The sequence below is a fragment of the Bufo gargarizans genome, chromosome 7 (assembly GCF_014858855.1).
Source record: "Bufo gargarizans isolate SCDJY-AF-19 chromosome 7, ASM1485885v1, whole genome shotgun sequence".
NCBI lineage: Eukaryota > Metazoa > Chordata > Amphibia > Anura > Bufonidae > Bufo > Bufo gargarizans.
Genome location: NC_058086.1, coordinates 38,465,139 through 38,537,227, shown reverse-complemented (window position 1 = coordinate 38,537,227; position 72,089 = coordinate 38,465,139). Strand labels below are relative to the sequence as shown.

The 72,089-nt window shown below is 43.1% G+C and overlaps 1 protein-coding gene across 1 annotated transcript; it reads left to right on the top strand.

Annotated features, from left to right (window-relative positions):
* Positions 1 to 15,447: 15,447 nt before the first annotated feature.
* PTGFR (prostaglandin F receptor) lies at positions 15,448 to 42,607 on the top strand. Its single transcript, XM_044301954.1, has 3 exons — positions 15,448 to 15,791; positions 20,383 to 21,220; positions 39,502 to 42,607. Exons 2-3 carry the CDS (start codon positions 20,426 to 20,428, stop codon positions 39,835 to 39,837), a joined length of 1,131 nt encoding a protein of 376 aa, XP_044157889.1. The 5' UTR covers positions 15,448 to 15,791; positions 20,383 to 20,425; the 3' UTR covers positions 39,838 to 42,607.
* Positions 42,608 to 72,089: the final 29,482 nt, after the last annotated feature.

The window sequence follows — 72,089 nt, the reverse complement described above, 5'->3', positions numbered from 1 at the left end:
TGGCTCAACCACCAGGTTCAGTTCAGCCAGGATCTCCTGGGGTATAGGAGGTGGAGTCTAGGGCCAATGAGAGCCATATTGTGAGACACGCTCTCTCCATTCGGCGGAGTAAGGGTCATCTAGCTCCTCGGTTGGTGGGAAGGTAAGATTTGGCAACTGTAGCTCTTTCCTTGAGAGCGAGCATGATAAAAACCGAGGATTGGCCGGCTCAGTGGGATAGTCAGGGCTTGTGTTGGGTGGAAGTTCGGTTCTCCAGGCTACCCTCTGTGCGGCTTGAAAACGAGCTCTTGGCTGCTTCTTGATGACTTAACCCTGGGAGCCGATTCATTCCATACTTTCCTCCCACACCGGTGACAGGTATTCAGCCATGACGCTTGATTTTTTCGGGCTTAGCATAGCAATAGACGTTGATCACGTCTCTCCAACCATCACACAGACTCCGCCTTCTTACAAGCCCGCCACCTAGGTTCACCTGCATAAAGGGGGCAGCGCAGACATTTGGAGACATAATGAAAAGTCTATGGTGGTGCAGCAAATATTCTTTTCCCGCTCTTTTAAAGGGGCAGCAACTCAATTTTCTTGCTCTGGAGGGGGTGTCACTAACTTTTTCCACAGTGATGGCCCAGTAAAAAAACAATAAAGTCCTCAGGAGGCCATTTTAGGTGCAACTTAACAGTCCATTATGCGATTTTCCAATTTTTGGCAGTGCAATTTTGTAGTGGCGTTCTTGTATATTATTCTCATGCAATTTGGAATCAACAGAGACACTTAAAGTTAAACAAAAAAACTGTTAAAGCAAAATTAAAGTCTCTTTCAAAGCACATATGGTTTGGGGTCCTATTCACACTAGGCGCAGAGGATTTGGATTCTGTATTTCCCTCTCGTGTGATCCTTGTATGTATTAGTCAGTGACTTGAAAGAACTCGAGATGGTTAAGCTCTTAGTCTCAGTAGGTAACTGTGCATCAGAAAGAACAAGTCTAGCCTCACTATCCCAACTAGTAGTATTAGGTCCTCCTGCCAGAAATCCTGCCACCCCTACACGTATATAATTGTAAATTCTAAAGCTCACAGAAGGCTTACTTAGCCAAATTAGGTTTGCAGAAGTGTAAGCCCTTGGACAATATAATTTACAATAGAAGTATGAGAGATGATATCCTTTTATGCTTTGTCCTACCCAGTCAACATTTGGTGTGACAGCAAAGCTTGTTATATACACATTGGATAATTCTGCAAACATATATTATGTGCGCCATCTATTTCTCCTTGTTTTGCACATTCTAATTATGCGCTATTCCTCTTAATACTTCTCTGATTGATTCTCTGCATGTTAACATCATTTTGCAATCTGGTTCTTATTGTCCCTCCTTTTTATGGTGCTGGTTATCTGAAGCTATTCTTATGATATTCGCCTTTTTGATCCCTATTTTTGTTGCCACCCCCGAGGTCCCCCACTTACTGTGCCAGCATCCGTGAATAATAGAAGCGCTTTGGATTTCTCCATCTCGCTCCGATCACGTGACGCTGGGTGGGCGTGGCTTCCCTTGCAATGGGAGGGGTTTTAGGTTTAAATACCCTGAGTTTTGGCGGTTGCTTCACTAGTGCCGGAGCGCTGCCTCCATACACGTTGCGGGGTGGCGTGATGCTGCTCTGATATAGCTTACACTATGCTTCTGCTGTAGGGCTCCGGATGATTTACTATTGAGACACGGCATAGAGAGCAATAGCATAGGTCAGGGATCAGCAACCTCCGGCACTCCAGCTGTTCTGAAACTCCAATTTCCAGCATGCTCCATTCACTTCTATGGAATATACAAGAACAACCAAGCAAGTGTGCATGCTGGGAGTTGTAGTTTCACAGCAGCTGGAGTGCCGAAGGTTGCTGACCCCTGGCATAGGTAGTAACCATTTTAAATGAACATCTAGTGGCAGGGATTGTTAGTTTAACCCTTAACTAAGAAGTTTGGTTTAGCTGAACTCCAGCTGTGCCAACATGCAGCAATAGCGGATGGTCTGCGGTCTACGTGTCACACTGCTACGGGATTTTATTGTGCAGTCAGTCGGGTTATGTCAAGATAGGCTACTGAAGCACAGATGGAGTGGAACTATACCCTGAATTATGTTGTAGCCTTTTATCAGTGGTAACAATTGTGCACCCTTTAAGTCTGGGCACAAATGGCAATTTGGATTTGCGGGTTTATTTCAGTCTATTACCTGCAACGTTCATTGCTACTACTGACAACTATTTGTCACTGTGTGTTTAGCATATCCTTCCCAACCTTTTTAAAGGGAATCTGCTTTTACCATTTTAAGCTGGCACCATCGCCTATGTTCACTAAAGTACCTTATTTCCAGCAATCTTCTTTTTACTTTATTTCGTTTTGTCCTTTTGATATAAAAGTGCTTTTTATTATATGCTAATGAGGCTCCAAGGTGTCCAGAGGGGCGTTTTTTTCCCTCTCCGGGTCCCCACCCCCCACGTCATAGTCTGCCTTCTAGAAATGCCCCGTCCTTCTTCCTGACGGCGGCCAGAAAACTTGTGCAGGCGCAGTACCGCCTGCGGCCTGCGCGATCATCAAGCTCCTGAGGGCAACAGCCTCAAAAGTCTCACTGGGCATGCGCTGAGCCCAGTGATATAACCTGAGCGCTGTTGCCCTGAGGAGGTTGATGATTGCGCAGGCCGCAGGCGGTACTGCGCCTGCGCGAGTTTTCTGGCCGTCGACAGGAAGAAGGACGGGGCATTTCTAGAAAGCAGACTATGACGGGGGGGGGGGGGGAGGCGGAACCGTTTGCCAGGGCTGTGGGAGGTTATTTGAGGATCAGGAGGCGTTCTTGGACACTGCAGGGGGGCGTCACTGGGCACCGGAGAAGGAAAAAAAAAACGCCCCTCTGGGCACCTTGGACCCTCATTACCATATCATAAAAAGCACTTTTATATCAAAAGGACAAAATGAAATAAAGTAAAAAGAAGACTGCTGGAAATAAGGTACTTTAGTGAACATGGCGATGGTGACAGCTTAAAATGGTTAGCGTCCCAAATTTACAGTAATATTTTAACTCAACTAGAAGTGGAGAAGCACAGCCTAATGAAAACATTGTTGCAATTTCAGTCTGCCATAGACTTGTATAGAGTTTCAATGCAAATCTATGGGAATGACTAAGCAGTTTTTCCAGATATTAATGTCTTCAAACATAAACAACAGAGCTAAGCCAGACAATCAAAAGATCAGTGGGTTATTTTTCTTTCTTTAAAATGTTGCATAGTCTCTTATAGTAACTATGGAAGATTTCTAACTTCTCATTACATAGGTAGAAAGTCCCAAAGTATTTCAGTATTAGCTGGCTGTTTTTTAACGCTTTCACAGTGCATGAACAGGATATTTTACAATGAACATATAAAATCCAGTTAAATGATATAAAACAATATAAGTGCGCACAACAGCATCAATCATGGTGTATGTAACCCTTTAAAGTGCAATAAAGTAGGTACCTGATGGCTTCGCGTAGTAGCAACAGGGCAAATTTCCGCAAACATCCATACTCCAAAGTACCCTTGCTCCAGGACACTAAACTTTAACAATACATCTCTAGCATTAACTTAACCATTTGCAGTGATTTACTGGGTTACTGCTCGGATGCTGTGGGGCAATTGAACGGAGAGGGGCGCAATCTGGTCAGACTTATTGTCTTTGCAAAAACATATGCAGGACTTCTCTCTATGGAGTACACAAGTGGGTGTAGAATTGACAAAGGGGTCATGGGGAGAGCTCTGAGGAGGGAAACAACAGGTGACAAAACCTGGCACCATAATGGGGGGCATTCTGATCCTTCCCATGAGATCTCCTCTCCTGTTTACTCCACTGATTTCAGAGAAATAGTAAAGAAGAATCAAAGCAGTCTCCTTACTGCACTGACTTGTTTAGACCAACTCTGGAAGATTATTCCTGGGTGTGCCTTCATCTGTGATGCCAGGCGTGCTGCCAAAATCTTGTTTATTTCATGCCAATGTGTTTTATGTTGTAAGGATCGTTTATCACACATATATACTCTTATAAAATTTGTGTTGATTATTGAAATAAGTTTTATTACCTGCACTGAATGAATCGCTCAACCCATTAACATATCCCTCAGGAGCCAAAAGACATAATTAGTGTTTTCCTTGAAAATCATAAATAACACACTATAGCAGAACAGGCTTAAAGGGGATGTTGTGGGAGCCTATTTACCAGTCACGAGGTGACCTTTTTTGGATGGGATCCTACCCAGATTTCCCTCTTCTGGCCTTAGGCCAACAAAATGCAGGTAAGGCCTCATGCACACGACCGTTGTTGTGTTCCGTTCCGCAAAATGGGGTTCCGTTGTTCCGTGATCTGTTTCCGTTTTTGTTTCCGTGTGTCTTCCTTTATTTTTGGAGGATCACCAGACATGAAGGAAAGTAAAAAAAAGTCTAAGTCAAGTTTGACATGCAAATGATAGGAAAAAAACAGACCGGACGCGCTGATGCTGATGACAAACTTGTGTGCCTCCGCGTTTTTCACTGACCCATTGACTTGAATGGGTCCACAAACCGTTTTCCATGAAAAAAATAGGACAGGTTATATTTTTTTGAGGGACTGGAACAACGGATCACGGACGCGGATGACAAACGGTGCATTAGCCGAGTTTTCAACGGACCCATTGAAAGTCAATGGGTTTGCAGAAAATCACGAAAAATGGAACAACGGACACGGAATGAAACAACGGTCTAGCTCCAGTATGGTATATCTATCAGCATAGAAAGCTAAAGGACATGTGATGACATCATCACAGGTCCTTTAGCTTTCTATGCTGATAGGTATACCATACTAGAACTGGACAGTGATGAGCGGGGCCTTCGGTTCACTGTGGGTCTCTTTTTCCCATGGGCCCCATAGCAGCTGCGTGGTCTGCCTCTATTGGAGGTACGCCACTGCCCTCCAATACTTTACCAGCCACCATGTTACAGCAGTTTGTAATCATTAAGACGCAGATCTGTGTAGGAGCTGTATATTCAAAACGATAGAAGGACTTTAGTTAAAAGTTTTTGCAAAGCTACAATTTTTTTGTACATTTTAGATGCACTGGAGCAGTGAAAAAGAGTTTCAAAAGTGAACATGCCCTTTAGAGCCGTTCTTTTTGTGGACCAGAGACGCATCTAACAATAGCTCAGATTTGTATGAAAATTATGTTGTGAGTATTCGTTATCATCCAGATTTGCTCGGTGATGCCCCTTGAGGCTATGGAGGTGTTTGCGAGAATAACACTCATCTTAATTAGAAAGCCGCGTACGTACATTTCGTCTCATGTTATCAATATTTTCCTAACAACTTAATCCAATTCAGTTTAATTTCTAGTCGTGTCCTGGCTGTAGAAAACGCTTTACCTAAGGAACAATTTCTATCTGCTGCCTTTTAAGTAGATTTTTTGTATAGATCCTCTCTTAATTTGGTGCTTTAGGCCATATTGACACTGGCCACTTTTGGCATGGTTTGTGCTACAATGTTTGTTGCTTTTTTATAGTACAGTCATTTATTTTTGTATTTTACAAAATAAGATTCAAACTCCTAGCAATAACTATGACAAATTCAGCCATAGGGTTAATTCACAGCATTCTGATCAAGGCTGCAAGACCTGGATTGTCCTCTCAGTTCAGATGAACTTGGGTTCTGTGGTCATCTAAGTTCAGCTCACTTGGAGTTTGAGTCTTGCAACTATTCTATGGATGGTAAAATTCGTAAGCATTACTGTTGCCCGAGAGTGACCTTAGACTATATTGACACAAGCCAAAAATCTATGGTAAAAAATGTTGCAGTTTAGTTAAATTACCTACCAAAATGTTGCTGTTGACCTATGGTTTTATCACAAAATTTGGCAAATTTTTGCCACATTTTGGCACCTTTTTATTTTAGACTTATCCATAAAGCAAGTAGTCCAAAACAAAGGGGTGGTGTCTAAGATGCACCATTAGGCACCAACATTTTGGCATAAAATTTTGTTGCAAAGTAACCCAACCAAAGGATGGTATAAAGTTAGACAAAAGTGTCTAGCAATGCACCATCCCGAGCCACTGGGAGGAATTTGGCAGATTTCTACACTGGCTATATTTTAGACAAGATTGTTAAATCTGCCCCAATGTTTTACTTCATGCATATTGCACAGTTTTTTTGGGGGTTTCACATGAAGTCCCTACAGCTCCTTGGGACAGGACCAAAGAGACTCTATCGGTCAGAGTATAAGAAGCAGCATCAGACTAGGGTTCCTTGGGCCCACCATAAGAATTTATTCTTGAGGCTCATCCACCATATCATCATTCATCAATATATTGTAATGGGTTTTGAATCAAAGAAAAAGCTCCTAGTGGCAAATTGATTGGCTCCAAAGACAGCCAAATGAGTATTTTTGTCCTGGACCCTTGGGGCCCTCTATGGCTTTAGAGTCTAGGCCCACCAGAGGATCCTCTGCTATTGTGGTGGGTCAGCCCAAACGTGAAACAATTAGAAACAATTCTCGAACTGGAGAATATCTGTGTAATACGACATGTAATGGAACAAGCCAAGATGGACGGAGTGAGATAAGAACTGCCGTGACTGCTGAATTACAGCTCGGAATAGCTCCAAATTGTACCTTGACCAAATATGCCTATAAAGCGCGGAGAGACCCTCTAAAAATGCCTATTGGTAACTGATATGTATATAGTTGACTATATTTGATTTAATACTCATGAATGTGTTTTACTGTAATGAACAGCCATTTCATACAGCCTGAGAAATGCATGGTTTATTATGTTTATTGACATGCTGCCACCTAGTGTTGAAACTGAGTTATGTTACGGCTTTGTGTACAGGCAGCAGGACCTTTTGGTCACGAGACCCCTCCTACCCTGTGAAGGTCCTTGAGACAGAAACAGAACAGAGCCATTTGCAATTATAGTGTAGAGGGTGCTGGGGTGGAGAGAACTGGAATCAGTGCAGTGTTTCGGTGGGGAAGACATACCCACATTGAAGCACTGATACAGAGGTGGAACCATCTAGAGTTCGGAGCAGCAACCCTGGAGGAGCTGGCCTTATGCTGGAGGTCTCAGCAGTAACAAAAGACCTTGAGAGCCCAGAATCAGAACACAGGAAGAATGTCCCAGAAACCTTAGTGACAGGAACCAGTGAGCCTGATATACTGAACTGGTCACTCCCAAGAGGTTCAGAGGTTGTGAAATTGTAAAGGGCCGGTTGCCACAATTATCAGGGCCACCAATATATATTGGGTATATATGGGAGGTGTCAGGATTTAGAGTTGTTGCACTGTTGTTTCCTGTTGATTGCAATCACAATTTAGATCTAACGCGCCGCGCGCATGAGCCCTGCGGCCGAACTCTCTAGGGATTTAATTCTAAAAGACAATTGTTAAAAAAAAAAATCGCACTAATGTAACAAATTATTCAGTTCTTGGAATTTACAGCCATGCTGGAACGAATCCAAGAGAGCAATTGGCCATTCTATTAATTTTTAATATCGTTTCCACTCACTATTGTTAGCAGCGATGTTTAACACAGTGTGTTCTGCTCCACGATTTGCTCCCTATGGCAGGTGGATACAATTCGATACCATTAAAGGAGAAATTCATTAAAGGGGCTGTCTCACTTCAGCAAATAGAATTTATTAAGTAGAGAAAGTTAATAGAAACCACTTACTAATGTATTGTTATTATACAAATTGCCTCTTTTCTGGCTGGATTCATTTTTGCATCACATTATATATTGCTCATTTCCATGGTTACGACCACCCTGCAATCCATCAGTGGTGGTCATAACCATGGAAACAAGCAGTGTATAATGTGATGGAAAAATGAATCAAGCCAGCAAACGAAGCAATATGGACAATCACAATACATTAGTAAGTGCCTTGTATCAACTTTCTCTACGTGATACATGCCACTTACTGAAGTGAGACGACCCCTTTAACTTTTGTTAGCTTTTTCTTTAGCTGGATGAATATATATAAATTGTGCATCTAATGTTTGGATCCACTTATGACTTCCATTACAATTATGTCCATAACATGTGCAGCCCAACATGGGAATGTCAGACGTAGGCAGAGAGGTTGGTGTGAACAGAGCCTCTATTGTTGCTGATTATTTTAAGGGGACGCAGGAAAGTAGAATAAAGAGTCCGATTTTTCCTCTCAGAAATAGCGCCCCTTTTGTAATCAGGTTGTGTCTGGTATAGCAGCTCAGTCCCATTCAGTTGAAACTTTCCATGACTTTTGAATGGGCAGCCTATTGCCGGAGATCTGTCTCATAGACTTCAGAGAAAAGCTGCAGCTGCATCCCCCTCCTCCCTGTCTTGTATTTACTATACTTCCATACACAGATTTCTGGTGGTGCTAAGGTGGTTTCCGAATATTATTAGACAGGGGAACTGTCAGTTTTCAGAAAATGCTAATAAAATATTGAAAATTTTCATTAAGTTACATGTAAAACTAAAGATTTTATCAACTGGTACATGTTAAGCCTAGGGATAAATAAAATGTGGTTCTTAAAGAGGACCTGTCGGCAGGATCAGCTCTATGATACCAGGGTTACTGCCTGTTGGGGTGGATCCTGACGATTAAAATGCAAATCTTTTGTACTGTTCCAGAGATAACAGAATTTAATTCCATATGCAAATTAAGGCTTCAGTGCACCGAGGGGTGGGCCCTAGCCCCTCGGGGCACCTCAGCTCCTCTACTTTTTCCATGTCCCCTCTCCGCCCCTTGGTGCATTGGAAACATAATTTGCTTATGGAATTAAACTCTGTTTTCTCTGGAACGGTCTAATGGTTTCATTTTAATGAGTGGGATCAACCCTAAAAGGCAATATACCTAGTTTAATATGGCTAATCCTGCTGACAATTCCTCTCTAACTCCTTCAGAACACTAAACGTTAAATCTTTATGTAAAGTACCTTAGGGGAGATCCATGCGGAAATTTTTTAATGCATGCAAATGTATTTTCTGAAAACCTGTTCACATGCATATAATTCGGATTTCACAAGGATGTAGGACTTGTAACCGTGCCAAAATCCGTGTAAGATCTGACACGTGAACAGAACACAACTAGCAACTTTAATGTGGTGCAATGTGCATCGTGAACGTAAAGACCCACAGAAACTAAAAGCAGAAAAGTAAGGAAAACAACGGGATAAATAGCATATTTCCCCCCATAGCAGGAATTACACAATAAACTTAACTGCTTAACCTGTGAGTAACACGATGGAAAGTTTTCTATAACCAAAAAGTTGTGTTTTGTCAACAGTGGGTGAATCATCTGTGGGCGAGCGCAAGAATCTCCAAAACTGGGTTTACAAAAAAACAGGAAAGAGTGAAATTCATTGGTCTGAAACCTTCTTCAAGTGTTTATAGCAGCTCAATAGGGTTCAGGTGGTTTTTCCATCTGGGGGAGGGGATCGCTGGGCTCATAAGTACATGTCCACGTAGATGATGTGCTTTATCTGCTTAGAGATCTACGTAGTGTTGTAGCAGAGCTGAGTTTGTCTTTTAGCACAACGCATGATATTTATGGTGTATAATCAGGGGTTTTGCTTAAAATTGCAGGTCAACCTGTTACATAGGGTGGCCGGGCGTCTGGCTTCGGGCTGGACAGTCCGGTTTTCTGGATCCTGGTCCTCCGTCCAGCGCAAGGCTTGGATGGACACCCTGCAGTCCGCCCTTTTAGAGGCTGCTGGCCTCAGTACATACAGGTGAAACTCGAAAAATTAGAATATCGTTCAAAAGTCCATTTATTTCAGTAAGGCCTCATGCACACGACCGTTGTTGTGTCCCGTGTCCGTTGTTCTGTTTTTCGTGATTTTCTGCGGACCCATTGACTTTCAATGGGTCCGTTGAAAACTCGGCTAATGCACCGTTTGTCATCCGCGTCCGTGATCCGTGGTTTCAGTCCGTCAAAAAAATATAACCTGTCCTATTTGTTTCACGGAAAACGGTTCGCAGACCCATTTAAGTCAATGGGTCCGTGAAAAAATGCGGAGGCACACAAGATTGTCATCCGCGTCCGTTTTTTTCCTATCATTTGCATGGCAAACTTGACTTAGACTTTTTTTTTAGTTTCCTTCATGTCTGGTGATCCTCCAAAAATAAAGGAAGACACACGGAAACAAAAACGGAAACGAATCACGGAACAACGGAACCCCATTTTGCGAAACACATTTTTTGCGGTCCGCAAAAAGGGGTTCCGTTGTTCCGTGTCCGTTTTTGTTTCCGCGTTTCTTCCTTTATTTTTGGAGGATCTCCAGACATGAAGGAAAGTAAACCCCCCCCCCCCCCAAATATAGAACATAATGCACACATAGTAAAGAAGTGGCTACTTCCTCCACCCACTCTCCGCTTCTCATTCGCTCCTCCATTTACCTGGACCTTGCCCGGCAGAATCTTGATTTGGGGAGAAACAGTTACTGAAGGCCCTGCATCACAGAAGGCCCTGCATCTAGTCACCCTAGTCTGCAACATTACTGCGGGAGAGGGAGTGGCTTAGTGGGTTTGGGGACGTGGCTTAGAGGGAAAAGCGTGGCCCCCTAGGATGTCCTCCTTTTTGGGGTTATGCAAGTAGCCATCCTACTACTACAGTGCCTTAACATAAATGTCTGCTCTTAATAATACAAGTTACTTTTTTGCGAATTATTTTCTAACTAGAAAGTCCTGAAGTGCTGTTCATGGCAAATTCAGAACCGTTGCCAACGGTGTACCACTCCAGTAGGAGGAGTCTCCTCAGCTATACCGCTATACTACTGCAGAGGCCCTGCGCCATCCCTGACAGATCCCTGGCAGAAAGCTATTTCTATTGGCTGCCCTGCGGTGAAATAAGGATCACTATTCAAAGACCTGCCTGTGTGACCACCAGCACCCTGCTCAGTAGATGGAAGTGCACATTGTTATGCACTGTGAACACCAGGTGGCGCCATATTATGTAAGTAAATGTCATAACTTTTCACTAGATCATTTTTATAACAACAGGTAAATGGGAAATATGCTTCATTTTATGATCTATACAGTGAATTTAATATATGAAGGCTATTTACACCTTCGGGGCAATTTTTTGGATGGTTGCATTTTTCAATTGGTCTTTATTAAAGATATTGAGTTTTTCTGTCACAAAGGGTTAATTTTTTTTGTCTAATTGTGTGAATTGTACTTTTTACTTTAATTTTTGTGCCCGTCATCTAATAAACCTTATCTCAAAATGATTAAAAGGTCATAAACACTTATTTAAGCCACATTTTTATCAGTAAGATAGGAATTGAGCTCTAATGAATGTTGAGGAGGTCCAAGAGAAGAAGCCATCAGCTGAGCTGCCTGACGGAACTGAGTGAAAATTCAAATCCTGATACTAGATAAACTCTAGGATGCACAGAGACAGGGGTACAACATTTTTTAATAAAGACCAATACATTTTTTTTTTTTTTAGCTCCAAATGAGTACAATGCAATAATAAAAAAAAATTGTCCCCAAAGGTGTCCATAGCCTTTAATGGTGGGACTACCTTTTTACTTCCTAATATATCTCCCTCCCTAGAAGTAAATGGATAATATTCTGACCCCTGCACTTTTTTATGCTCCTCACCCCAATGGGGAGCAAAAGGGGTCACTACATACTGTGAAAATGTAAGGTCAATGTATGAATAGTCTGCAGTAAGCTTCCCCTAGTAGCAGCTACACGGATAGCTCTGTCTCTGTGCAGGGGATTTGGAGCTTTGTATCAGGAGAACTGAGCTACAGTCACTGTACAAATATAAAATAAATACAAGTACAAATATACAAAGGAATTAACCAGCGCAGAATGTTTCACATTCTTAGAAATAAAAAATAAACAAAGTGATGTTAAGGGGAAGCATTTTACTTGAAGGGACACTAAAGCTAAAGTCTGTTTAGGCTGACCATACGTTCTCATTTCCCCAGACATGTCCTCTTTCTGGGACCTAAAAAAAATTGGGCACCATAATCTGCTAAAGTGCAAGAGCTGTACGACCGGTGATGATGTCCCTGTCATCTGATCAGTGCAGGAGGGGTGGAGTTCAGCAGTGCAGAAGAGAAGTGGTGAGGCCCGGTGATGATGTCACTGTCATGTGATCAGTGCAGGAGGGGTGGAGTTCAGCAGTGCAGAAGAGAAGTGGTAAGGACCGGTGATGATGTCACTGTCATGTGATCAGTGCAGGAGGGGTGGAGTTCAGCAGTGCAGAAGAGAAGTGGTAAGGACCTGTGATGATGTCACTGTCATGTGATTAGTGCAGGAGGGGTGGAGTTCAGCAGTGCAGAAGAGAAGTGGTAAGGACCGGTGATGATGTCACTGTCATGTGATCAGTGCAGGAGGGGTGGAGTTCAGCAGTGGAGAAGAGAAGTGGTAAGGACCGGTGATGATGTCACTGTCATGTGATCAGTGCAGGAGGGGTGGAGTTCAGCAGTGCAGAAGAGAAGTGGTAAGGACCGGTGATGATGTCACTGTCATGTGATCAGTGCAGGAGGGGTGGAGTTCAGCAGTGGAGAAGAGAAGTGGTAAGGACCTGTGATGATGTCACTGTCATGTGATCAGTGCAGGAGGGGTGGAGTTCAGCAGTGGAGAAGAGAAGTGGTAAGGACCTGTGATGATGTCACTGTCATGTGATCAGTGCAGGAGGGGTGGAGTTCAGCAGTGCAGAAGAGAAGTGGTAAGGACCGGTGATGATGTCACTGTCATGTGATCAGTGCAGGAGGGGTGGAGTTCAGCAGTGGAGAAGAGAAGTGGTAAGGACCGGTGATGATGTCACTGTCATGTGATCAGTGCAGGAGGGGTGGAGTACAGCAGTGCAGAAGAGAAGTGGTAAGGACCGGTGATGATGTCCCTGTCATGTGATCAGTGCAGGAGGGGTGGAGTTTAGCAGTGGAGAAGAGAAGTGGTAAGGACCTGTGATGATGTCACTGTCATGTGATCAGTGCAGGAGGGGTGGAGTTCAGCAGTGGAGAAGAGAAGTGGTAAGGACCTGTGATGGTGTCACTGTCATGTGATCAGTGCAGGAGGGGTGGAGTTCAGCAGTGCAGAAGAGAAGTGGTAAGGACCGGTGATGATGTCACTGTCATGTGATCAGTGCAGGAGGGGTGGAGTTCAGCAGTGGAGAAGAGAAGTGGTAAGGACCGGTGATGATGTCACTGTCATGTGATCAGTGCAGGAGGGGTGGAGTTCAGCAGTGCAGAAGAGAAGTGGTAAGGACCTGTAATGATGTCCCCATCATATGATCAGCGGAAGCAGGACAGAGTTCAGCAGTTGAGAAATGGTGAGCCTGATAAACTTGGACATGCTAGGAGTTGTAGTTCTCTCCTCTTATACTCCCTCTCTGTATTGTCCTTTGATATCTCATAATAAGAACCTGGACATGCTGGGAGTTGTAGTTCTTTCCTCTTATACATCATCCCTGTAATGTCCTATGATATTACATAATAAGAGCCTGGACATGCTGGGTGGGGGTCTTATACTTCTCCTCGTCACCCCCTCCCTGTAAGTTCCTCTAACATCACATAATATCAGCCTGGACATGCTGGGGGTTGTAGTTATCTCCTCCTATACCCCTCCCTTCCTCTGATATCCCATAATGTCAGCCTGGACATGCTGGAAATTGTAGTTCTCTCCTCTTATACCTCCTCCTTGTAATGCACTCTGATACCACATAATAGCCTGGACATGCTGGGAGTTGTAGTTCTCTCCTCACACTTCCTCCTTGTAATGTGCTCTTCTATCACATTATATCTGACTGGAAATGCTGGGAGTTGTAGTCCACTATTCTTATACCTCCTCCCTGTAATGTCCTCTGATATCACATAATAGCCTGGAGAAGTTGGGAGTTGTAGTTCTCTCCTCTTATACCTCCTCCCTGTAATGTGCTCTTCTATCACATTATTTCAGCCTGGGACTTTCATAGAGTTGTAGTTCTGCCCTCTTATACGTCCTCCCTGTAATGCTTTCTGATATCACATTATATCAGCCTGGGCATGCTGGGAATTGTAGTCCTCTCATCTGATACCTCCTCCCTGTAATGTCCTCTGATATCACATAATAGCCTGGATGTGCTGGGAGTTATATTTCTCTCCTCTTATACCTCCTCCCTGTAATGTGCTCTTCTATCACATTATATCAGCCTGAACATGCTGGGAGTTGTAGTCCTCTCCTCTTATACCTCCTCCCTTTAATGTCCTCTGATATCACATAATAGCCTGGACGTGCTGGGAGTTATAGTTCTCTCCTCTTATACTTCCTCCCTGTAATGTGCTCTTCTATCACATTAAATCAGCCTGGATATGCTGGGAGTTGTAGTTCTCTCCTCTTATTCTTCATCCCTGTAATGTTTTCTGCTATCACATTATATCAGCCTGGACATGCTGGGAGTTATAGTTCTCTCTTATTATATCTCCTCCCTGTAATGTGCTCCTCTATCACATTATATCAGCCTGAACATGCTGGGAGTTGTAGTCCTCTCCTCTTATACCTCCTCCCTGTAATGTACTCTGATATAATATAATAGCCTGAACATGCTGGGAGTTGTAGTTCTCTCATCTTATCCCTCCTCCCTGTGATTTGCTCCTCTATTACATTATATCAGCCTGAGCATGCTGGGAGTTGTAGTCCTCTCCTCTTATACCTCCTCCCTGTAATGTCCTCTGATATCACATAATAGCCTGGACGTGCTGGGAGTTGTAGTTCTCTCATCTTATCCCTCCTCCCTGTAATGTGCTCCTCTATCACATTATATCAGCCTGAACATGCTGGGAGTTGTAGTCCTCTCCTCTTATACCTCCTCCCGGTAATGTCTTCCGAGGCTGGGATATGGATATATGGTGAGATATATTTGTATGTGTGGCACACTGCAAAGTCATGAGATGATATTGTAGGAACTGCAGGTAAATCTATTTCCGCTGAGACATTTCAGTGACTGCTTCAGCTCTGCTACATCTGAACACACAAATGTATAAAGTATATACAAAACGTTTATAACCCTTCTTCGCAGGGAGTTCTGATAATGCACAATTGAGGCAGAGGTAACGATCTCAGATCTGCCCTGACTCCTAGTGCTTCAGTTACTTTTCTTTCGCACATGAACCCTATGAATGTGTAAAGCGCTGCGGAATATGGTGGCGCTATAGAAATACATTGTATTATTATTATTATCTGTACATATTTCCATATAGCATTCTATACAGAGGTGGGCAGATAATAAAATCCTCCCCCCATTCAACATTTATTCTCTTTTTCAGCAGCAACTCCAGAGATTATGATCCAAGACAGTTGGAGAACTTTTCTATATGGCTCCTATGGACCCCCCCCCTTTTACCGTGGCAGTGTGCACCCCTTGCATGTGACATCTGCTATATACAGCCAGCTATTGCATAAGGCAGGAGGATCCCAGGACCACAGTAGCAGTGGACGGCAATAGTCGTGTGTGTGATTTCCACGTCTCACAATGGTTAACTGATGTGGGAGGGGTTGGTTGGGCTTCTGGAGATCCACATTGATTTTTATGTTCAGAGCGAAAGCCTTGCTGCTGCCGGATAGTCCTGCTCTGCCCAACTGCTTGTGTATGCCCACTGGATGCCCGGGTCCAGACAGCAAGACTCCACACATGGGGGCAGGAGAAAAGTCCCAGTAACCCCAGGATCTATGTCCAGGCGGAGGAAGGGGACTCAGTCTTTCTGGGGACTTCAGTCTCCTCTACTTTAAGTGCTGCCATGCAGTATGAGCCTGGACCAGGATGGAGGGTGCAGTGACTGGTAAGTACCTGAGGGATGGTGAACCTTTCTATAGACACTATATAATGCCCCTTTCTACCTTACATAGTGATTAGTCTCTGTAGTCGCCATGAAACTTAAAGGGGAAATCCATAAAAATAAAAGAGACAATCTTTCGTGGGATCCTTGCAATTTTCCTTTCGGGTACCTGTATACCCAGCATGGCACGTGAATGCCCCATGAGTCACTGATAGGACACTCCTGGGAATGGGAACCTTGCCAATCTGGATTAGTCTTGATAAGAATTTTAAATTGGGACATATTTTCATTCAAACTGCAGTCCCCCTTTAAATGAACGGGGACCTGGTTGCACCAAAATAGCTAGAATTCAGTAAATCCGTACGGATAGGGGTGACAGGTAGGATCCACAAATGTCAGTCCCGAGGTTTAAATGTACAGTAGGTTGTAGGATGTAGTCAACTTGAGGTCCATCCTGAGGCTCCTTGTGCTGTTTTATGGGCGATCTGTGCCGTGTAGACCCCAAAGGTAGACAGGACTCAGACTTAGGAAACTTTGTATTCATGTTACGTAGAATTTTACATGGATCGCCAGCATCTGTGTGAACATCTTGTGTCCAGCCGCTTCAGGGTTAGGCCTCATGCACACAAATGTTTTTTCTTCCCACTTCCGTACCGTTTTTTGCGTTCCGTATAAGGATTGTATACGGAACCATTCATTTCAATGGATCCGCAAAAAAAAAGGAAAGTACTCCGTTTTCCTTCCGTTTCCTTATTTCCGTTTTTCCGTTCCGTTTAAACATAGAACATGTCCTATTATTGTCCGCATAACGGACAGGGATAGTACTGTTCTATCAGGGGCCAGCTGTTCCGTAAAAAACGGAATGCACACGGACGTCATCCGTATTTTTTGTGGATCCTTTTTTTGCGGACTGCAAAATACTGAAAAAGCCATACGGTCGTGTGCAAGAGGCCTTAGTCTTATGGCCAAAGGTCTGGTTCTGGTTGGATCATTGCAGGGGGCAGCATGGATCTACCTGGGGACACGTGATGTGTATATCATTAGTCCTTAGGAGTCCTAGACCCATGAACATGACTGTATTACAGGTCTGTACCTTACTGTACTTTCATACACCACTGATGTGTGCCATCCATGTACCATGTGGGGGGCACACACTGTCCACAGCCATAGGGTCTGTATGTGCCGCTTTATTGGTTCTGCTACACTACGTTCATGACAGTGATTATATTAAGGAATTGCACTGCAAGCAATTGTCGACCTGCTCAAATATCAGCAAGCAATGCATTGGCAGAATACAGGCGGCCCACCGGGTATGGTTCCCCACAGTCCAGCAGGTTTATCATGAGGCCATATCCCTACTATTATACTTATTAAAGGGGAAGTTCTCTAATTGTCCGTAACCATCGTTTTTTGATAAAGGAGCCATTTCTAGGAAATGTTTCCAGCACTTCTGACTTTTGCTTGTTTTCTGTCCTGTGTTTTGCGCCTTAAAGTAAATGACACAAAGAATCCCTTTGGAGGGGTATGGAAAGAACGTCCATGAGACATTGCTCTGTCATACTCGTTACCAATAATATGTATAATAATAGTAATAATCTATCCCTGACTCAGGGGCGCACCCCCCAATGCCAATTTCTTAACCTAACCCCTTTGCCACAATGAAAGCGCTCATTGCCCATGGCCCTTCCGCTGCCCCCCCCCCTTGCCCCTACCTGGTCGCCTCACCTGGCCTCATTGGTGGTGCGCCCCTGCCCTGACTGAATCCAATCCCATAATTTAACGCTTTTTAAATGTTTTTCTTTCCAAATAGTGTTCTTAAAATAACTCTGAATTTCCCATTTCACGCCATTGACTTTTAGATGTAGCAGAGTTAATATAGCCTATAATCACAGGAAGGAACAGAGACTACTGTCTTGCCAATACAATGCGATCTAATGGGATCTAAAGGGGTTGCAGGAGCTCAGACAAAAATGTTTTTTTTTTTCTCTGCAGAAATAGAGCCCTTCCGCCCCTCCCGTCTGCAGGCTGTGCTCCGTCTGGTACTGCACCTCACAGAGCTGCAGTACCAGACGCAACCTATAGACTAGAATGGCGCTTTTTTTTTTCCTTTAGGGTAATCGCCTATAAATTTTTTCATTTCGGGCATCTTCTCACTTTATTTCATTTCAGGCATCTTCTCACTTGTGGTGGTGTTTCAATTTCTGAGGAATTGCAAGTTATGCAATTTTCTAGTATGAGCGTTCACGTGGCTCCAAACCAGGGCTTCGCTCTGAAACGCGTCGGGTGTACAGTCCTCCCACTAGACTGGGTCCAGCGTAAATCAGACAGAAGTCTCAGTGTTCCGGACTCTGTGCTTAGTTTGTCCCTTCTATATATAGGCAGGAAGGAAAGTTGTGATTCTGGACTCTCAGACCTGTTCTATTATTGGATCGAAACGCACAGTCTTTTCCAACGCGCTTCGTCCTAAAGAGAACTTTTCATACTTTTACTCGTGTTAAGATCTTTTTGAAACAGAATGTCGCGTCCTTACAGGATTGTATAGATTTCGGGAATCAATACCATATATCTAATAAGTAAGTAATACCAGCAGAGACATCAATATATGGCGTACAGCAAAAAGCGATAGTGTAATAGTAAGACATGGACTCATCAGCACCACGGCCAAATAGACCTCACTCATCACGGTTCATTGAAATCCATGTTTGTCTATATGAGCATATGTAGCAGAGCTGAACGTGTCCTTTAACTGTTAAGACACCTCTGATTAACCTAAGCACACTCAGCTCTGCTACACTGCCAACCCGAGTTCTGTGTTTGCATGAGGCTGTTTGCGCTGGTCACTGATTAGAACCCTGGTTGTTCAAACAGGAATGAAAAGGTTATTATGAAAGTCCTTTAGGATGTTTCTCAATTTCTCCATGGATTAAGTCTCTTGGCATGCAAAGTCCTGCAGGGAAGAGCAGCACGCAGGTAATTCCACGGGAAATTCCGAGTTTCTGAGTGGGGGTTCTAGATGTCACTGGGTAATATTTAATAAGTAGTAGGCAATCGGTGCCCAGGGCCCTGTGTTCTATCAGCTGTATAGATGATAGATAGAAAGAAAAAAAGAAGGAAAGATAGGCTACTTTCACTCAAAAAACGCTTCCGTTACTGGTAATACAACCGTCTGCATCCGTTATGAGCGGATCCGTTTGTATTATATGTAACATTGCCAAGACGGATCCGTCATGAACTCCATTGAAAGTCGAAGGAGGATGGATCCGTTTTCCATTGTGGCAGATTGTGGCAGAGAAAACGGATCCGTCTTGTTCTGCATCTCAGGACGGAAAGCAAACTACAACATGTTGCGGCTTACTCTCCGGTATAGGAACGCAACTAAACAGAGCGGAATGCATTTTGGAGGATTACGTTCTGTTCAGGTCAGTTTTGTCCCCATTGACAATGAATGGGGACAAAACGGAAGCGTTTTTTTCCCCCCGGTATTGAGCCCCTATGACAGATCTCAATGACGAAAAAACTAAAACGCTAGTGTGAAAGTAGCCATAGATAGGTCTAGTGATAGATTTTGAGATAGAGGGAAAGATAGAAAGACAGATATAGTAATAGAGTGATATATATAGTGATTGGTAGATCTAGTGATAGATAGATAGACAGGGGTGCACCTAGCGTTTCTGCTGCCTGAGGCGAAAACTGAAATGGCGCCCCTCCCTCCCCAATGCCAATTTATTACCCTAACCACTTCCCTTCAGCCCATGGCCCTATGACTGCCCCTCTCTTGCCCTTACCTGGTGCTGCCTGAGGCGATCGCCTCACCTGGCCTCATTGGGGGTGCGCCCCTGTAGATATAACAATAGATAGGTATTATGATAGATATAGAGAAAGAAAGAAAGAAAGATAAAGATACATAGAGAGATCTATAGAAATAGAATAATAAACAATGATCTGTTTGCTTTCTATGGTTAGTGACAAATTCAGGAACTCATTGGAAAAATGACAGATAATAGATAAATAGATGGATAGATACAGTACATTGTCAATAGAGCAATAACCTAGAAATGAAAGGAGGCACAATGAAAATGCAGATTACTGTACAGTTTTGTTGGAATAGGTTCAGCAATACTTGAATTTTACACATTTAGTCCTTGCTCTTCCTGTGCGGAGATGCCACCCGGCTGGTCCTACTCGCTGGTGTCATATGATTAGTTATCTGTGTATACGCGCTCATACAGGGAAGGCCATTAGTCACTGATAGGACCGCCCACATGACTCCTAAATGTAAATGAAAAGCAATACCCGTTTTGCTGAATCTCTATATAAATCTTCTCTGCTCCTCCTTCTATATAACATGCTTTTTCAATGCGAGAAGCTCCTGATACAGAGTCTTGCAGAAATCTGGCTGAAAAACCAAGACTGTCTTCTCTTCTAGTTCTCCTCAATTGAGCACAATATTCACTCAGAGGTGGGACTTGGCTCAATGGTGCTGGTCTAGCTTGTCTATGTTCCTTTGTGTTTCTTTAAGATACTACAGAAAGTTTACCTGAACGCAACTAAGACATCATCTCCTTTGTTATCCTTTCCTTTTTCATTTTAACAGGTTGCGTTGTATTATGGAGATGATTTGATCTTCTCACCCAACAATGAACAACAGCACGGAGGAGACATCGTATAGGGGACTTCTGTCCCCATCGAACACTACAGACCTCAGGGACTTCAAGATATCGGTCTTGTTTTCCATAGTATTCATGACGGTGGGGATCACATCCAACAGTCTTGCCATAGTCATACTCTTGAAGGCCTACCAGAGGTTCAGGAAGAAGTCCAAGGCCTCCTTCTTATTGTTTGCCAGTGGCTTGGTCTTCACTGACTTATTCGGCCATCTCATCAATGGGACTATCGCGGTCTTTGTCTATGCCTCCAATAGAGAATGGTCAAAATTTGATCATGCGAACATTCTGTGCAGCATATTTGGCATGTGCATGGTGTTCTTCGGCCTCTGCCCACTCTTACTAGGGAGTGTGATGGCGGTTGAGAGGTGTATCGGAGTCACTGAGCCCATCTTTCACTCAACTAAAATGACCTCAAGACATGCCAAGATGATCTTGGCTTTCGTCTGGCTCTTTGCCATCTCAGTGGCTTTGTTGCCTATTGCAACTTTAAGATCCTACCACATCCAGGCCACCAAGACATGGTGTTTTTTCAAGACTGAACAGATTGAAGACTGGATGGATCAGTTCCATTTGCTGTTTTTTTCCTGTTTGGGGCTCCTTTCTTTGGCCATCTCATTTGTATGCAACGCCATGACTGGAATAACATTGATCAGATCCAAACTGAAAAGTCAGCAACACAGAAAAGGCAGATCCCATCACCTGGAGATGATAATCCAGCTGCTGGCTATCATGTGTGTCTCGTGTATTTGCTGGACTCCGTTCTTGGTAAGTTTCCCAACACATAAGGGAACGCTTTGGCGTGCGTTTTAAAGCCAGTTACTCACCGACACATACTCTGTTCTAGTGTTTATTTATCCGTTAGTATTTAAAATGGCTTGATGGAAAACTTTGGAGGCACTTTAATTATTATATGACTATGTCCCCTTTGGATAATTTATTAGAAATTGTGTTAGAAATGCCCTCTTAAAATAAGCTCATACTTACCTGATCCCTGACACTGGGTTCTGTCTCCATTGCTGGCCTGCAGGCTCTGCAGGTCCCAGGTCTACCCACAGTAACATCAGGTTATGTGACTGCTGCAGCCAATGACTGGCTGCAGCAGTGACTTGTCAACCTTGCATTACATGACCCAGTGAAATGACACATGGGTGACGCATTGACAGCATGCAAACTAGCGTTAAACCAGATACTGACGCTAGGGCACTTGGGGCAGAGCTGGGAGGGCAGCATTGGAGCCAGAACCCAGCAGTGAGGATCAGGTAAGAATGATTACCACCATGGGTCCATCCATGCTGTGGGGTCTGTAGAAAAGATCCACAAAGGTGAAAAAACCCTTTAAGTTACTCATTTGGTGTCAGATATCTTCCCATGTTGCATTGGCACCAGTACCTTAAACCATTGGATTCTGGAATTAATCTTCATGCATCTGAAAGCCTTTATAGAGTTTTCTTCACAGTTCTTTCCCGGGCAGTTTCCTAACAACGGAAATCATCTTGTTTAGGTCACACATCATGTAGAGGAGTGCACACCCACACGACACACCTGCTTTTCCAGGCCGAGGATTGCCGAGTGTTTACAGTATGAACACAGTTAAATTTGTGCGAGGAAATGAATGTTTACACAGCATCAAGGAGATGAAAATCTGTATTTCCTTATAATTGGCTTGTTTTTCTTCTATACTTAAAGAGATGATTAAGTTAAATAGCATATCTCAACAAGACAACCAGTTTTAAAAGAAATCCTCCTGATTGCTGCGGGAGGTTTCTGGTAGTCACACGTCTTCCCTACCGCAGCCACTACAGGGGAAATATATTATTACACGGCACCTATTCATTTGCAGTACTTGGCCAGACATACTCCACCACAGTAGGTGCCGCACTAGCTAACAGAGGGGCTCCAAAGCAGGAGACCCCCTTCTAAGACTCCCCAATAATGGCGTGTTCATTGGGGGGGGGGGGGGGTTGCCTTGTTGAGACAGCTAGATACTAGACTAATAGACTGAAGTATTGAGTATTAACTAGGGCAGAATCTCAGGCCCTCAAGACTTGGTTTCTCATAAAAGAGAAAAGGGTCCTGTACCAAAAATGTAATTGTCCCTCATTATAATCCTGGGTTTTCCCATCCAAGACAGGTGAGCCTGGTGCTTGTTCCTGATGCAGTTTCTTTGGAGGGTGGAGTTCCACACAGTAGAAAAGGCGATGGGACCAACCAAAACTGGGTCCCCATTCCCCATGAGCCCCATAGTAGTGGCATGACCTGCTTCTCTAGTCTATATAAACCCATGCTTCTCACCAATGATCTACAGATTGACCCCAAGCAAAAAAGATAAAGAAAGTGTCTATGGAAACAGCAATGGCGGCAGTGTTGTCAGAGGACTGTGTAGCTTGGTGATAGATTTGGCTGAAAATTGGGTTTCTGTTCTTCCATTTAGTGTTGAGCGCGAATATTCGAATAGCAAATTTTTATTGCGAATATCGCCAGTTCGAGAATTCGCGAATATTTAGAATATAGTGCTATGTATTCGTTATATCGAATATTCTGAATTTTTTTCCATCTGAACACATGATTCCTCTTTGCTTCTTGCTTGTGGGCCGATGAGAAGGAAGCAATGTCAAGTTCAACAATACTTAGTGCACCAATCAGTAATCTGTGGTCAGACCTGCAAAAATGTGAAGTTGCACGTAGTGCGAAAAAATATTCTAATCACTGCTGATTAGCGCAATCGCAAAATATATTGGAGAGCTTGACTCTATCTGCATATAAAGCTATTGTAATGTTCTGCCGTGCCGACCATTTTCTCCAGTCTCAGGAGAAACTCATGAAACTTCTAGCTGCTTGGAAAATGTAGCCAAAGTGACCCTACGCCTGTATTTCGCGTTATGAATTTGCATTACGCCATTTTTACATTGCCGATTTTTCGCATTCAATGAGGCTGGGTTCACACCTGAGCGTTTTACAGCGCGTTCCTACGCGCTGTAAAACGCTCAACATGGAGAAACCAATGATTCCCTATGGGAATGGTTCTCACCTGGGCGTTTTACAGCGCGTACGATCGCGATGTAAAGCGCCAGACGCCCCAAGAAGTACATGAGCTTCTTTGGGGCGTCTTGTCGCGTGTTCCCGTACACAGACTTTCGGGAACGCGCGACAATGGGCGTTCGCTTGTCTCTGTATGCTCGATTGTAAACGCCGGTACAATCGCGCATACAGAGCGCTCCTTTCAGAACGCTCAGGTGTAAACCCAGCCTTAAATAATATCGAATTCTTGAAATTCTCGAATTCTTGAAATTCTCAAATTCTTGAAATTCTCGAATTCTCGAAATTCTCGAATATATGACGGATATTCTACAAACTGTTTGTGAAATATCGCGAATTCGAATAAAGCCCCTGCCGCTCATCACTACTTCCATTGTGTTATATAAGCATGCAGTCATTGGCTCCTATACTATCCACTAAGTATAAATATTTTCAAGGGTATCACAATTTCAATCATATTTCTAAATATTTTTTTGATGTTTATCAAAAGCAAAATGATTTACTCATATATAGTAGGCATCTGCGCCTTGCCTCACTGGTTGCTGAAAAACTTGGAGATACCAATCTCCATAAAATAATCCCTGCTGATCCCTGATTGTTTACCAACTGTTCCCATGACAGCCAATCCCCGATGAATGACTTTTGCTCCAGTGCATCAAAAAATAAATAAATAAAATAGCTTTGCAAATATACTTGGTTTGTGTCTGCATTCCCTGGGCGGACCTATGTCTCCATGGCTACAGACTACAAGCACACCCTGTGTAGTCGGATCCTGCAGTCATATGCCCTTCTATCTGCCTTGTTCTTCTTGATAATTAACACATCTATAAGACGCAATGCTATTCATTCTTAAGTTATGCATATTGGATACTTTGGCGCAATAAAACTTGTAGTTACAAAAGCGGACATCCCCTTTAATTCAGAATTGTACTTTTCACATAGGCAATCTTGGTATTGGTGAAGGTCTATTCAGATTAGGGCTGCATTTAGAATTTTTTTTTTTTTTTTGTTACTTTTTCTTACTTTGTAACCAAATTTGCCTTATAGTAATCATCATGTTGGTGGTGGATTTGTGAGAAATATGCTGGGGGCTCATTAGGGCATATCTGGTATAAACTAACAGGGCAACCATATAAAATATTTGATATGTAAAAAAATGTCCTGATTGTCGGCTGTTCAACATTTATTTTTACATTTTGCCCAGTGAACAAATATTTCCAATCTTAGACAGAAGCCAGGAGTACAATGGCATTGGCAATAATAACTAGTCTATGAAGCTATTTTGCAACTCAGAGCATCATGGGAATTTAACTAAAGGCAATCAGGTTCAGGGCAATGATCTTGCACATCTGATAGTAAATGTGCCAAAGAGCCGAGACCCAATATAAAACTGTATCAGCACATTAGCTGCACAACAGCAGGGTCACTCTGTGATGGACTCCCATACTGTGGGAACATCTTCAGAAGAGATCAGAGTCAGGGCACTGCAGAGCGGGGCAGCCGCTGATACTTACACCTCTGCTTACTGAGTAATTATGGATAAATATGTAAATTTGCACACCAATTAGGCCTTAATGATACAATTATACAATAATCTATGGACCAACTCTCATGTAGTTGTTTTATTGCAAAAATGATGTGGTTTTGCAAAACAATGTATTTTTGCCACAAGTTGCTACATGTGTCTTTACTCACTAATACTTGTAAATTGTGTTGAGCGAACTTGTGGTTTCAAGTTCGGCATACCACGTTTGGGTTATCTAAGAATTCTGGGGCAATGGCTTAGGGGTGGGCGGGGCTTAGTTTTTTTTACTTTTATTTTATTTTTTTCTGCTATGGTGCTCACCACATAGAATTTTTAGTTTGGACTTTTCAGACGTGGCGCTATGTAATATGTTTATTTATTTATTGTTTATATATTTTATATGTATAATTGTAAAAAGGGGTGATTTATACTTTAATATTTTATTTTTTACTTTTAATTTAATAACTATTTCCCCCCTTAGGGGGCTAGAACCTGGGATCTTTTTATCCCTTGTCTTATTCACCCTGATAGAGCTCTATTAGGGTGAATAGCACTTTACACTGTCCCTGCTGCCCTGTGCATAGTGCACACAGCAGCAGGGAGATTACCATGGCAGGCGGGGCTTTAGTAGTGTCCTGGCTGCCATGGTAACTGATCGGAGCCCCAGGCTTACACTGAGGAGGAGGGGAGAGGGGACTCTGTGGCCACTGCTACCAATGATTTTAATACTGGGGGGGGGGGGGCTGCACTAATTAACCTTTAATACAAATACAGGAGCCGGGTGCGGCAGAATCACATAGCCGACACCCGACCTATCACAGGGAACTACGATCCGCGGCAGTTAACCCCGCAGGTGTCGCACCCGCCTCCTGTGTCTGTAAGAGGACCTTTCATGTGTCCATAATTTATTCACTAAGTAGCAGGGCATGTAGAGCGGCGCCCAGGTATCTCCCTGCACTTACTATTATATCTGGGCGCCGCTCCGTTCGAACCGCTGTGGCCCCCATTACCGTCTCCCAAACTGTATGCTAATTACGAATATCGGAACACCAGGGAGGAGACATCAGCTTCTCTCCCTGGGCGTTCCTTCTCCCTGGCTGTAGTGCTGTCCAATTGCAGTGCAGAGCGTCACAGCCAGGGAGAAGGTGAGTTTTTTTTTTCTCCATGGCTGTGACGCTCTGTGCAGTGATTGGACAGCGCTACAGCCAGGGAGAAGGAACGCCCAGGGAGAGAAGCTGATGTCTCCTCCCTGGTGTTCCAATAGTAGTAATTAGCATACAGTGCTGGAGACGGTAATGGGGGCCACAGCGAGCGAATGGAGCCCAGGAATAATAAGTGCAGAGAGATCCCTGGGCGCAGATCTACATGTCCTGCTACTTAGTTAATAAAGTCCGGACCCATGAAAGGTCCTCTGGTTAATTTTCATTGGTGGCACAGTGGCCACAGTCCCTTCCCTCCTCCGCCCACTCTGTCCTCATTGGTGGCAGTGGCTGGCCGGCATCACCCGCTGTACGGCCGCCCGCTCGCTGTGTGTGATGTGTGCGTCGGACGTGGATGCGCCTGGCGTCTCCGCTCCCCTGTATTGCCGCAGCCAGGCAAACAATCTTCCAGGACTCGGTCCTGGGCCGCGCCCCGGCGGTTGGGGACCGCTGCTTTAAAGTCTAGACCCAATATTCCTGGTTTAGGATGGTGAAGGGATTTGAGATATTATTTGTGGTGGTATAGGGCAGTAATGGGCTAAAAAGTACATTTACTTTCAGTTTATTTCATTTAAAGGAGTTTTTGGGGATTTTTATATTGACGGCCTACCCTGTAGATAGGCCATCTATATCAGATCAGCATGTCTGTCACCCCGGTGTTCGAGAGTTATTTCGGAGCTTGAAATAGTGTCACGACAGAGGGGAGGGATAAGTGCTGCCCTAAACTCCACCCCACCTCTGACCCTGCCTACTTGCACTGCCTGTCCTAACCGACGGCGTACAACTTGGTGGCAGTCCCTCGCTTAGATACGTGCAGGGGCCTAAGATAAGAAGAATACCGTAACAGAGTCAGGCAAGCCAAAGTCAAAGCCAGGAGGTCACACAGGTACACAGGAAGCAATACAATAACGAGGTTAAAACACAATCTGGAGTCAGAAGCCAAGAGGTCACATCAAATCCAGGGAGGTCAAAAACAGAGCCGAGGTCAAAAACAGAGCCGAGGTCCAAGAACACAGAAATGCACAATAGGAAACTGCTGGTGAGGGTAGCAAGACCAATCACAGGCAACCTGTGTCCAGCAGGTTACCTGTTTAAATAGGTCCTCCTGATGGGTCATGTGACACGGCCAGCGTCACATGACCCATCCCCCACAATTCAGAACAGCTGAGCGTCGACTCATCAATATCGACGCTCAGTTCCCCACGTGCTCGTTGCCTAGAGGACGGAGGACACCAGCCACGCCGAGGAAGCGTGTGCGGTCGGATCCTCCCCGCCCTCTGGTTGCTATGGAGATGAGGACGCCTACCGCGTCCTCGCTCCTCTTCACTAGCGAGATGCCCGCGGCGCTGCAGAGGGGAAGCGCGTCTCCGGCTCCCCGTTACAAATAGGCACTGAAACTACACAGCTCCATCCATTTATCTAATGTTTATAGACATCTATAGGATGCTTGTACATGATGTGGCCCAGGAAGCGAGATATGCTTATGGTTCACCATTAATTGCCGGGCCACCCCTGTTCCTGCCAGGCTGCACTTGTGCATGCTATTGGAAACAAATGACAATTACACCTAAAACTCTGCTGCTTGGATCCCAACAATCAACTGTACTCTGTGGTGAAACTCTGCAGTAATTTTGTAAATATTCAAATATCCTACAATGCTCCCACAGGGACTTTAGGCATGACAGCGCTCCAACAGAGCATAATGGTAATAGAAAGGGTCCTGAATTTGGGACCCTTTTTCTAGTAAATAAGAATCCCCTAAAGTATGGTATTTGAAAATGGCTTCTCTAAACCAGATGACCCCTTAATTATTTGTAGCTAGATACAGTATGTTCAAGGGTTTAGGTGGTGAGTTTTAAGAAGAGGGCTTTATTCATTCAATCTGTGGAAATAATTTTTCGCCCAGTTACTAGTCTCCATCTGCCCCCCACCGCCATTTACATGCTCATACACATTACAGTTTTGGTGAATGACACCAAAAACCGTAGACTGTATAGGCAAAATGCTAAACGTTATGGATAAAGGGGGGCATTATCTACAGGATCCGCTAACTCTCCTATACTATTTTTTTTTTAATTTCCACTTCTTTGGAGAGCAGATTTGGTTCTAACCGTTATTAGATCTGAATATCCGTTCTTTGTATGTTTTGGCATTGGAGAGCTGCATGTGGGGCGGTTGCAATTCTGTGCCTAAACGAAAAAAAATTGTGATGGAGGAAATTAATTCCATGAACTTTCATGGGTACGGGAAGATACAAACACAAACATCCACCATTCTGCATCCTTTTTCTTCAGCCATGAAGGCCATCTTAGAAGAAATGTGGATGTTCTCAACTAGTATGGTGACTGGTAGACAATGGGGCTCATTAAGAAGGAATGTTATCTTGCCAGGAATGCCATTTTAGTCATGACAATCGCTGTTCCTTTCATCGTCATGTGCATTCCGACACCGGTTTCACACGAAAGTACAATGGTTGAATCTTAGGGTTTAGACACAACAGCCAGTTCTGGAGGACTGAACCTACATCTCTATACATCTCCATGATCATCTAAGTTTGGTTCAGGAGAACCGCAGGGAGTCTGATTATTTTATGTCCATAATACAAAACCTAAAATGTGACGATTTTCCACCGAAGTGACGCTGACTGTAAGCTGGGTTCAGATAAGGAGTTCTTTGTAGTATTTGTATTATACCATTGCAATCAATGGGAGTACTTAAACGGGTGCCATTTAATAGATCTGTACAAGAAGGTTAAATTTCTAAGGTCATGTTTCTTGTATTTCCTTTGTTTCTCCTGTGGTACTCCACAGCCTTTATGAGCCAACTCCTTGAGATACACCTCTTGACACTAGGCTTCCTAGAAAACGTAGATGACCCACACAACTTCTCTACAACTTAGCCTCACTCCAACTTACAGGACTCTGCAGCAGCCACACTGGCCTTGCACATCTCCAACAACACAGGCAGTCTCCTGCCTACCAGGCTTTATACAGGCTCCTTAGTTACTACACGAAGTGTAAACCATGAACACCCAGTGGCGCCAAGAACGCAACCCTACATGTGCAACACAACAAGCACCACTTTTCTAACGTTGGACAACTTGGCCCAACACCATTGTTCCTAACAACATCCTCAAAGTATCTGAATGATAAATCATCCCCATTTCCAACCAATTTAAAGGAGTCTGGTGGTGCCTCAGACTACCACGACCCATCAGCCCAGTAAGAGCCTGCACTAAAAAGAGCTATTGACACAGGGCAATACGCCATATACACTGTACATGATATACGTGTACTAAGATAACAAGATGGGCAAACATCTGAGCAGTCTCTCAAGCAACAAATTGTTCATTAAAATGATGTGAACTCTCTTTTATCTACAGGAATCCTAATGTTTGCCTCCCTATCCTTGACTTCAAAAATAATCAGTAGAATGAGCATTATTTACATGTAGTATCACTTGTGGCTTCCAGTAGAAAACAGTTTTTCAGGTTTTTATTTGCAATTTTTTTTTTAAAACAAGCAAAAACTACACACATTATATAACATAATAAATCAATAGCCAAAAATACATAAAAACAAAAAAAGTGAGAAAAATGGAAAAATCCTTCTGAACTGCTAGTCTTATTTCCCGTGGCTATGACAAGTTGAACCATCAATAGATATAGATTTTTTGTTGAGGAAGGGGAGAATCTGTGAAATTTGACAATTGAGTGAAGTTATCATATTGCAGTATACACTCACCTAAAGAATTATTAGGAACACCATACTAATACGGTGTTGGACCCCCTTTTGCCTTCAGAACTGCCTTAATTCTACGTGGCATTGATTCCACAAGGTGCTGATAGCATTCTTTAGAAATGTTGGCCCATATTGATAGGATAGTATCTTGCAGTTGATGGAGATTAGAGGGATGCACATCCAGGGCACGAAGCTCCCGTTCCACCACACCCCTAAGATGCTCTATTAGGTTGAGATCTGGTGACTGTGGGGGCCATTTTAGTACAGTGAACTCATTGTCATGTTCAATAAACCAATTTGAAATTATTTGAGTTTTGTGATATGGTGCATTATCCTGCTGGAAGTAGCCATCAGAGGATGGGTACATGGTGGTCATGAAGGGATGGACATGGTCAGAAACAATGCTCAGGTAGCTCGTGGCATTTAAACAATGGCCAATTGGCACTAAGGGGCCTAAAGTGTGCCCAGAAAAACATCCCCCACACCATTACACCACCACCGCCAGCCTGTGGTAACAAGGCATGATAGATACATGTTCTCATTCTATTTACGCCAAATTCGGACTCTACCATTTGAATGTCTCAACAGAAATCGAGACTCATCAGACCAGGCAACATTTTTCCAGTCTTCAACAGTCCAATTTTGGTGAGCTCGTGCAAATTGTAGCCTCTTTTTCCTATTTGTAGTGGAGATGAGTGGTACCCGGTGGGGTCTTCTGCTGTTGTAGCCCATCTGCCTCAAGGTTGTGCGTGTTGTGGCTTCACAAATGCTTTGCTGCATACCTCGGTTGTAATGAGTGGTTATTTCAGTCAACGTTGCTCTTCTATCAGCTTGAATCAGTCGGCCCATTCTCCTCTAGCATCAACAAGGCATTTTCGCCCACAGGACTGCCGCATACTGGATGTTTTTCCCTTTTCACACCATTCTTTGTAAACCCTAGAAATGGTTGTGCGTGAAAATCGCAGTAACTGAGCAGATTGTGAAATACTCAGACCGGCCCGTCTGGCACCAACAACCATGCCACGCTCAAAATTGCTTAAATCACCTTTCTTTCCCATTCTGACATTCAGTTTGGAGTTCAGGAGATTGTCTTGACCAGGACCACAACCCTACATGCATCGAAGCAACTGCCATGTGATTGGTTGACTAGATAATCTCATTAATGAGAAATAGAACAGGTGTTCCTAATAATTCTTTAGGTGAGTGTATATTCTAGGTGCTGTGTGCCTGAAATTTTAAGGAAAGTTCTGTCTTTCTACAAAACATCTCAGATGTGAAGCCTCCATTTCTTCAGAACATGGCTCATTAATCTTATGAGAAGGCATTATTGCCTAATTCTCTTTTTTATGCTTATGGGTTTTATTTCATTCTTTAAGTATTTTCAGACCTAACTAATATAAAAGGGTCAAACACATTATTTAACCCCTTCTCACAAATGGATCATTCTCAACATACATCCAGATGGGCGGCGGTGTGGATTATGTATATATTTTAACGGGTGGTGAGCTCACGTTAGCGTTACACACACAAGCAGCAGACAGTAATGTATTACCATGGCATATTATTAGCTAAATACTGTATAAGATATTATTACCTAAATACAGTATAAGAGGGAAATAATAAAAAAAAAACATTTTAAAATGTGGAAAGTAAAAAAAAAACTGAATAAAAATTACAATTAATTAAAAAGTAAATTTATATCTAAAAGGAGAGCATTTCCGATGTTAGCTATAAGGGCTTGGCTCACAATTTGGGTTCTATATTTGGATGGGGTTCAGTTTGGTGTTCTTTGAGACCAGTCAAGTTCTTCCACACCAAGCTCCCCCAACCATGGACCTTGCTTTGTCCACTGTGGCACAGTCATGCTGGAACAGAAAAAAGGCATTTCCTAATCTCTGCCCACAAAGTTGGTTGCATGGAGTTGTCCAAAAGACTTGGAATGCTGAAGCATTAAGATTTTCCTTCACTGGAACAAAGGGGCCTAAACCAGCCCCTGAAGAACATCCCATAGCATTATCTCTACTCCACCAAACTTTACAGCTGGCACAGTGCAGTGAGGTAATGTTCTCCTGGTCCAACCACCCAGCCTAATCCATCAGACTGCCAGGAAGAGAAGTGTGATTGCACAGAACATGCTTCCACTGCCTTAGAGTCCAGTGGCGGCGTGCTTTACATCACTCCATCTGGCACTTAACATTGTGCTTGGAGATATAAGGCTTGTATGCCCCTGCTCGGGCCATGAAAACCCATGCCATGAAGCTCCCGACACAGTTTTTGTGGAGGTTTGGACTCTGCAGTTATGGAGTCAGCAGTGCTGATAACTTTTATATACTATGCTCCTCAGCACCAGGTGACCCCGCTCTGTAACTTTGTGGTCTCCACATTGTGGCTGAGGTTCTTCCACTTTACAATAATACCACTCATGGGTGATGGTGGAAGATCTAGGATGGAAGAAATCAGGAAGTTACTGGTAGCAGCGGTCGCATCTTTTTACACGACCACGTGCTGGAATTCAATGAACTCTTTAGGGCTCATTCAGACGGCCGTATGCTGTCCGCAAAAATACCGAATGCTATCAGTTTTTTTGCGGATCCGCAAAAAAACCGGATAGCATTCAGTATTTTTGTGGACCCATAGTCTTCAATGGGGCCATGCCCTGATTTTGACGGACAAGTATAGGACATGTTTCATTTGTTTTGCGGAATCGTGGAATAAAAAAGGGCCTCATAGAAGTGAATGGGTCAGCATCTAATCCGCAAAAAAAGGATCCGCATTTTTGCGGATAGCATACGGTTTTCTGAATGAGCCCTTAGCATGAGCCATTCTTTCATAAATGTTTGTACAGGCGAGGGCCTGGATTTTATACACCTGTGGCAATGGCACTAAATTAAACTGCGGAGAGTCCGGCTGCAATATGGCGGTGGTGCAGGCATTGTCCTGTTGTATATGGCAACTAGCCTTGCTTGATTTATCAGGGAGCTTGGGCGCTGCACCAATCAGGCTCTGTACTGGCTTCACATGTCTTCACATGTCTCCTGGGAGGGCTATTTAAACAGGCAGCTGCTGGCAGCAGGTGCCTGTGATTGGTTTTCAAACTCTCACTAGCTATGTGAGTGCTTGTCCCTCTGGATCACTGACCATTGCCAGCTACCTGATATTTGACCCTGCTTGTCTTGACCTCGCCTTTGCCTGATGACTTTATCTCTGTTAGTATCTCCAATCAGGCTCTGTACCAGCTTCACATGTCTTCTGAGAAGGGCTATATAGACAGGCAGTTTCTGGCAGCAGGTGCTTGTGATTGGGTTTCAAACTCTCACTAGCTATGTGAGTGCTTGTCCCTCTGGATCACTGACCATTGCCAGCTGTTTTTAACCGCTTCGGATTACCTATATTGCCTCTGACATGACCACTTGATATTTGACTCTGCTTGTCATGACCTAGCTTTTGCCTGATGACTTTGTCTCTGTTAGTATCTCCTGGTGCAGTGGACCGGACCGCAGGGGCAGTATGTGAGTGCACATTGGGCTGATGGGGGTAGTAGTCATACTCACAGTTTTGCAGCTCCCTGGGTCGGTGTGCAGTGATGAGGAAGACAGCACTAAATCCTCTGGGGCACTCTCTATTGCAGGGAACACCAGCCAGATGGAAGTTGAGGTGGTGGGTATGCTTAGGGTGCTTTGGTGGCTGGGCCCCTGTGTTCGTGACCGTAAGATGCAATTAGGAGATGGAGCAGAAGAATGAATAGTGAGACAGTAGTTAAACCAAACAGGAACTTTACTTGTTAGATGTAGTAAGGCATCCAATATCATCTCTTTGTCTTGCATACAAATGGCAAAAAAGGTAAAGCTGCAAATCCAAATTAGCAGGCTCCTGGAGGTGAAGTGTAGAGGTTAGATCCAGCTTACTTTAGTAAAGGTGATGTTCTTACTTGTACTTGGTTCCTGATCTTGCTCTGATCACTCACGCCTTTCAGTAGTAGTTTAGATCCTCTGTAAATCAGTATTCTGACAGATGGCCTTTCTGTCCTTAATTACGGTGGGCAGCCTGCAGCTTAGAAACTCTCCACCTAATGCAAAGGTGACTAAAACCTGATAAACGGCAGTTATCTTCCTTTGCCAACAGTCTATAGTTAAATGATCCAGCAACCCAAGGGCGATCTCCCTCATGGCAGGCAAACTCTCTGCTTCATTATTTTAAAAGGTTGTAGTCCTCAAAGTGATAATCCACTTTATACCCTGGAAGGGTAATCTACAGTGTAGGTTCAGATAGTCCTAATCTTGGACTCAAAGGTTGAGGTAAATTAGTTCCCCAGGCTAGGCCCGGGAGAACAGAGACAAGACTGTCTCCTCTCCTTCCTCCTAACTCCCCACTCCTAATCTCCACTTCACTTCCTGTGGCTACACTATATACATGATGTGATGGAGACCTCTAGTGGTGGAAATACGTAATGCATGTTACCAGCCTGTAATATGGATTTAGCAGCATAGACAAAAGAAAAGTGCGAAATGGCATCATACTATATATAACAATTTGGAGTGGACCATGCACACATATGTGGGGCACTACACTGGTTTCACTTACTGTATATTTGAATCTGTTTTGGGATTCTGATCCAGGCCTGGTTTAGTCTGCCTGGTTTTCTTTCTGTCTTGCTACTGTTTTCCCTATTTTGGTTTAGGCTCTTGCACTTACTTAAGAAGGGACTGCCGTCCAGTTGTGGGCCGTCACTTGGATAGATAATAGATAGATACAGGTATAGATATAATATATGGTATATATTGTATAGCAAACAGTTTGAATCCTCCCTCTCCCCCTAAAAAACATGACTATGTAAGATGACATAGAAATACATTGAATCCTCTATGTAAGGTTGGGGCTACACAAATGTCGTAACGCTGGTTGCAGCTAATGACAGGTTTTGAGTGCTGTGACCACTGTCATGCAGCAGTGTAACGTTGCCATCTTATGTTGTGTGACTGGAAGCTGCTGTATAGCTGTACCCTAATGCACAATTGATAATATTGCTCTGGAATTTCCTAAAATTAACCCCCCTACATTTATTTTAGTAATTCACTAGTTCAGTAGAAGTTAAGTAGATCAGCAGCAATCCTCAAATGGCGCTGCTTTTCTGATTTTAACAGGAATCTAACAGGAAGTCAGACATCGTCCGTCCATCTTTCCCTGTCAGCACTATATTGTGTATGTAATTAAGCTGAGGTCAGAGAATCACAGATCTTGTGGGAGAAAGTCTGTGTGCCTCTATAGAACAGAGGATAATTATCTCAGGGCTGATTACTGGGATTCTCGAGACCTCCAGTATTAGTTTTAGACACTTAGCGCGTTGCTCAAAACTGTATAAAAGTAAAGCAGGCCTTGTTACCCATAGCAACCAATCACAGCACAGCTTTCATTTTTCTAGAGCAGCTTTAGAATTGAAAGCTGCACTCTGATTGGTTGCTATAGGCAACAAGGCCTGTTTTACTCTCAGACAGTCTTGAACACTCACCCTTTGTGTTTGTGGCCTCCTAGTATCTCCATATGACTGAAAGAACATTTCATTTTTAGCCATCAATATCAGATTGGCAGGCGTCTGCTGTTCTGCAGTACTCTGGTGTCAGAATTACACAGCTCCATCCATTGTGTATTGACAATTCTGGAGCTTGTTTTAAACAGCAGCCCCACAAGATTAATGTATGAGACCAACAATGGCATCTGAGAAGTTAAAGACCAGGGGCGTGTGCTTCCGGCCACGCTCTGGCTGCCCCCCGGCGAGGATTGGGGATGCCGGATGCAGTGTGCGGCAGACCCTGTCCTCAGGAGTGGTGCAGGGCTGCCGCACACTAGTTGCTATAGAGATCCTGCCTGTGACACTATTAAAAAGTGTCTAAAAAAATTAAATAAGTTTTAAAAATGTAAAAAAAATATATAAAAATTCAAATCACCCCCCCTTTCCCGAAAATTCTAATAAAAATACATAATACATACTATTAAAATATAAAAATATTTATCCCATATGGTAAACGGTAAAATGGAAAAAAAATATCACACTGGGCAATTCAATGTTTTTTGGTCACTTCACCTCCCACAAAAAATTGAGCAAAAAGTGAGCAAAAAGTCATGGTATCCAAAACAGAAAACGAACATCCAGCTCAATTTCGCAAAGGTTCAGCAGTACTTTATTAGTGCGGTTAAAAATATGCATCCAGTGCAACCAGTCTCAGTCTACGCGTTTCGGGCTGTCAGGTATCTAAGCCCTTACTCATGACATGCTGAAGACACAACTAAATGCAGCCTATAAAGTGGGTCAACACCTGTGCCCCTAATTGGGCTGTCATGTGACCCAAATGAGACGCTGCCGATCACATGCATCAACTCTTCAGTTTAAAAGTTATATAATCAATCAGCTAAAAACATATCAATATTCACAAGAGAACATCTAGAGTGGGAAAATATATATCACTATATCGCATAGCACTATTGCTGTAGAATCAAATCCAATCTTTTATTAAGTCCCTCAGGCTGACGGCTGTCCAACTGAAAACTCCAATAGGATTCCCTATTAAGAAGTTTCCTCTTGTGATCACCTCCTCTGACTGGTGCTTTAACTCTCTCGATCCCGTGCACTTGCATACCAGACGTGTCTCCACCATGGGTTACCGCAAAGTGCACGCTGGCCGCAGACACATTGCGGCTCCCATGGTGCGGCACGTCCGAGATGTGTTTGCGTATCCTCCCCTTGATGGCATTGGTGGTTGGTCTGGGGTTGCTGCAGTTGGTCAGGTCTAGGTTCAGCAACAGTATGTGCTCCAAGAATGAGGTCAGCGACTACCTGAACATACTGAATGACCAGGTTATTCCATCAATGGATTTTTTTCTTCCTTTTTTTTCTTATGCACGAGCATATTCCAAGATGACAATGCCAAGATCCATCGGGCTAAAAGTGGGAAAGAGTGGTTCAGGGAGCATGAAACATCATTTTCACACATGGATTGGCCACCACAGAGTCCAGACCTTCACCCTATTGAGTATCTTTTTTTTTTATGGTGACTTATTTTTTTGGACAGGCAGTGTGTGTATATATATATATATATATATATATATATATTGGGTATTATTGTAATTGTAATGACCCAGAGAATAAAAGATACTGTGTAAAAAAAAAAACCATAAAACTGTGGTGGAATGTTTTTTTTTAAATAATTCCACCCATTCGGTATTTTTTTTTCCAATTCTCACCACATTATATGCAACTGTAAATGGTGCCATTGGAAAGCACAACTTGTCCCTCAAAATACAAGCCGTCATACGGCTATGTGAATGATAAAATAAAAAAGTTATGGTTTTGGGAGAGCTGAGAGTAAAAAAATGAAAAATGAAAAAAATTGAGAATCACCTGATCTTGAAAGGGTTAATATGGCTTTGTTGTGCCATTCCTCTATTATTCCTCCTACAAGTTTGTGAATAAAGGGCCAACTGGGACAAATGTGGGGAGGGGGTCCCTGCACAGTTTGACACTATCAATCAGTGCTGCCAGTGTCAGGCTGTGCAGAGTTACACCCTCATCTGGTAACACCCAGTTGGACCTTTACTTATAAACTTCCACAACCTACAGTTGTAAGAAATATGTCCCAGAATTATTATTACATGAGGAATTCAATTAATTACTAAAACAGCCTCTAAGGGCTCTAAGTGTCTAAGGGCTCATTCAGACGAACGTATATGTGTGTCCGCATCTGTTATGCAATTTAGCGGAACGGATACGGACCAATTAAATTCAATGGGACCGCAAAAGATGTGGACAGCACACCGTGTGCTGTCCGCATCCGTACTTCCTTTCCATGGCCCCGCCAAAAAGATAGAACAGATTGTATTCTTGGCCGCATTTGAGGACAAAAATAGGCTTTTCTATCATAGGGCTGGCTGCTACGGCAGCATACGCAGGTATACGTGTTTTCTGGGTCTGCAATGGACCGCAAAATAGATAAGGTTGTGCGAATGAGCCCTAAAGTGTGAATTATTACTCAAAATTTTGGACATCTTTTATGAAAACCATCTAATGAAAAGCAATAAATACTCATTGCAACCAATCACGGTGAAGTTATTTCCAGATATCTAATTGGTCCCTGAGGGAAAATAGGCCAGCTTTGATAACTGAGGCCCGTAGTTGCTATCTCGCTGGACTTCACCATGTAATAATATCCCATCCATCATTCCCACACATTTCCCAGTCAGTGATTCGGTTGATTCATTATCACATTCATTACATGAAACAGCTATTAACGCCTTAATTATGCCATTAGCCGTACTTAGTAGTCCGTCCTGCACGTCTCTTCTTGGTGCGAAAGCAAGTGGAGAAGAATTACTCTGGCAGGTTTCTGTGCTTTAGTTATTGGCACTGCCCTCTTGCCGGGCAGCAGCATCTTCATTCGGTTGGCAGTGTCTGCAACGTTTTATGTCCTGTTTGACAAATTATCTCACTGAACAGCTTTTACTTTATGTGAATAAAAGCTGAGGGACAAAGATTTATGACCTAAAATATTTTGTCCAGAAAATCGCTTATCTCCATAAGGGACTTAAGTAGTAGTGAGACTTAAAGTTTCTGGGCATTAATACAAAACCTCTAACAGGGCCCCCTGCCTACCATGTGTCATTTGTAATACTGGTGTGTCATTTTGGGGAAGAGAAGCTTTTGGGCACCCTCAGGCACCAAGGATCAGGTGCAACCATTTCCTTTGCACCCCCTAAAGCTAGTCTTCTGTATTGAAAATATATCCTAATTAGAAAAAACTTTCTTTGCTTTAAGACTTATGACCAGGAGTGGCAGAGTGGTCCGGATATTGTCTGAGAGCCTGGCACCAGAGAAGTCCTCAACCATGAAGAAGATAGATCCTACTGTTAGCATTTTTGTCAACAGTCTATAATTTTCAGAGACTGTCCCAGCAAATTTGGGCTATTCAGGGCCAAAAATGGGTGTAGCTCATGAAAGCCCCAACCATATGTGTGTGGTCCTAAGTTAATTCTCAGGAGTGAGGCTTACATATCCCAAAATACACTGTTGGTAGGTAGGTAGCAGAGTGGATTACCTTCTAGCTATAGGGGATGCAGACGTGGAAGTTGCATCTACGCCTTGGTCCATGATGGGCCCAAAAGTTCCTCCACTAGATAGGTTACCAGTGTTATAGGTGGGGACTGGGGATCTTCTCACAGATTTTGAATTGGAGCTCACAAGTTTCAAGTTAAAGCTAGTTTCACATCTGTGGTAAAGGTGTTCTGTCCATCTGGTAGAGGAATAGCCTACCAGGGTTCAGGGATCAGGCCTAACTGGATACTGACATTCACTGCCAAGGCCATTGACTATAATGAGATCTGGCGGGGAAACTTCCACTTTCCGACAAGAGCGCTGGGTTTCTGCTGGACAAAAAACAGTCCATGCATCTAAAATCTAGATTTTTCTGCATCTAGAAAATGTTTGCAATTATTGCTATTAAAATTTTGTTATGCACTAAAAATATTACATTAATACCTACATATTTTGATTTTTTTTAGGTTACAATGGCAAATATTGGATTAAAAAACTACGGATCTCAGGACCCTCACGAGACAATCCTTTTTTCTCTTCGGATGGCCACTTGGAATCAAATATTAGACCCATGGGTTTATATTCTTCTAAGGAAAACAGTCCTAAGAAAACTTTTCAGAATTGTCCAGCGTTGTTGTGGCATAGAAATCATAGATTTACATGGTTGGGAATTTAGCTCCATCAAAAACTCCCTCAAGGTCGCTACAGTCTCGGAACATCCTGGTTGCTCACGAACAAATACCTTGAGTATCTCTCCAAAAACAGATACAGAACAAAAATGTGAACTCATTGAAAGAAATTAAAGCACTTTTTCAACAGTTTGTCAAAAATTATATCCCCAAAAGTGTATATGATGAGGCTATGTCATCATGGTGATCTAATACAGAGTGACCTCATGCACCTTCAGCAAGACTGATATATTTCTTAGCATGGCAAACAGCATAGACCTCTTTTTGTGCCACAATGAAGACTGTAAGTCTTGTAAACAGTAGGCAATGATCCGTAAGATGTATATGATGGTAATTTCATGTACTGTATAGCTTAATGAATGGCTGGTTGGGTGTAGTGTGACTTTCTCATTATAGAAGGGATTACAAAGATGTTCATATGCAAATGATGATAAGCAGCTACCCATCAGGCTATTTTAATTTTAAACCAAATTAACAAAATAGGGAGAATATTTTCAAAAACTTATATACAATAAAAATATGAATGGGGAACACAAAAACAACAATTAAGATTTTAAAGGGTCACTAAGTTTTCACAAAACTTAGATCAGTGCGGGTCTGAGGGCTGAGAACCCCACGAGCCCAAGAAAGAGGGGAGGAAAGCTTGTGCATAATGCACTCTCTATCCTCGCTGCTGAGGTTGGAATCAAGATTGGCGCATAGACTTCTATGGAGCCCATCTTGTGCAGCGAGGAGAGAAAAGGCGCTATACTCGTGGTTCTCTCCCCTCGACCGTGGCCAATGTTACCATGGAGCTCTAGCTTAAAAGTCAATTAGAGCTGAAGTGGTAGATACGTTTTTCTAAATGTGTGGACCACTTTGTTCAGTCACAAATCCTTATAATTTTTGGAAATTTCTAAATTTCCTATTAAAATGTTCAAAAATTTAATTAGCCATTCAAATATTCAGCCAAATGTTCCTATTCTCAATGACAGAGGGATAACTGATAGTTTTTGCCCTGTTAAAAACAAGATTCTTGATTTAAAAGATTTAATCTTTTTGTATTTGACGTTTAAGATTTTTAACCTAATTTTAATGTAATGTGTTCATATTTTATGTTCTTACGTGCATAAAAAATGTGCTGTTCATTTGAAGCTATTTTTATAAAAGTTTTTGATAATATTCTCCAAAAACACCATGCCATATACATTCAGTATTGCCTTGCAAGTTCACTAATAACACGTAAACTAAATCTATATTTTTTAAAGAAGCAAAAGGAATGTAAATGTTACATTTTCATGTGCTTTTTTTGTAGCATTTTTGTCTTAACATATAGTGCAATATTACTGTATATATAAATATATTTATGTCAGGAGTCAAAAAATGTCCGTTCTGTGTTTGTGTTTATATCAAAATCTTTATTGTATATTTGTCTAGGTAACTAACATTTCATGATGTGCACAAAATGTTTGTTTTTTTTAAATCTAAAATTTGGATTGTTTATGGAGGAAAAAAGTATTCTATGAGAAATGGTAATGTAACGGTAATGTTGTGAATTTTTGACAAAATGTCCTTTAAATATTCAGCTTGAATTTAGAACAGAATATTTCTACTGTTATTTTCTTGACACTAAATTCAAGAAAAACACAGTTACTTTCGGTATAATATATGATGATGCAGCTCAACTAATTCTGGGAAGGAGGAGACCAATAATGGAGCCATCATTACACATATGTGAATGGAGGATGGAATATAAAAAAATTACAAAAAGCAAAAAACAAAACAAAACAACATGTACAGTAATATTACTTCAACTGGGCATCAAAGGAATCAGATTGGTGCCAGATTATCAGAACTTCTGTTGCCCAGGATAAAAACAAAAACTGTTAAAACAAAAACATGAAACCCAGAATATTTACCATGATTAAGCTAAAAAACATTCTGTTCTGATTCATTTCTTAATATATATTAAGTTGATATAGAACTCCAAATTCACTTCATAGTTATCAAGTTAAAATAATGAATTCTAGTCGCCTGCACCTACCACTAGGGGGAGCTTATAAGCCCACTGCATACTTTTACTGAGTTCAACGCATTACCTGTATGCTGTAAGCTATTAAGCTATTCCTATGGGCAGAATGTTATCATTTTGCTTGAGATTGTAAAGGATTTGGAACTCTGTTTCAGAAGTACAGATTTATGTGCCTCCATAGATACAGCTTACAATTAAGCCTGTGTGCAGTCAGATCTTTAAAGGGGTTGTCTCAAGATTTAAACTTACCCCCTATCCACAGGATCTGATCAATTTGGGTCTGACCGCTGAGACCAATCACAACTGCATCCCCCCCATATGAACAAAGCAGAAGTTGGGTATTCGTGCTGCTGCTCCAGTTAACTCTATGGGACTGCTGAAGAGAAGCCAAATACAGTGCTCGGCAATCTCCACCAGAATGGAGTGGTGGTACACATGCTTGAAAACCATTCACACAAGGAGGGACACAGGACCCCTATCCTTGTGATTGGTGGGGACCCGTCAGTCAAATCACCACCACAGGACACATCTCTTATCCTGTCTCATAGTTCTGCATAGGAGCTGTGTACACAAATCTGATTTTTAATCAAGACTGTTTGCAAAATTGCTTACATTTTTTGGAACGGCTAAAAAATTGGCTGCAAGAAAAGTCATATTCATTTAGTTTCACTTGTTACCATACTCCGATACAGTCATTTTCAAATGATTCAAAGCTCGGTCTTTGGATGTACAGCTCTAGATAAATGTAAGTGTAATTGCCATTTTGCACTAATTTATATGAACAAATTAGAATTCATGTTTTAACGTTTTGTCAAAATTGGGTCTTTCTAGTTCAGGTTTTAATTATTAAATGATCCAATTTTTTGAAAAAAGTATTTGCTAAATTTACATTTCTTCATTGTACTAAAAGACTGAGAACCTCTTCTTATCCTGTAAGGTGCAGGATATTTTTATAGATGCCAAAAATTGTACCGTGGTGTCCAATGTTGTTGTGATGTTGTCCCAATGCTGTTACTCGCCTCGTGTCTTGTGTGTTGTGTGTTGGGTACAGTTTGTTATGTGGGATGTTCACTGTTCCATTATTAAATGGTTTTCCTCAGCAAATAACTGATTTGCTGTGTTTCTTTTCTATATAACCGTCATAAGTAGAGATGAGCGAATCGAAGCTGACGAAGTGGAATTCGATCCAAATTTCAGGAAAAATTCAATTTGCACCGAATCCGAATTTCCTCACGCTTCGTGTTAACGAATGGCTGCTGCACGTGTGAGGACATGGAGCAAAGAACTCTGGGAACACGGGATCACCCATAATGCCATGCACGCAGCCAATCAGCAGCCAGCCATCCCTGTGATGTCACAGCCCTATAAATAGCCTCAGCCATCTTGGATTCTGCCATTTTCCAGTGTACATAGTGCAGGGAGAGATGTCAGCAGGCGCTAGGGACAGTGCTAGGAAAGACTTTATTGTGCTAAAAAAACGATTTACAAGTTCTGTGAAAGATTATTCAAGGTGTAGGGAAAGGATAGGGAGGAATCATTCCACAGCATTTTTGTAGAACAGGGTTCAGTAGGGGAGGTTACAGCCTGGGTAGTAGGAGCAATCATATTACACCTTGCTGCACTGACTGCGGATCCAAATTGCTCTGTAATTCCAGCAAACTGTTCTTGTTATTGGGGTGCGAGTGCTGTTTGCTACAGCCATTAACAGGGTTTATTACAAGGAAATATTTCTACGTCTTATTTGCCCTTATGCAGTGCAGTAATATGTTCTAAAGCATATTTTGGCTTGTATTAGTGGGAAAAACTGGCTTATTAGCCGTTGTGTGGTGAAGTGAGAAAATTACAGCCCATTTTGGTGTGTATTAATGGCACAAAAAAAAAATCTATTTGCCATTCAGCGGTGCAGTTATATGTTCTAAAGCCCTTTTTGTCATGTATTAGTGGCAAAAGAAAAATATATTTGCCGTTCAGCGGTGCAGTTATATGTTCTAAAGCCCTTTTTGCGTGTATTAGTGGCACAAAAAAAGTATTTTCCGTTGTGTGAAGTGAGAAAATTACAGCCCTTTTTGCGTGTATTAGTGGAAAAAACAAAAAAAAGGGCTTATTAGCCGTTGTGTGGCGAAGTGAGAAAATGACAGACTTTTTTGAGGTGTTTTAATTTCCTTTTTATTTATTTATTTGATTTAACAGTATGTCAGATAGAGAAGTGCCAGGCTCTGCACAGGGGAGGGGCAGAGGCCTAAATGTTTCTGGCGCAGGCAGAGGTCGCAGCAGAGTAAGGGGACGTGGCATCAGGAGTCGCAGCGAGAGGCCTGAGCTCCCAGTGTCATCTAGCGGTCGTGTCTTGACCAGCAACCCTGTGGTTCTTGAAAGGTTGACTTGGTCATCTCTGTTTTGGATCCACTCCAGGTTTTTTTTGTCTTTAGCAATAATGGTGGATTACTGACCAAATGCTGACCGAGTGAAGGCGGATGCTCAACAGACAGGATCCGTTTTTTTCGGGTTATTATTCTGACGAGTCAGAGGAAGGGCAAAATAATCAGTGACGTCAACAGAAACTTACTGCAGACACCCTCTCCACTCTGTTGGGGGGGGGGGGGGCGCTCTACTTTAATAGGGGAATCAGCTGGCGATGTTGTAAAAGGAGTGCGCCTTTTTCTTGACGCTAACATCGGCCTGTAAGGCTGAGTTCATACTTGAGTTTTTTGTCAGTTTTGGCCCCGTGCGCTGCCCAAATAAGTGAAGTGTGCAGTGATTCTAAGAGCGATCCCTGTCATCTGCATTTCATACTGACTCACAGTATTATTTCACTACCACAGCAGACTCCCTATGCGTGTTACTGCAAAGCACAGTGTTCTACACCACTATAAAGGCTCTCTGCAGCCAGGAAATACAGTTTTTTGACACGATTCGCTGTGAATAAATTTGTATCAAACCAAATTTTTTTGAAAAATATGCGGAACCGGCCTAATCAAATTTTTGAGAAGTTCGCTCATCTCTAGTCATAAGTCAGTGTTGATGTCTCATCAAATCTGTGTCAGGTATTACATCCGAGCCCACAGCAGCCGATACATGAACCGGGGATGACTGACAGTAGCGACTGAGAGAGTCATCCGAAAAATGTCTGCAGTCAGCGAAATGACAGCATTTTGTCAGCGTTCTCCGTTTTTCAGTGACAGAGATGAATTTTTAAAGATTTGTCCTTGGAACTTATTGTCTCTGATACTGTGGATAGACTTTACCATTGACATTCAGTCTCACAATACCTCCTTGTTATTCATTACATTTTTATACTTAAAGATTATTTCCTACTGAAATATCATCTATCTAATATCCATTTATCTATCTATCTAATATCTATCTAATATCTATCTATCTATCTATCTAATATCTATCTAATATCTATCTATCTATCTATCTATCTATCGATCTATCTTTCTATCTTTCTAACTATCTATCTAATATCTATCTATCTTTTTTTGGACTAGAAGACACACTTGACTATAAGACGCATCTCAGGTTTAGTTAACAAAAAAATAGAGAATTATTTTCTACTTATTAAACCTTCCCTGGTGGAGGGGTCAATGTCACTAACTTTGGGGTCTAGCTCAAAGGTGGTTAATAGTTTTGGTCAGCTCCTGTTAACCTTGGTGTGTCATCTGCTGACCTCTGAAGCAAAAAGCACATCTGTTCACCTCAATAAATATACCTATCCAAGTACATGTGTCTCCTGTCCTTGCTCTGTAGTGTCCCACCATGCTTGTTCTGCTAGATAATTTATTCTTTTAGGTCTTTTTTTTTTCTTACTCTTATACACTCACACAGCTCTACTGTGCGCACATTTTACACACCCACCCACACACACATATATATATATATATTTACACACACAACAAAACAGTGCAGTACGCACATTATAAACACACAGCTCTGCAGCACACACACATTACTGTATATATAAGGCATCCTCTTTGGAACTTAGCACTCCCCGCCCATCCCCCACCCCTTGGTATTTTTAATCAGAGTAACAATGGAGCTGGACACTCCGTGTTAGAGTAGGTCCCATCTGATAAGAAGCTACCTTGTCGTCTGGTAGGTGGGCCCGAAATATTTTTGATCAATAATATGCGCTAAGAGCTTCTTCACTGCTTATTAGTAAGTATTGGCGTCATGTATTTGACCCTATTCACACATTCACCTGTTCACTCAGTCTTAGTGCATTTAGTGGTGTGCTGCTACTTTATTTGTTTGCTATATATATATATATATATACACAGTATATAAAGTATATATATATATATACACACACACACTCAGAGCTCTGCTGCTATATCTATGCACAGCCCTGTTGCATACACAGCTGACAAACACAGCTTCGCTACACACACGCACTATTAACTTTCATAAATAAATAAAAAACATTTCTTTACAATTATACAACCTCCGCACTGTACTGTCTTCCTGGTCTGGCCCCTCCAACTCATAACATCATCAAAGGTCCTTCAGCTGCAGTTAATCGTAGCTGGTATCTCCTTTTACTGCAGTTGGGGACCTTCCGCATGACAAGGACGGTGTTTCTCACAGTCGTCTCCATGACGGCTGAGCCTCCTCTCCTTCCTGCACAGATCACACAGATCGGGGCAGATACACACTTCATTCACTGATCCAGTAAAGTGCTGTATGAGCGCTCTGTCGGATCATTAAGGAAGCAGTCCGGGAGGTCTGGCCCTGCTGGATCACCCTGATTGCGCACTATAAGACGCAGGCACTTTATTCAGTATTTCATAATGGCAGTCCCACAGAGGTTGTCACCTACCTTTGCAGTTCTCAAATTAAAGTGGTATTCTAAAACATTTATAATATATTTAAAGAGCACCCGTCAGCAGCATGAGCTCGATAAAACCAGCCATACTGCCTGGTGGGGTTGATCTTGCTGATTAAAATTTTTACCTGTCTTGTAAAAGTTGATTGCAGGAAATGAAGACTTCATTCTACCGAGGGGCATTGTCAGCACTGGTGGGGAGGTGAGCTGAAATGCACCAAGGGGCTAGGGTCATGCCCCTCGGTGCACTGAAGCCCTCATCTAGTGGTGGTGCAGGGTATTGCAGCCCGTTCACTTTAAATAGGATGAAGATGCAATCTACTGCACTGCCTCACTTGTGAGCCTGCAAATGGCTGAGAGTATCACTCCTGCTAATCTGATATTGATGGCCTATTGCAGAACTGATGGCGTTCTTTGGCTACATTGAATCATATTCTCTTTATTTCAGGCACATTATTAGATAATAGAATTTTCCGTCTATTCATTTTGCAGTGTCTTCTCCTGCACTTTGCATTCTGACAATCTGAAAAAAAAAAAGAACTGAACATGAATAATAGCACAAGAAGGATACAGGTAAGGGAAAAGGCATAAGAGGTCATTTAGTCAGCATCCGCTCCATATCTCTTCCTCCCAGGCCTATACAAAAATCAATAGTGGATGAGACAAGGCTAATGAGTCCCCTAACATCTCCGCGCCCACCCGCAGGATTCACCGCTGTTTTCTTTGGAGCGACTTGTAAACTGCAGGAACATGTCAGTAAATAAACAGAATTAAAAAAAAATGAATTAAAAATGTAACACGTTGTGGTTCCCGACATTAGTGAGATAATACACTATGGAGAAAATTGTGCTGAGTAAGCTGGAATGAAGCCCGTCCCTTTAAAGACTAACAGGTCCATTACATAGCGGTATCATAAACCAGTAAACTATGCAAGTACAATTCCTGAAAAGGACTTTTTGTGCTTTAACGAATCATAGTGGACTGAAGTGGGATCAGCTTATTGAAGGGATTGTCTGCTAGGAAATCCACAATAAAGGGGTATTCCCACCTTAAAAGGGCTATCCAACCCCTATAATCTCCCCCCCCCCCCCCCAAAATGCCCGGGCACCGCATTTAGGTAATACATACCCTGCTCTCCGGCACCCATGTTGCTCCTGATGCCCACACGGCCACCGCTGCATCTCCCAGTTGCGTGGATCAAAACATCCGCCAACGGGGGAGGGGGCAGCCAATAGCAGGCACAAACCTCCCTAGCGTCACCCTCGATCTGATCGAGGCCTTCTATTGGCTGAAAGCCCCTACCTGTCGCCGGATGTTTTGATCCGCGCGACGGGGAGATGCAGCGGCGCCCGTGTGGGCTTTAGTAGCGATGTGAGTGCCAGGGAGCAGGGTAAGTATTAACTGTATGCAGTGCGCGGGCATTTTGGGGTCATTATAGGGGTTGGATAAGCATAAATAAATATCCATGATATATCCACATCAAATATGCTATAATAATAATAATAATAATAATAATAATCTTTCAATCAGGGGTTCATGTACAAACAGAGTCATACACTGCATAGAAACAAACAAGTCAACAATTACAACAAGAGTATTGAGGGCCCTGTTCACAAGAGCTTACAATCTATGAGGAGATAGGGGTGACACAAATGGAAAAAAGTGCTTGCTTTGTGCAGTGGTCCGGCCGTCTGAACAGAATAGGGGAGTAGATATAAAGCTGCATGAGCCGTCACCGGCATGGAGTGTGGCGGATAGATTGGGATCAGAAGAATGAAGTTGAGGGGGAGATGAAAGGAGAAGAATTAGATCAGGGGCGAGGTTGCCAACTGTCTAGAAATTTCTGGACAGTCCATAAAAATAGGCCACTTTTAAAAAATAGATGCCTCCATGATTTTTTTTTTTTTAGGCTGGTGGTAAGTGACTAGATTATTTGGTTGGCAATGATCATTTTACAGCTGACAGTAAATGCTGGTAATGAGTTGTTATCAGTATATTGCGCTATGGACAAGTATTACTTATGATCTTTATCATTCATTATGGTTTTACAATGTGTCCATGAAATTTTTTGTCTGTCTGTGATTTTGGGATTAATTGTCGTTAAAAAAGAAAAATTCTGGTTCGTAAACGTGATTAGGCGGTGTCATATGCCACAATAAAAAGAAGCATTTTTAGGGATGTTGGGAATACACCTACCTGCTTGGGGTAGGGCAATCCAGAGAACTGGTGCAGCTTGAATGAAATCTTGAAGATGGGAGTGAGAGGTTCGGATTATGGATGGTGGTCCAACTTTTGGGACCCATATTAACTGGAAAAATAGGTTCCTGGCAGGCCTCAGCTCTTTTTATAATTCCCATACACTTCCAGAATTAAATTGGCCCATGTAGCCCCCAGTAGGAAAGGGTGTGAGAGACAGGATCCCCATCCATCGGGCATTCCCTTTGAACGGGACTGATTTTTTTCATGAATTCCTCTTTTGACCCTGAACTACATACCTATAGTTATGTAGTACCCAAATGGCAGTGCTCAGATCAAGCTGTGGAGATCTCTAGATGATGTAAGATTGGGGATAGTTTAGAGTATACAGATATAGCAATTATCATCTGTCAGCAGATTTGTCCCTATGACACTGGCTGACCACATGTGCTTGGCAGCTGAAGGCATCTGTGTTGGTCCCATGTTCATATGTGCCCGCATTACTGAGAAAAATGAAGTTTTAAGATATGCAAATTAGCCTCTAGGAGCAACGGGGGCGTTACCATTACACCTACAGGCTTCCTCTGTCTGCAACTGCTGTGCCCTCTGCACTTTGACAGGGCAGGCATGATGATTAAGTTTTCACTGTCTGGCTCTGTCAATCAAAGTGCAGAGGGCGCAGCAGTTGCAGGGAGCAGAGCGAGCCTTTAGGTGTAACGTTAACGCCCCCGTTGCTCCTAGAGGTTCATTTGCATATATTAAAACTTCATTTTTCTCAGTAATGCGGGCACGCATGAACATGGGACCAACACAGATGCCTTTAGCTGCCAAGCACATGTAACAGGTCAGCCAGTGTCATAGGTACAAAACTGCTGACAGATGCCCTTTAAGAAATTAATTAAAACAAGTAACTTTTAATTGACCTTGTCGATGGCTTGGTGACGTGATATCCCACTCACGTTTGGAACTGCTACATCTTAACTATAATTGTAATTACTACACAGTAAACGCCAACATTAGGGACACATTGACTTTGATGGGGTGTGGCTACTTGGGGTGTGTGGCTTGTTATGGGTGGGGTTTGTTTTGGGGGCGTGGCTTTCTATGGGTGGGGTTAGACACAATAAACAGTCCGACGATCAGTAATATGAACATAACATATATAGCAGAAGAAGAAGAGTGCAAATAAGTAAAGATGCAGGAGATAGTTTTACTTGGCGCCCACTCCATATCTCTCCATCCCAGGATCAGATGAGACAAGGCTAATGACTTCCCTAAAATCTCAGCGCTGGCGCACAGGATCCACATCTGTTTGCTTTAGAGCGAACTGTAAACTGTAGAATCATGTCTGCTGCCTGTAAACAAACAGAATTAAAAATGTAAAACTTGGTAACGAGCAGCATCCTGCTATTAGTGAGACGGCGCTCTGCAGAGAGGATTGTGCTGGTGTCTAGACCTTTAATGGCTAGCAGTACCATATAAATGGAGATGTACAGTGATAAAGTGGTATATAGGGATGAGCGGACCCGTGGATGTTCGGCCGAACTTCGGGTCAAAGTTTTTGTTGTTTTTAAAAAAAAATTTTTTCCTTTATCTTTTACTTTTTATAAATTTGGAAAGACCCCAAAACATTGGGAAATAGAAAATAGAATGCAAAGAGGAAGTCCAGTGGGATCCATGCCTGGCTAATTTTAATGAAAATGAGCTTGTCCACATTGGCTGTGGACAGGGGGCTGCGCTTGTCTGTGATAATGCCCCCTGCTGTACTAAACACATGTTCGGACAATACACTTGCTGCAGGGCAGGCCAGCACCTCCAAGGCGTAAAGGGCATGCTCATCCCCAGACACCAAGGGATCCCCAGACACCAGCTACCGTACATTGCATAACGTCCCTGCCCGTGCTTACTGATCCATGTATCGGTAGTTATGTGGGCCTTGCCACTGATGGCGTTGCGCAGTGTACACCTGATTTTGTCCGCCACTTGGTTGTGCAGGGCAGGGATGGCTCGCCTGAAAAAGTAGTGGTGGCAGGAAACCACATACTGTGGGACAGCCACTGCCATAAGGTTTTTAAAAGTCTCTGTCTTCACCATACGGAATGACAGCATTACAGAAGCCAGGCATTTTGAAATGCTGGCATTCAGGGCCAGGGATCGCGGGTGGGTAGGAGGGTACTTCCTCTTTCTCTCCAGTGTTTGGGGGATTGACAGCTGAACGCTTCCATGGGACAGTGTGGAGATGCTTGGTGACGGTGGTGGAGGTGGTGGTGATGCTGCCACATCCTCTGTTGGGGTGGCAGGTGCCACTGTCACTCCAGATGGGTAGGAAGAGGCCGAGACCGCAGTAGAAGAGGGAGCAAGAGAAGCCTGAGATCTTTTGCGGTTTTTCAAGTGTGTAGTCCATTGCAGCTCGTGCTTTGCATTTAGATGCCTGGTCATGCAGGTGGTGCTCAGGTTCAGAATATTTATGCCTCGCTTCAGGCTCTGATGGCACAGCGTGCAAACCACTCACGTCTTGTCGTCAGCACATTGTCTGAAGAACTGCCACGCCAGGGAACTCCTTGGAGCTGGCTTTAGTGTGCCCAATCCCTGGGTGCTGTGGGCAGTAGCAGGCATACTGGCTGGAAGGGCACTCTGCTTTTGCACCCTGCTCCCTCTTTTCCTGTGTGGCTGGCGCTGTGTGACCACCACCTCTTCCTCCGAATTGCACACGTCACTCGCATGACCTTGATTCCATGTGGGATCTAGGACCTCATCATCCTCCACATCATCTTCCACCCACTCTTCACCCCTGCCCTCCTTGCCGGTCTTCACACGGAAGCTGCAGCAGTTGGCACCTGTGTTTCGTTATCATCATCAGAGACGTGCTGCGGTGGTCCTCCCATGTCCACATCCTGAAACATAAGTGGTTGGGCATCAGTGCACTCAATCTCTTCCACTTCTGGGGCAGGACTAGGTGGATGGCCCATGGAAACCCCACCAGCAGAGTCATCAAAAAGCATAAGAGACTAGACTGCTGCATTACTTGGGGCTCAGACTGCTTGGCTGATAGATGCCCATGGGCTGCAGATGCCAACTCTGCGGTTTCAGTAGGGGACCGGGTGGGAGACAATGTGAAGGAACTGTCAGTCATCCAATATATTACCGCCTCTACTTGTCCTGGCCTCACCATTCGTACAGCGGTATTCGGGCCTTCAAAATTACTCTGAATGTCCTGTCGCCTACGTGCACCTGAGGAAGGTGTTTCATTTGTGCGTGTAGCTGGCACAGATTGACCACGTCCTCTCCCTGCAACAGGAGCTCCACCAGCACCAGGAGTACCACGACCAAGGCCACGTGCCTTATTTGATGCTCTCCTCATTCTTTGAGGTCACCCACCGAACTAATAGACAAATCAACTATATTAATTTCCCTGTCACGTATGCAGTGCAGGTGTACCTCACGCCAAAAAGGGAAACATGTCACCCACCGAACTAACAGATTAACTATCTTAATTTCCCTGTCACATATGCAGTACACATGTATCTCACACCAAAAATGGGTATATGTCACTGGCCGAACTAACAGTCAGATTAACTATATTAATTTCCCTGTCACGTATGCAGTGCAGGTGTATCTCCAACCAATAATGGGTATATGTCACCCACCGAACTAACAGTCAGATTAACTATATTAATTTCCCTGTCACGTATGCAGTGCAGGTGTATCTCCAACCAATAATGGGTATATGTCACCCACCGAACTAACAGTCAGATTAACTATATTAATTTCTGTCATGTATGCATGTGTATCTTCTCACACAAAAAATGGGTATATGTCACCCATCGAACTAACAGACGGATTAACTATTATATTTTTGTGTCAGGGGTACAAAAATGGTGCGTTGCACCCACAAAAAATCGCTATAGGTCATCCACAGAATTAACAGCCAAATGTATTATTATATTTCTGTGTTAGGGGTGCAAAGCTGGTGTATTGCACCCACAAAACAAATAGCCAGATTCCTAACACTCTCCCTCGCTTCAGCTGCCTGCTTCCTGTCCCTGCACTACTCAGAGCTGATGGGAGGTGCTACACGTGATCCATCTTGTATAGAGGCTGGGTCACATGATGCACCGGCCAATCACAGCCATGCCATTACTAGGCATGTCTGTGATGGCTTCTAAGTGCCCACAGCTTAAAAGCTTGTTGATTGGCTGCCGTGCAGCCTTTCAAAAGCTTTATTAAATGCCCGAACACCGAACTCGGACCCAAACTTTTCTGGCAAAGTGGTATTGTGGTATAGTAACCTATGGAAATGTCTAATGGAGTGTCTAATAGCAACCCTTTTAGGAGAAAGTTCAAGGCCCCCATCAATTATCCAGCAGAGAGCTTCTACAAAGAACATCTGTCAACTGGCACTTCCATGCATTGGACATTTAGCCCGCTGATTTTAGTTCCCATTGTGTAATACTTCAAGGGGTTCTCCCATGGCTATTGGAAAAAAAAATATGAAAATCAGACATCATATAATACATGACAACTTATTTCTAGCAAAGCCAGAACCAGCCCTGTACCTCACATGGATCCAGAGATCTCCGCATTCATTGCTCTGCTAGATTTATATCAGGCTGACAGCTCAGGGGGCGTGTCTTTCCTGCTGCAGCTCAGGGGGTGTGTCCATTATGCTGCAGCTCTCTCGCTATCACAGCTTAGGAGGCAGTGGAAGGATGAAACTGAGCAGTGAACAGGAGAAAGAAATTAGAAAAAGAAAAGAACAAACAGTAGGTGGCGCAATACAGATAGATTTTATTGAATAACTCAGTGACTATGCTAAATATTTAATTATATGTCATTTCAAAAGTATTCAGATCCAGGTTTGAAAACTGTACAATATTTTTCATGGGACAACCCCTTTAATTTCTCCTGTGCAGGGGCGTAACTAGTCTAGTGATGAGCGGCAGGGGCAATATTCGAATTCGCAATATTTCGCGAATATTTGGGCGAATATTCACCATATATTCGCGAATTCATGATCTCCAGGCATTTTCTTGATTGCGAAAATTCGCATAAAATTCGCATAAACATTTTTTTTTTCCACATAAAAATTCGCATAAACTGGAATTTTATTTAAAAAATGAATATTCGCGATTACGAATATATTTAGTGATATTCTAAATATTTGAGAATTCTCGAAGTGCCGATATTCGCTATTAAAATTCGCTATTCGAATATTCGTGATCAACACTAGTAACTACCATAGAGGCTGACCATGCGACTGCTATGGGGCCCAGGGCAAGAGGGGGCCCAGTCTTAGTTGGGATTATCTCCTCTTCTACTGGGGGGTGAAAACTTGGTCAGGACTCTACCCTCTAAAGAAACAACTCTTAGCAAATGAAGCAGTGGAAAAAATGTCCCAAGGGTCACTGAAAGGGGTTTAGGTGGAAACCCTTCTGTCCTGTGTGGGGGCCTTGGTTTAATCATTGCTATGGGGCCCTTAATTCTCTATGTACGCCACTGCTCCTGTGGTGGTGCTGCAGGGAATTTCATTATTTAATATCCAGTTCCAATGCAGATTACAGCAGATTGCTAGAAGTCCTGGGGGGGGGGGGGGGGGGGGGGGGGAGAAATACATTTTTAAAAAAGAGGTAGCTTTCAAATTAATGAATGCATAACTTTTCAGGTTATTACCACACATACACTCACCTAAAGAATTATTAGGAACACCTGTTCTATTTCTCATTAATGCGATTATCTAGTCAACCAATCACATGGCAGTTGCTTCAATGCATGTAGGGTTGTGGTCCTGGTCAAGACAATCTCCTGAACTCCAAACTGAATGTCAGAATGGGAAAGAAAGGTGGGCTACAACAGCAGAAGACCCCACCGGGTACCACTCATCTCCACTACAAATAGGAAAAAGAGGCTACAATTTGCACAAGCTCACCAAAATTGGACTGTTGAAGACTGGAAAAATGTTGCCTGGTCTGATGAGTCTCGATTTCTGTTGAGACATTCAAAAGTCCGAATTTGGCGTAAACAGAATGAGAACATGTATCCATCGTGCCTTGTTACCACTGTGCAGGCTGGTGGTGGTGGTGTAATGGTGTGGGGGATGTTTTCTGGGCACACTTTAGGCCCCTTAGTGCCAATTGGCCATCATTTAAGTGCCATGGGCTACCTGAGCATTGTTTCTGACCATGTCCATCCCTTCATGACCACCATGTACCCATCCTCTGATGGCTACTTCCAGCAGGATAACGCACCATGTCACAAAGCTCGAATCATTTCAAATTGGTTTCTTGAACATGACAATGAGTTCACTGTACTAAAATGGCCCCACAGTCACCAGATCTCAACTCAATAGAGCATCTTTGGGATGTGGTGGAACGGGAGCTTCGTGCCCTGGATGTGCATCCCTCAAATCTCCATCAACTGCAAGATGCTATCCTATCAATATGGGCCAACATTTCTAAAGAATGCTATCAGCACCTTGTGGAATTAATGCCAAGTAGAATTAAGGCAGTTCTGAAGGCAAAAGGGGGTCCAACACCGTATTAGTATGGTGTTCCTAATAATTCTTTAGGTGAGTGTATAACACATGACTTATGGGTTGGTGATTCATTATAAAGCATGCATTTAAGAGAGTGGTCGAGCTAAACCTCCTGCAACGTGAACTGCCCCCTCTTACTACAACGTGTATAAACTGAACTTTATTTACTGTACAATGCACTGTTGATAGCCCATTGAGGGTTACTGGGCCTGCTGCATCCGAGGAGACCCTGTTGGTTCATTTCTTTCAAGATTGCCTATACTGTGTGCCCTCACTGAAAAAAACTATAACCAATACTTTGTGTGCCCTCAAAGAGAGATGGTAACTTATACAATGCGTACCTTCACTAAAAGACTGTAATTATTACACTGTGTGCTCTCAAAAAGAGATGGCAACCAATAAGAGAGACTTTAATTGACATTGTAACCGTCAAGTCTTGCACCTGCCTGTAACCACCACCAAACATTCGTTGTAACTTGATTGCTACAGTTGCAAGAAAAAATATGTGAACCCTTTGGAATGATTTGGATTTCTGCACAAATTGGTCATAAGATGTGATCTGATCTTCATCTAAGTCACAACAATAGACAATCACAGTCTGCTTAACTAATAACACACAAAGAATTAAATGTTACCATGTTTTTATTGAACACACCACGTAAACATTCACAGTGCAGGTGGAAAAGGTATGTAAACCCTTGGATTTAATAACTGGTTGAACCTCCTTTGGCAGCAATAACTTCAACCAAACGTTTCCTGTAGTTGCAGATCAGACGTGCACAACGGTCAGGAGTAATTCTTGACCATTCCTCTTTACAGAACAGTTTCAGTTCAGCAATATTCTTGGGATGTTTGGTGCGAACCGCTTTCTTGAGGTCATGCTACAGCATCTCAATCGGGTTGAGGTCAGGACTCTGACTGGACCACTCCAGAAGGCGTATTTTATTCGGTTTAAGCCATTCTTTTGTTGATTTACGTCTATGCTTTGGGTTGTTGTCCTGTTGCAACATCCATCTTCTGTTGAGCTTCAGCTGGTGGACAGATGGGCTTAAGTTCTCCTGCAAAATGTCTTGATAAACTTGGAAATTCATTTTTCCTTCGATGATAGCAATCTGTCCAGGCCCTGACACAGCAAAGCAGCCCCAAACCATGATGCCCCCACCACCATACTTCACAGTTGGGATGAGGTTTTGAGGTTGGTGTGCTGTGCCTCTTTTTCTCCACACATAATGTTGTGTGTTTCTTCCAAACAACTCAACTTTGCTTTCAAATGTCCACAGAATATTTTGCCAGTACTGTGGTGGAACATCCAGGTGCTATTGTGCAAACTGTAAACGTGCAGCAATTTTTTTTGGACAGCAGTGGCTTCCTCTGTGGTATCCTCCCATGAAATCCATTCTTGTTTAGTGTTTTACATATCGTAGATTCGCTAACGGGGATGTTAGAATATGCCAGAGACTTTTGTAAGTCTTTAGCTGACACTCTAGGATTCTTCTTCACCTCATTGAGCAGTCTGCGCTGTGCTCTTGCAGTCATCTTTACAGGACGGCCACTCCTAGGGAGAGTAGCAGCAGTGCGGAACTTTCTCCATTTATAGACAATTTGTCTTACCGTGGACTGATGAACAGCACGGTTTTTGAAGATACTTTTATAACCCTTTCCAGCTTTATGCAAGTCAACAATTCTTAATCGTAGGTCTTCTGAGAGATCTTTTGTGCGAGGCATCATTCACATCAGGTAATGCTTCTTGTGAAAATCAAACCCAGAACTGGTGTGTGTTTTTTATAGGGCAGGGCAGCTGTAATCAACACCTCCAATCTCATCTCATTGATTGGACTCCAGTTGGCTGACACCTCACTCCAATTAGCTCTTGGAGATGTCATTAGTCTAGGGGTTCACATACTTTTTACACCTGCACTGTGAATGTTTACATGGTGTGTTCAATAAAAACATGGTAACATTTAATTCTTTGTGTGTTATTAGGTTAAGCAGACTGTGATTGTCTATTGTTGTGACTTAGATGAAGATCAGATCACATTTTATGACCAATTTGTGCAGAAATCCATATAATTCCAAAGGGTTCACATACTTTTTCTTGCAACTGTATGTGTTGGTCTCTTCACTGCACCATCCCTGACTGGGCTCCAGTAATTTGGTCAAAAGCCACACACAAAATTGACACTCTTGCAAGCGTGCCTGGAGTCGATTTCATACAAATCAGTGGGGAAGGGCTGCTGATGCAATCAGTTGCCTTACAGATAATAAGATATTGTCTCTTTAATGATTGCAAGCAGTTCACTTATATCCTTTGCTATAAACAATAGACAGTATTCCAAGGAGAGTTTGAAAGTGTTTTTTTTTTTAGACTAAGTTAACCCTTTTTATTATCTTTCCTAGTTTCTAATTTACCGATGTGATTGGTTCCTGAGGGTATAAGTTAATTGAGGTTAATTTTTATCATGATAAATTATGCATTCTAATAATTAACTCAGATAAGAGACACTCAGTAGACAAGACCTGACAGATGCACATCACAAGATTTCTGGATAACAATCTTTATTACCAATCCCTTCTCTAGGGCACAGTGTTCTTTCCGTTGTCTATAAAGGTTTCTTTTACAATCTCAGATGCAGAGGTAATTACAGGAATTAACCAAATGTGTCCGATAATTGTGTGCTGTTTCATGCTTGTCATGTTATTTAATGTCATTTTATGCTCTGTATACCCATTATGGTAATGTATGGAAGTGACAGAGTTAATTAACTCTGGCGTAGCCCCTCGCAGGAAGCTCGAGTGTGGATCCTGGAGAGCCTAGAGAGCTCTAGCCTTTCTAGAGAAAGAGTGAGAATGCAACTCCATGTAATTCATTCCTCACAAGACTGGACTAATGCTACAGAGACTCACCGATCACTAGATAATCTACACCAAGGGTGGGGAACCTTTTTGCTGCCAAGGGCCATTTGGGTATTTTTAACATCATTTGCGGGCCATACTAAATTCTCAACGTAAAAATTTGACTGCTATATTTGGTCTAACATATAATTTACTTAGTGAGTTACATAAATTGCGGTTCAATTAAAAAAAGCACTGTACTTTTGCAGATCAACAGGCGCATATAGTACAGGCGCCATTTTGACCACACTTAGCAGTCTAATTTTTAAGTTCAGAATGTTATGTATTTAGTTCTTTATTTGGCATTAATGGCAGCCAAGCTAAACCCAGGGGGGTACAGAAAGGGGCTCACCCAGCTTTCACTCTCCCTGCCACTGTCCGTGCCTTTTCCTTCACAACTGTCCCTGCCTTTGTCCCTTTCTCAGGCTCAGATCTTCACCCCTACCTCCATCAGCCTTCTGTCATACCGTCCAGCCTACATCGGCCTCAGATCAGACTCCCATCAGACCTTCCAGCCTCAGATCAGACCTCCAAACCTCAGATCAGACCCCCATCAGAGCCTCCCTAGCTTCAGATCAGCCCCCATCAGACCCCCTTAGCCTCAGATCAGACCCCCATCAGACCCTCAGATCGGAAACCCCAGCCTCAAATCAGACTCCCATCAGACTCCCTAGTCTCAGATCAGACCCCCGAGCCTCAGATCAAACCCAGATCAGACCCCTCCAGTCTCAGATTAGACCCTCCTCAGCTTTAGATCAGACCCCATCAGAACCTCCCCAGCCTCAGATCAGACCCCTCCAGTCTCAGATTAGACCCCAGCCTCAGACCCTCCTCAGCTTTAGATCAGACCCCATCAGAACCTCCCCAGCCTCAGATCAGACCCTTATTAGACCCTCCCCACCCTCCATTAGCCTCAGATCAGCCCCTATCAGACCCCCAGCATCCAATAAGACCTCAGATCAGAAGTTAAAAAATAAATAAATAAACTTACCTCTCTAGATCCGGACCCTTCCCTTCCCGGGTCTTCTTCCCGCCGCACTGTACTATTACCTGACAGTGCACAGTGTCAGGTCATAGTGCGGGTCTACATGCACTACCTTCTGACACTGTAAGTGTCAGGTCTCAGAGCGGTGCCGGACGAATACCAGGGAAGGTGAGGACAGCCAGTGCTGATCGCACCTTCCTGTACCTCCATATGCTAATGGAGCGGGCATTAGCATTTTCATTGTGTAGGGCGAGACATCAGAAGGCGCTAGGGATAGTGCTAAAAAAAACTTTTCACAAGTGCAGAGAAAAGAAAAGGGAGTAATCATTTTACAGCATTAGGTCCCGAGCTACTTGAGAAACCTTGGCGCAGTGATCGGGCTCAGACATGTCCTCCAAGTAGGATATGTTGGCTACTCTCTCAATTTTACACCAGTATGAGGGTTAGTAAGACCGCAGAGTGTACCTGTCCTTGTTTTTGTTATATTATTTTTACTATTTATCACATCCACACATTTGCTATCCTGTGTAGGATGTCCATTGTGGTACTTGTGGTCCGCTGCATGCATCCTCCATTGTATGCATTTTTGCTAGGGATTTCCATTAGCAGCGGACCACAAGATCTGCCCCCCCCCTCCTGTATAGATGCACCACTGCATATGGGGTTGAGCACTTCCTGCTCTTTAATACCACGCCAATCTGTAGTTTGTATGGGTAATTTCTCCCCTAATGACCTAGGTGGATTGTTTTTGGTAATGGGATAATTTTCCGGATCGTTGGTCCATGCAAAAGGGCCTTTAGTCTAGGGCAGTGATGTTGAACCTTTTAGAGACCGAGTGCCCAAACTGCAACCCAAAACCCACTTATTTATCGTAAAGTGCCAACACGGCAATTTAACATGAATACTATAGTTCAATATAGTATATATTCCATGTACTTTATCATTTAGCTATTAAAGCCTGCCTACATTCAGTGCCCTGCCTGTGCTGTTCATAGTGCGCCCTGAGCTGATGAATGGCAGGAAAAGTCTAAGGCATATTGGTACACCATCTAATTTTTTCACAGTGCGGGTGCCCACAGAGAGGGCTCTGAGTGCCGCCTCTGGCACCCGTGCCATAGGTTCGCCATCACTGGTCTAGGGAATCCTTTTATCTTCCTCTTCTTACACCATGCATGGTACTCCTCATGTCTCATATAGTCCTGACAACATGTGTGTTGTCATTTCAGTTTTCTGTTACATTATAGAGTACTGGATTGCTGGATCCGTCACTTGATGGGCCTCCAATGGATCCCAATTTCAAATGGAGTCTGTCAGGTTCCATAATGGGGGTGGGCAATCAAAAATTTGTCATGGAGCCCAGTAGTTTGTACACTATCTGCAAAGTGGTTCAATTTTTCTTTTCTTTTTTATTGAAGATACATTGTAGAAATAAATTGTTGCAAAGAGAGTCCTAAAAACATGCCCTTTAATTACAGAGCAATGTCACTACTTGGCAAAGCCTTGGCCGATCAACTCAACGACTGTTCAGTGGTAAGTGCACGGTTTGACTTCAGCTACTTATGTCTATTAATTTACAGGGTCACTTGGCATCCATTCCAAAAGCTGAAGTACTGGCAGAAATTGTATTTGAGGATTGTAATCCTATGATAAATGTTCTTCATGCGCGATTAGAGGGATGACAGGACAGGAAGCGCAGTAATAAAAGTGTCTGATCTGGAAACGCTTGTCGTATTCTAAATATACAAGTCCCACATTTGGTAAAGAAACTTGAAGTTCCAGCTCAAAGTTATTTTCTTGAGACATTGTTTTAGTTTCACATGACTTCTCGTGCTGATACGAGTAGAGCTGAGTATAGGACCACCACTGTCGCCTCTGAAGATATATCTGTATTTGCAACTACTTGCAATCCCCACATAATAACAATTCTGGAGCATCTACTTTTATGACTCTATGTTGTGCCATTCTTCTATTATTCCTACTAGAAGTTATGAACAAAGTGCCAGTAGTATGCAATAAAGGTCAGTCAGGGTGTGTAGTAGTAGTGGCAGTGTCAGACTGTAGTGCCTAAATAATATGGAGAAGAAAGTATGCAGGTGATTGCTTAACAAGCTCTGCCTCTGATTGCCTCATGCCAATAATATGCAGCATCCAACTATTACTACCAATATACACTACTCACAAAAAGTTAGGGATATTTCCATGGACCAGGGAGCATCTACATTGGACGAGGGAGCAGTGGGCCTCAGTGCTATTCACTGATGAAAGTTAATTTACGCTGAGCAGAAATGATAGCCATCAATGATTTTGGAGATCTCAAAGAAAACGCTATGCATCAGCCACTGTTTGCCTTTGGTGGTGGTGGTCTTACAGTGTGGGCAGGTGTGTCTAGTCAATACAGAACTGCCCTACACTTTGTGAATGGTACAGTGACAAGCCCATACTACTTGAATACCATCATTAATCCAGTCATTATGCCTCTGCATGAACAACACAGGCCTAATTTCATCTCCATGGATGACAATGCTCCAGCTCTTCGAGGTTGCATCATTAGGGGACGACTGCTGGAGACTGAGGTACCTCAAATGGAGTGGTCTGCACTTTCTCCAGACCTGAATCCCCATTGAAAACCTATGGGATCGACTGAGTCGCCGTTTAGAGGCTCATAACTCTGTTCCCCAGAACCACAATGACCTGAGGACCACCCTTCAAGAAAAGTGGGATGCCATGCCTCAGCAGACAATAAGTCGACTTGTGAACAGCAGGAGACCTCGTTGTCAAGCTGTAATTGATGCTCAAGGCCACATGACAAGTTATTGAGACATGGACATTGTTTGTGGGAGTATATCCACCACTGGTGTTGGCTTTTGTTTCAATAAATTAATTAATATGGGGAAATCACCATTGCTGCTTCAACTTAAATGCCCGACTTTTTACATTTTCCATAAATTTCACACGAAAGCCAAATATCCCTAACTTTTTGTGAGTAGTGTAATACTAACAAATAGTTCTCACATACTACAGCAATTATATTTCCAGATTATATCATCATACACTGTTAAAGGGGTTGTCCATTCAGTAAAATATTAAAAAATTGGGTCAGAATGGCATACATTTTTTTTTTGAATAAGCGATACTTCTGATGCCTCCTGGCTTTTCGCTGTCTCTACTTCCTGGTCCCTCTTGACACACAGCAAATGATGCCCAGCCATTTACTGGCCACAGAAGGGACCCGCCTCAGGCTAGTTGACTGAACAGTTATTTCGTGTGGAGATCAGGAAGTGGAGACCAGTGAGGAATTGTAAAGCATCAGAAAGGGAACTGAGGGAGAACTTTGAGGGGAACATAGCTTTTGTTATTTTTTATGCCATTTAGACTCTTTAAAAATACTGTATGGACAGTCCCTTTAAATGATGGTCTTAGATTGATCCTGAGGTTCTTAGTCTTGCATTTTAACAAAACTGTACATTTTTGGGGCATTGTAAGAGAGTCCAAAAGACAAGAATTTCTGAGTTTCCTGGGTTACTCACTGTAGAGATACTCAACCCTTCCAATGTTATCCTATATCAGGTTAGAAACATAGAAACATAGAATGTGTCGGCAGATAAGAACCATTTGGCCCATCTAGTCTGCCCAATATGCTGAATACTATGGATAGTCCCTGGCCCTATCTTATATGAAGGATGGCCTTATGCCTATCCCATGCATGCTTAAACTCCTCCACTGTATTTGCAGCTACCACTTCTGCAGGAAGGCTATTCCATGCATCCACTACTCTCTCAGTAAAGTAATACTTCCTGATATTGCTTTAAACCTTTGCCCCTCTAATTTAAAACTACGTATGTCCTCTTGTAGCAGTTTTTCTTCTTTTAAATATTCTCTCCACTTTTACCTTGTTGATTCCCTTTATGTATTTAGCAGTTTCTCTCATCTCCCCTCTGTCTCGTCTTTCTTCCAAGCTATACATGTTAAGGTCCTTTAATCTTTCCTGGTAAGTTTTATCCTGCAATCCATGTACCAGTTTAGTAGCTCTTCTCTGAACTCACTCCAAAGTATCAATATCCTTCTGGAGATATGGTCTCCAGTACTGAGCACAATACTCCAAATGAGGTCTCACTAGTGCTCTGTAGAGCGGCATGAGCGCCCCCCTCTGTGTACTGGTAATGCCTCTCCCTATACACCCAAGCATTCTGCTAGCATCTCCTGCTGCTCTATGACATTGTCTGCCTACCTTTAAGTCTTCTGAAATAATGACCCCTAAATCCCTTTCCTCAGATACTGAGGTTAGGACTGTATCACTGATTTTATATTCTGCTCTTGGGTTTTTACGCCCCAGGTGCATTATCTTGCACTTATCAACATTAAATTTTAGTTACCAGATTTTTGACCATTCCTCTAGTTTTCCTAAACCCTTTTCCATTTGGTGTATCCCTCCAGGAACATCAACCCTGTTACAAATCTTTGTGTCATCAGCAAAAGGCACACCTTACCATCGAGGCCTTCTGCAATTTCGCTGATAAAGATATTAAACAATATGGGTCCCAGAACAGATCCCTGAGGTACCCCACTGGTAACAAGACCATGGTCTGAATATACTCCATTGACTACAACCCTCTGTTGCCTGTCCCTCAGCCACTGCCTAATCCATTCAACAATATGGGAGTCCAAACCCAAAGACTGCACTTTATTGATAAGCCTTCTATGTGGGACAGTATCAAAAGCCTTACTAAAGTCTAGATAAGCGATGTCTACTGCACCTCCGCCATCTATTGTTTTAGTCACCCAATCAAAAAAATCAATAAGATTAGTTTGACATGATCTCTCTGAAGTAAACCCATGCTGTTTTTCATCTTTCAATCCATGGGATTTTAGATGTTCCACAATCCTCTCCTTAAGTATGGGTTCCATTAATTTCCCCACTATTGATGTCAGACTTACTGGCCTATAGTTGCCCGATTCCTCCCTACTACCTTTCTTGTGAATGGGCACAACATTTGCTAATTTCCAATCTTCTGGGACGACTCCTGTTACCAGTGATTGGTTAAATAAATCTGTTAATGGTTTTGCTAGTTCACCGCTAACCTCAGTAAAGCACAGTGGCACTAAACCCAAACTCATTGCCTCACACTTCAGGGAACCCTGCCCGTCACCCCAAAAACCTAACACCACCAAGTGCACTACAAACCAACAACAGGCAGGAGAATTCCCAAAGCCATGGAGTGCCCCAAAAGACAGAAAGGTGCACGTTTCTCATCACTGCACAGCCCAGAAGAGTGACATAGCTAGAGGAATGCTACTTTGAGTTACTACTATCCCTATTATTGCTATAACCATTAAATCCTCTATGCTCTCCCCTGTGGTTTGCTGCATATGGTGCATTATAAATCTGCTAAAAGCCTTCAAGGTATTGCTGAATATTTCAATGTTAGGAAATTTCCACCACTCTTCTTCAGTATGACTAGCACCTTCAGTTTGAGAATAACAGCTTTAGGAGACAACCTGAAGTTGGATTTCCCCTTTATCTCGAGTAAAGATCTGTGGCACCCCAAATGAAAGGGAATTTTTTACCAAAATTTCTTTGTAGTGTGCCAAGGGAACGGAACACCCAAAGCTATTAAAAGAGCTTGTTCAATAGATGGTTCACCCAGAGCAGTCTTCACAGTTGACATATGCAGTTTCTGAAAGGCTGTATATGGGAGGCAGTGGGCACAGTAAAAGTTCCCTTTAAAGGGAGTCTGTCACCAAAATATGACATTGTACACCACTTACATGGCTCTCTAGCACACCTATCCATGATTCAAATGGTACCTTTGTCATTTTCTTCTGAGTTTCACTAGCAGGAAAAACGCACTTTAATCCATATGCAAATGAGGGCTCGCAAGTGCCCAGGGGCAGCGTTCTGTGTGTTGGTGCCCAGGCTGCTCTGCCTTCTTTTTATGTTACTCCTCCCAGCCTCTTCCTTGGCCCGCCCTGCAAGTCCCTTACATCATCCACAGGACCGGCCGATATCCTGCGTGTGCGCAGTGCACCGCCGGCACGGGCATGCGCACTGTGATGCCCATTGTGGGCACGGCATCGCTACATGTAGTGCACATGCGCCAGCACAGGCAAGAAACCAGTGACTAGAGGGCGGACCAGAAGCAAACAGGAGGACTGGAGGCCGGCGCATGCGCACTACATGTAGCGATGCCGTGCCCACAATGGGCATCACAGTGCGCATGCCCGTGCCGGCACGCACGGGATATCGGTCATGGGTTCAGCAAAAAGCAGAGCTTAATGAGGAAACCTCTTGCCCTGTGGGTTAGGCCTCATGCACACGACTGTTCCCCTGAGCACTTGCGAGCCCTCATTTGCATATGGATTAAAGTGCGTTTTTCCTGCTGGTGAAACTCAGAAGAAAATTACAAAGGTACCATTTGAATCATGGATAGGTGTGCTAGAGAGCCATGTAAGTGGTGTACAATGTCATATTTTGGTGACAGACTCCCTTTAAGCCTATTTCTTACAATCTGTACAATCTTCCCAAATCAACCAAAGACGGCAACTTGTTTCTCTCCCACTTTCACTATATGATATTTCTGCAGTGTCCTCTGTGGAATACAATTTCTGAACAGAGCTCCAGTCATACAGGAACCTGAAGCTTATTGCTCCCACCAATATGCAGAGAAATCTGTAGCCACAATTTAGATGGGTATCCTTTCTCTGACAAATGCTCTACACTCCCCTATATGTCCTGCTGAATCCAGTAGCTCTTTCTTTCTGCTATCACTTTTCTGCTTGTAAGGCCTCATGCACACAACCGTTTTTCGGGTCCGCATTCGAGACGCAGTTTTTGCGGCTCGGGTGCGGACCCTTTCACTTCAATGGGGCCGCAAAAGATGCGGACAGCACTCTGTGTGCTGTCCGCATCCTTTGCTCCATTCCGTGGCCCCGTCCAAAAAATAGAACATGTCCTATTCTTGTCCGTTTTGCGGACAAGAATAGGCATTTCTACAATGGGCCACCCATTCCGTTCCGCAAATTGTGGAAAGCACATGGGCGGCTTCCATTTTTTGCGGACCGCAAAAAACAGAACGGTCGTGTGCATGAGGCCTAACCCACAGGGCAAGAGGTTTCCTCATTAAAGAGGACCTTTCATCGGTCCAAACATTGTGAACTAAGTATCATGAGATATACAGCGGCGCCCGGGGATCTTACTGCACTTACTATTATCCCTGGGCGCCGCTTCGTTCTCCCGTTATGTCCTCTGGTATGTTCGGGGACTTGGTTATAGTAGGCAGAGACTTAGGGGACTTGGTTATAGTAGGCGGAGTCTGCCCTTGTTCTGCTGGGCGTCTCCTCCTCCTAGGCTGTAGCGCTGGCCAATCGCAGCGCAGAGCTCACAGCATAGGAGAAAAAAACCTCCCAGGCTGTGAGCTCTGTGCTGCGATTGGCCAGCGCTACAGCCTAGGAGAAGGAGACGCCCAGCAGAACAAGTGCAGACTCCGCCTACTACAACCAAGTCCCCAAAGTCTCCGCCTTCTATAATCAAGTCCCCGAACATACCGGAGGACATATTACGGGAGAACGGAGCAGCGCCCAGGGATAATAGTAAGTGCAGTAAGATCCCTGGGCGCCGCTGTATATGTCATGATACTTAGTTCACAATGTTTGGACCAATGAAAGGTCCTCTTTAAGCTCTGCTTTTTGCTGCACTCATGACCACAGACTACCATTACTTCCTGCTAGAGAAAAAGCCAACCCAGCCCAGCAACATATAAAGGAAACTCCCACTCCATGTACTGCCTTAGGGCCATACAGGGCACAAAATACAGTGACATTAATTCTTGCAGTGGGACATTGCACATGGCTCCTTCATTTTGGCCTGCTGTAGGTCCAATTACCCAGGCTCTCTCCAATAATATTTTTCATGTCCCCTGATCTGTCACTGTGACCGGTCAGAAGACAGTTTGAGGGTGGAATTCACCTCTTGTGTTTTTTATTATCTTGTTTACATGGACTAATCTGGTGATGTCATGCAGTGCAATCCATCCAGTCCCGTTAGATTTACTGGATACCTCCTGAGCCAAACACCTGCAGTCAGGGCCTCGAGTTCTTGGCTGGATCTAATCCATGCTGTGCTGAGGCTGGAGACAAATATTCACTTTATGTGTCACTCTGCAATGGATATAATGCATGGGGATAACACACAGACTCTGAGAACTAACACTAACAGTTCTAGAGATATCTCACACTTTGTATTCAACTCCCTGAAAATTAATCTTCAAACTAATATACAATAATATGTTTGTCATCAGGGGAGTAGCTAAAGGCTCATGGGCCCTGGCGCAAGAGTTCAGCTTGGGCCCCCCTTCCCTCAGTGGTTTATGGCCAGGGGCCGAGAAAGCACATAGCCTTCATGTTGCCTGAGGCAAAAATTGAAACGGCACCCCCTAAGCCAAATTCTTGACCTAACCCCTTCCCTCCAGCTAGAGGTGTAACTTGACTAGCATGCACTTTTTAGAATACCGATATCTTCTTATGTGGCACAAGGGTCTTTGGGCCCCCTTAGGCTCCTGGGCCCGGTAGCGACTGCTACCACTGCACCCCCTATAGCTACTCCCCTGTTTGTCATATACAGACGTGGACAAAATTGTTGGTACCCTTTGGTCAATGAAAGAAAAAGTCACAATGGTCACAGAAATAACTTTAATCTGACAAAAGTAATAATAAATTAAAATTCTATAAATGTTAACCAATGAAAGTCAGACATTGTTTTTCAACCATGCTTCAACAGAATTATGTAAAAAAATAAACTCATGAAACAGGCATGGACAAAAATGATGGTACCCCTAGAAAACACAGAACATAATGTGACCAAAGGGACATGTTAATTCAAGGTGTGTCCACTAATTAGCATCACAGGTGTCTACAACCTTGTAATCAGCCATTGGGCCTATATATATGGCTCCAGGTAATCACTGTGTTGTTTGGTGATATGGTGTGTACCACACTCGACATGGACCAGAGGAAGCAAAGGAAAGAGCTGTCTCAAGAGATCAGAAAGAAAATTATAGACAAGCATGTTAAAGGTAAAGGCTATAAGACCATCTCCAAGCAACTAGATGTTCCTGTGAGTACAGTTGCACATATTATTCATAAGTTTAAGATCCATGGGACTGTAGCCAACCTCCCTGGACGTGGCCGCAGGAGGAAAATTGATGACAAATCTAAGAGACGGATAATCCGAATGGTAACAAAAGAGCCTAGAAAGACTTCTAAAGAGATTCAAGGTGAACTTCATGCTCAAGGAACATCAGTGTCAGATCGCACCATCCGTCGTTGTTTGAGCCAAAGTGGACTACATGGGAGACGACCAAGGAGGACACCATTGTTGAAAACGAATCATAAAAAAGCAAGACTGGAATATGCCAAACTACATGTTGACAAGCCACAAAGCTTCTGGGAGAATGTCCTGTGGACAGATGAGACAAAAATCGAAGTTTTTGCCAAGGCACATCAGCTGTATGTTCACAGACGAAAAAATGAAGCATATCAAGAAAAGAACACTGTCCCTACTGTGAAACATGGAGGAGGCTCTGTTATGTTCTGGGGCTGCTTTGCTGCGTCTGGCACAGGGTGTCTTGAATCTGTGCAGGGTACAATGAAATCTCAAGACTATCAAGGAATTCTAGAGAGAAATGTACTAGCCAGTGTCAGAAAGCTTGGTCTCAGTCGCAGGTCATGGGTCTTGCAACAGGACAATGACCCAAAACACACCGCTAAAAACACCCAAGAATGGCTAAGAGGAAAAAATTGGACTATTCTAAAGTGGCCTTCTATGAGCCCTGACCTCAATCCTATTGAGCATCTTTGGAAGGAGCTGAAACATGCAGTCTGGAAAAGGCACCCTTCAAACCGGACACAACTGGAGCAGTTTGCTCATGAGGAGTGGGCCAAAATACCTGCTGAGAGGTGCAGATGTCTCATTGACAGTTACAGGAAGCGTTTGATTGCAGTGATTGCCTCAAAAGGTTGCGCAACAAAATATTAAGTTAGGGGTACCATCATTTTTGTCCATGCCTGTTTCATGAGTTTATTTTTTTACATAATTCTGTTGAAGCATGGTTGAAAAACAATGTCTGACTTTCATTGGTTAACATTTATAGAATTTTAATTTATTATTACTTTTGTCAGATTAAAGTTATTTCTGTGACCATTGTGACTTTTTCTTTCATTGACCAAAGGGTACCAACAATTTTGTCCACGTCTGTATAAACTGGTCTAAGGTCAGAATTGCTTTCATGATTTCCCCGATGATGTCTATCTGTCGATAAATTGCTCTATCATCTGTCCAAGAAAGCAGCACTCAGATAAAGCAGCTGGATGCCAGTGACAAGGACCTACACTCACCTAAAGAATTATTAGGAACACCTGTTCTATTTCTCATTAATGCGATTATCTAGTCAACCAATCACATGGCAGTTGCTTCAATGCATGTAGGGTTGTGGTCCTGGTCAAGACAATCTCCTGAACTCCACACTGAATGTCAGAATGGGAAAGAAAGGTGATTTAAGCAATTTTGAGCGTGGCATGGTTGTTGGTGCCAGACGGGCCGCTCTGAGTATTTCACAATCTGCTCAGTTACTGGGATTTTCACGCACAACCATTTCTAGGGTTTACAAAGAATGGTGTGAAAAGGGAAAAACATCCAGTATGCGGCAGTCCTGTGGGCAAAAATGCCTTGTTGATGCTAGAGGTCAGAGGAGAATGGGCCGACTGATTCAAGCTGATAGAAGAGCAACGTTGACTGAAATAACCACTCGTTACAACCGAGGTCTGCAGCAAAGCATTTGTGAAGCCACAACACGCACAACCTTGAGGCGGATGGGCTACAACAGCAGAAGACCCCACCAGGTACCACTCATCTCCACTACAAATAGGAAAAAGAGGCTACAATTTGCACGAGCTCACCAAAATTGGACTGTTGAAGACCTGAAAAATGGTTTCTCGAACATGACAATGAGTTCACTGTACTAAAATGGCCCCCACAGTCAACATCTCAACCCAATAGAGCATCTTTGGGATGTGGTGGAACGGGAGCTTCGTGCCCTGGATGTGCATCCCTCAAATCTCCATCAACTGCAAGATGCTATCCTATCAATATGGGCCAACATTTCTAAAGAATGCTATCGGCACCTTGTTGAATCAATGCCATGTAGAATAAAGGCAGTTCTGAAGGCAAAAGGGGGTCCAACACCGTATTAGTATAGTGTTCCTAATAATTATTTAGGTGAGTCTATATGGAGAGGTCCACTTAAAGTGCCTCTGCCAGCATGATCAACTCTATTCATCCAGGCATATTGCATTGGTAAGGTTGATCATGCTGATTAAAACAATATATTACTTTTCTCTGTAGCTCCCTCAATCCCAGTATGGGGGAGTCATTTGGGCCCCAGGAGCGCTCCTGGAGTTTTACCACTCAGATGCCATGGTCGCAATTGAAAGGTTAAATGTCCATGATCGGCATTATCGCCAATCATGGACGTTGCCTTTGGCCGTCTGCTGTGTAAAACAGCAAGCACATTGCGGCTAAGGTGCCCTTCCATATATAATATATTATATTGCTGAATTATGTTTGGAGCAATTTGCCATTATTTTGACCAGTTGGAGGCAATATACTGTAGCACATGTTAGATTTTACTTCCCCCAATGTTTATTACAGAAGTTTGTAAATTCTTCAATTTACAGGCACCTGACCCTTTTACATGGGGCGATAACCGGTACGAAACGAGCCAACACTTGTTTGTCAGCTGATCACAATTTTTTGGAAATTATTGTTTGTCTGCACTACCTCTTGTAAACAGGGATGTCCTGCCGACCTATACAAACTGTAAAGGGACAAGCGCATTAATGGTCTTTCGTTCACATACTGATAATGCTGCATGTAAATGGCACTTAATAAGCTACAATTGCGGTGCCCCAGACCTGGAGGTATCTGCAATGTTTGGTTTTCAATGCAATGTTATGTTATGTTTTGCCATGCTATGTAATGTTTGCACTGTACACCAGCAGGCGGGATATGGTTGACAATACGGATGGGGCTAATATCCCACTATTCCCCTCTAGGTGAGAGTGGGCTGGTCCTTCTTCCTTTTTAAGATGAGGCAGAGCTAGAATAGCAAGTAAGGAGTGATGTAGCAGGACCATGTATCATCAATCCACCCGCTGCTTCTATAAAAAGGCCCTAAGAGTTGCCCTTTAGGAAGCAGCTTAGAGAATGCTGAATTCAAGTGCATGTGACATCCCCTGCACTTTGGGTCATACCCCTCCTTTATATACAGTATTCACTACAGTAATACATGATTTGGTGCAGATCAATATTAACTAAATGGCTCCAGCTGTAAACCTCTACGTCAGGGGAGCGATGTGTGCTTGAAGAATCAATGTCTATGATACAGAGTGTAAATTTGCCATTACATTTCTTCACTTTGGTAAGGGACTGAGATATTTTTCATCTCTGTTCATTAATGTTTCGGGATGTGGTCATACAGAACCTCCCTGGCCAAAGTGTTTTATGAATTCCAAGAACTTATTAAGTGCTTACTAGCAAAGCTGCTCTTGTCACTTCATCTGGGACCAAAAACATCAGCCAAGGTCCCAGGGAGAGTCATTACCAGACAAGGAACTGGAAAACTGACAGGTCTAAGTCCTCAAAATATTTTGTTCTTTTCATGCTGCGCATAATGGTCCTTTATGTTTACTGATGCAGCGGTGGATTATAGTACCAGTTCCCAGCAGGATGCAGACACGTCACTATGTTACATAAGGGAGGACTCGCTGGAGTAAAATACTAATGTACATCCACTTGCACACCCATCATTCACAAGGACTGTGGCTGTTTAGTATTCTAATCACACACAGAAAAGCTTTCTATTTGGTGTCAGTCACA

Bases quoted from the DNA above. Each gene is read 5' to 3' on its own strand.
- PTGFR (XM_044301954.1), top strand. From the start codon at position 20,426: ATGAACAACAGCACGGAGGAGACATCGTATAGGGGACTTCTGTCCCCA. The intron at 21,221-39,501 runs GTAAGTTTCCCA...GATTTTTTTTAG, and splicing joins TTTGCTGGACTCCGTTCTTG to GTTACAATGGCAAATATTGG.